Source organism: Phragmites australis, chromosome 12, assembly GCF_958298935.1.
Source record: "Phragmites australis chromosome 12, lpPhrAust1.1, whole genome shotgun sequence".
NCBI lineage: Eukaryota > Viridiplantae > Streptophyta > Magnoliopsida > Poales > Poaceae > Phragmites > Phragmites australis.
In genome coordinates, this window is record NC_084932.1 from 32,804,920 (window position 1) to 32,874,354 (window position 69,435).

Below are 69,435 nucleotides of genomic sequence, written 5' to 3' on the forward strand. Positions count from 1 at the left end.
CCTAACTTTTTTAGATAACGACCTATCCTAGCGTCCAGGCCCTAGCATGCAGAAAGTATAGTTTGAAATTTCTAGACATCATTTAGGCATCTAAGGAATTTAAGTGAAAATTATTCAATACAAAGTCTTATATCTCGTGGGGAGCTACAGCTTTTATATAAAAATCATATCTATTCAAGTTTGTATGAAAAAAATATAATTTTTTTAAAGATGTGCCGCACAATAGGGTGATTTTGTCGGTGAATGAATGGGGAATTTTTTTTTAAAAAAAATCGTCCCGTCATTAGGCGACATGTCACCTGAGCTGCTGCTACAAATCATTGATAGTTCCAAAATTTGGGTGGACCATATATATCGCCCTTCCATTGGACGTTTAAAAAAAAAATGCCGAGTGAATGGGTGATAAATCCCTGTCACCCCAGGCACTTAGTTGTGTGATGTTTCTGACAGCCACATATTTGCTATACTAATTAATATAAAATATATTTTAAAACAGGTTTCCTATATAGGCAGATGGTTTAGTTAGTGGAGTACGTACTTGCGGCATGAACCCAGTACTACATGCCGTGCCGTCATGCATGCATAGGCACATGTGCATGATTGAGCATATCTGATAACACGGCAAAGCATGCAAGGATTATTATTCTGATTCCTTCATTATTCAACGAGGTGATCATGCACATAAAAATGAAATAATATAGACATGGATTAGTACGTATTATAGTACATGTTTTTAATTCCATAACCTATATGTTATATTGTTCCGGTACGGTCTAAAGCAGAGATCAAGTGTTACTAGCTAAGCTAGTAATTGATATTTTTGGAACCAAATAGTAATTGATTTTAGGGAGCTAGCTAGACCATTATTTCCAAATAGATCTTATGCTCAAGTTAAGTTGAACTGATAACACTGTCAAAAAATATGCACGAATTGATCATATCAGACCTCAAGCACTCATGAACATGTATACATAAGACTAACAATGACAAAGAATAATCCTTAATTATCTAGTATATGCATGTGTGTATGGCCAATCGATTGATCAGTTAAACCTGCTGTCAGATGGACTGTAGGCATGCATGCATGCAGTACATGTTGGGAAGACCGATCAGGAATCCATATGCATGCAGGAGGGCATGCATGCACAGTGTTTTGAATTATTCTATGGCAGTAGTGTCGATTCGATCAGATGCAAGCATGTATTCATATATGTGTCGTCTATTAGTCTCTGTGCTGGAATGTGTCAGTAGCATATATTATGAGAAGGTGAGCTAGCCACCTTTTGGAATTACTACCACTCCTCAGTGTAGCTACCGTACTACGTATCGACAAAAAACAAAGCTAGCAGCATGGCTATTGGTGTCGTGATCATACAGTACACTTGAAACACACACAGACTCATTCACTCCATGGATCGAAAGGGAGATAGGTGCTAGCTAGCTTGCTAAAAAAAAACCAACCATGAATTACATAGGACTATATAGTTGATTAGTTTGCTCTATATATGCAACAATGCATTGGATTATATTTCAAGCAGAGTTGTATGGTAATATCATTAGCTAACTATTTCAGTTGTGTTGATTGCTGCTGATAAATTTACACTTTTATTACCTCGATCGATACCACCAAATATGAAAATGTAGACTTTTCTCTTTTTCTCTAACAACAAATTTGGGAATATCTAGTCCCTCGAACCAGATGGACATGTCTTCAACCTAATCCATCCATTATAAATAGCAAACTCAATAACCACAAAATTAAAGTTTTCCTAGACTTAAGAGAAAATCAGGCAACTTATAAATAGCAAATTCGTTTCTATTACAAAAAAAAAAAAATGTTGCAAAGAAAAGAAGTGCAGCTTTGTGTTTCTTTTTGAAGAAGCACAACTCATTTTGAAAATTAATTGTAGTAATATGTAAGGAAGGAAAGATTGAGAAGCATGAAATAATTATCATAACGCTCATGTTTGTATGTGAAATTATAATCTTGATATCATACAATATATTGGAGTGAGCTGCATGGTCCCACATGATGCATATTGGAAGTATGTAGGACAGCAACATATGATCGCTTCGTCGGTTCTGTCTTCACTACTGTCTACTTGTGATCTTGATTAGCTCAAGCAAGATAGCTAACCTAATCAAGATGCACACACAAATGATAAACTTATGAAACCATTTTTGATTGGGACTTTAAGAATTCCAGTTGGGTTCATTAGGCTGTATAGCTACTTGCTGCATCAATCATATGGCTTGAGAATAATAGCTGAATGGGGAACTCTTATAATTAAACTACGTCGCTAATCAGCTAGCTGCATATTAGCAAGCACACTTACCAATTTATTTCAATCTCCAGTTTACTTTGAAGATGTGATACATGCAACATAATAACCAAAACTGAATTGACACCGATAAAGCGATACCACAAAACAATCACTATATATGAACACACCAAAAGTCTAATGGTAATTAAAAGAACCAATACAGTGATCGAATAATATGTTCAAGTCAATACTAGTTCTTCATACTCAAGTGTGTATATATATCTTATGAAGCAAGGACAAAAAGTATAAATTTGATCATGGAACTGTATATATAGTGAGCACACAATAACATAAGAAGAGAAGAAGAAGCTTGGATATATGAGCAATAAATATCGATTCAACAGGATACAAGAATTCGAAATGAACCCCTCACATGTATAACTTGTTCAACAACAATTGCATATGTATTGCAACGTGCAAAAACTGAGATTGAAATAGAGATATGCAAACCAGCCCTTTGGCCAAAAATGCACGAATTGACCAAAGAGACACTAGAAAGAAAAAGGGGAAAAGGAGAAAGAAGATAAAAGGGGGAAGCAACAATCGAGATGTACGAGCAATTAATTCTTTTAAAGTCTGAATAGATTGTTCTTCTTTTGCATTCAAAATCACTAGCTTATATCATGTAACTTTTGGAGTAGTCCCAAGCCTAAGCTCTAGATCTACTTCTTGTTGATCCACAAGAGGGGAACTAGAGTTAGGGCATGCAATTATTGTTTTTGGTACCTTTGCATCATGATCAACTCCTTGTAACCCCTGTGATTCACTTGCTGCCACCTCGGAAGCCGACGCCGTCGGCTGCACAAAGATCGGAAGCACCGCCGGTGGATGATCCAGACGCCTCCTCTTCATCCTCCCAGACTCCACATCGTCGTCATGGCTGCACTGATCTATAGCTTCTCTCAGCGCCATGGACGACGGTACCGACATGAAGAGCTTTTTCTTGCTCTCCTTGATGATGGTTGCTAGGTAGGAAGGAGAAGTAGCGGTACCAATAACGTTCACATCTCCCTTGGCTGCTGTATTGACGACAATACTACTACTAGTAGTGTTAGGGTTAGAGGCTGCCCTGTGCAAGAAAGGCCCTTGGTGTGGTTGCTCACAGGAAGCTTCTTGGACGTCGTCGGGGGACGAGCCCTGCCGGAGAAGGGCCCGGTCGCGGCGGTGGACGTTCATGTGGCCGCCCAGCGCCTGAGCTGACCGGAAGTCGCGCTGGCAGAAACTGCACGAGTAGGAGCGCGGCGGCCACACGCAGCCGCCGAGGTGCGGCGCCGCGTCGCGCGCGAACGCCTGCTCCTCCCACGACGGCTCACTGCCGTACGCCGCCGCCGCCGCAAAAGAGGGGATGGAGCTCGCAGGGCTGCTGCTGCCGCTTCTCCTTGCCCCCCACAAGCCCCAGTACTTGCCTGCTATTTGATCCATCGCTGTGGAGTTCATAGGCGCGCGGGTGATTGAGGTGGCCTGCCTGCCTTTTTGTTGCAACAATCAATAAATAAGGTAGCTAGCTAGGCAACTAGTAGATCACAGACTAAGAAGGTAGCATATATGTATCTTGTGGATGGCATGTGTGCGGATGTGGGTATTGCTTTGTACAAGAATTAATCAAGAAAGATGCATCGATCCCTGATAGCATGCAGGGAATGATCTGATCGAAGAGGAGAGGGAGAACAGATCTAGGAAGCTAGCGAGAGAGAGAGAGAGAGAGAGAGAGAGAGAGAGAGAGAGAGAGAGAGAGAGAGAGAGAGAGAGAGAGAGAGAGAGAGAGAGAGAGACCAGCAAGAGAATATGTTTGATTAGATGACAAGTCTCTCATGTCTGCTGTTTAGGTATTGGTTGTGGGTGGGTGTACCTTTTTGTTTTCTTCTTTGATTTCAATTCAGAAAGCAATGGATCATACAATCAGTGCACAGTGTCCAAACTAGGCGAATGTGCACCTCCTATATGTATATCTTTGCCACCGTTAAGCTAGGCATCTTATTTATTTCCTACTCCCTCCTCCTATCAGGTATACTTACGTTTTAAACGATAATACGGTCATCAAGATGTAATTTTGACAACTATTTTCTATCAAAATAAATTCATAAAATCCTCTTGCCGTCGTTCTTAAAAAAAATCATAAAATCCAATAAAATGATGATATTATGAAAGAGAATTTTGAGACAAATCTACTCATATAATTTTTATGTTTTCATCTTATATATTTTGAAAGATATTGATAGTTAAACTTTAAATTTTGGAAAGAAGCTTATCCAAAACGTGATGTATTTGTGACTAGAGGAGTAGTAGTAAAGTAGCAGTGTCGCTCCTCCAAAAATTTATAAGTAGCAGTGTTGTTTTTGGACAAAAAGATACATGTATGGTCTGGGAGAGGCTCTGCCTTTTGTTCCTTCTGGACGAAGCATTTGGAATGTACTTCCTCCGTCCCAAAATATAAGACGTATTAAGATTTGGAAAAGTTAAATTTTATAAATTTTAACTAACAATTAGTTAATTTATACGCATACTTTAATGTACAAAAGTTATATCAATAGATCCGTATCTCATAGATCTTTTAATACGATATTGATTTTGTAAATTGATAATATATTGTAAAATAAATTAATGGTCAAAATATACTTTCAAAGACTTCTCTAAATCCTAATACGCCCTATATTTTGGGACGGAGGGAGTATATCACTTGGTTTTGAATTAATTGATGAGTTCTGAAATTTTAGATCAATACATGCTCAGTCCTAGCTAGTCCTACATATTCATTCCCCTTTTCACATATTCCGTCATCGATATATAGGTAATTTGTTTCTAAGAAAACGGAGACGAAATTCTTAAGGGACGCCCAACTTCATGTTAGAACACTATCTTTGTTTCCTAGCCAGCAACAGAAATTCTCTTGGGGCTCGCTGGTTATCAGTTGTCATATTAGTTACAAGGACTCCGATCCCTTCCTCTTCTCATTCTGCCATTCATGTGTTCGCCTAACTCCGGTGCCAGAATGATTTCAAAGATTTGATCCACTAGTTGAAAGTTGCAACCCTCCTGATTGAAAAAGTTATTCACCAGTTTTGAAATTGAATTATAAGTTAAAAAATCGAATTAAAAACTTGCAATTTTCTCAAGCTAAAAGCGAGACCCTCTCTGCCCTAAAATTCGAAAGGTGATTATAAATATGAAAGATGGGATACGGAGAGTTGAAAGATGTGGTTTGTACTTTGTACAATGTGACAAAACGTTGCTTCCACCACTAGTACTTATTGGAGTATGTTTGTAAAATCTAATAAAATTATGATATTAAAAAGTCCTTTTCAAGACAACCTATGTCTTTCATGTGTTCAATCTGATAATCAAATTTTTAGAAGTTAGACTGGAGATATGCTCAAACACCAAGTTTTCGTGACCAAAGGGGAATCATCAACTTTTGAAACTAAGAGGAATGGACCTACCAATAACCTATGTGCAAATAGGTGGGGTCAATCGATTGGCCCTCGCAAAATTCAACGGGATTCCAGTATATGCATTTGATCTATCTTTGACTAAGAGTTGAAGCTCTTCAACGGGATTCCAGTATATGCATTCAATATATCTTTGACTAAGAGTTGAAGCTCTCCAGCCTATGCACCAACAAGACGTCCATGATGCATATACATATATTTTTTTTTAAAATAAAATAGACACTCAAATTTGCGTCAAAAAGACTCGAATTTGAATGGTTTAGACGTATATCTACACCCTTAACCACCGGTGCTATACTCAATTCCTATATCAATCATAAATATGTGGTGCCTAATTTGAACAACATGACACTGATCGATGTAACGTGTGGACATGATTGTGTCAGTTAATTATGTCATGCTTTTGCTGTGTTTCCCTGACAGAAACTAGTTTCAGTACATATAATTTGTAGTCATGCATGCATGCCCCAACATAATTTCTAGAAGGAAAACTGAACACTTCATCAGACATCCAAGGCCATGCATTAACATCGATCTTTATGGTTTTCATGTCCACAAACATGAATAGTTTAGTTGAAATTCGGTGAAAAAACCTCAGAATTGGTTGGAGGAATTGGGGTTCTCCAATTACAGATAGCTCTCGTTGTCCGATCTCCAAGACTAAAATTATTTTGTAAATTGGGATTTGGAGGACATGCAAGATTAATACTGTAACGGAATAAAACAGAAGAGATGATGCATGAGTTAAACTTGCATGTACTACTCCCTTTGCCAACCCTTACTCCTTGCATGCATGAGAATTATTGGTCCTTCCTTCTTTTGATGAGAATCTTCTGCCTACTGATCAATCGATCACCATGTTATTTAATCGATCTCCTTGCATTGGTCATAATAAAGCTAGAAAGCTCTAGATGCTTGCGCTTGATGGACTATCTAGCCGCTGGAGTCATATAAAGCTGATGCTTGTGCGATGTGTTTGTCTCTTTGCATGCATGCATGTCACTATCTGCTAATTTGATTATGAATTCAAGTAATCTCGTCTCCCTGATCGATCTGCGTTCCCATCCAGGGATGATGTCAGTTGCCGTTCATGTGTGGATGTCTCTGGTCTCATTGCATTGAAAGATATACACTGGATCGATCGAGCTGTGTATATCATATTTGTCGTGTGCCTGCAATCACTTGTTTTGTGTGTGTCACGTATTTTGCTGCATACTGTAAATTTATTTTGCTCCATCTGCGGCAACGCCTGACACACTATCAAGAAAACGAAAGAAAAGGCTGCTGGATCAATTCGCAGGCCCATACATGCATCTGAGATTCTAAGCTAGCTGCTGCTGTCGATGTGCATTCCGATCGAATGGCTGGCACTGCATGCACTATCCTTTTCTGCACAACGTACTGTTAATGGATGATATTTGTTTCTGTTCATCTCATGATCGAGATTGAGACTGAGATTGATAGATACATAGATATCTTTCTTCTTATCTTGGTCTTGCACGCATGCACTAATGGTATATCAATCTGCACAAAGGCCGGGCTACTACTGTACATTTCTTAATCAGAGTGCTGGCATGGCTGGACATGCATGGATCAAGCCAGGCCAGCCAGCAAAGATTCTTGTTTGGTTGTCTCATCCTCTATATATCACACTATGTCCGATCCATGATATGTATGCAGCATTAGCAACGACCCTACCTGCATGTATATACAATTCATACGTACGTACTCTGAACTGAAAGCTGCTTTACACTGAGAGGGCAGATTGTTGTTCATGTACTCGATCGATCTGGACGAAAGCAACTCAGCCTCACAGCTCTACACCTATAGTCGCTCTGCAGCTGCACTGCACACTAGTACCCAGCTAAAGGGACCCAAACCAGAAGAATATTATTAACGACTCATATTTATGCACAGAAAATGTACGTATATATCAACTTTTTTTCCTTGCTGCCAGGCGTCACTACAAGAAATCATAGCAGTAGTATGAAATATTGTTTTGTTACTGTTTATCAAAGTTAATTGTGACCGAACTAATTTTTCCCACTATTATGCAGTTTATCAGTGACATAATATTATATCGCCACAAGATATCTCATTAATGATAAAATGTAGTGATGAAAGATCGTTTTATTGTCACTGTTGACGATTGATGATAAAGTTGATTATACAAAATACTTATTTAAAGTAGGAATATCTAGTCATCAACTGTATGTATGACATGAGATTTTATATAGGTTCGGATATCCCTTAGGATAATAGCATAATAGCCCTATGTCCCATTTCGTCTTGATTAACCTTAGAAGAAAGTAATTACAACGAGAATGTGCCTAGATCTAATCCCAAGGCACCACTACAGAACAGGCGTTCACTACCGGTTCCAAACCGGCTTTCACTGCCGCTTTTGGAACCGGCAGTACGCAAGCAGCAGTGATAGTCGAGTTGCTATCACTGCCGGCAGTTATCGACCGGTAGTAATGGTATTTTCCAGAAATCAACCTGTGACTAAGTAATCAACACCTAATGAAGCTTGATTAGCATCTTCTACCTCAGTGCACATGCCGTGATGTTCTTGAGGTGCTGCGGCGTCGCCCGGAGCAGCTTGCCGAACCTCTTGATGTCGCCGGAGCGAGCTCTCCTTGGGCGCCACCTTGTACTTGAGGTACTCCAGCCCGAGCTGTTGGGTCGGCTTGCCATAGACACTACTAGAGAAATAGGTTTATATGTCGGCCCATCACTGCCGGTCACAAATACATGTCATTTTCAAAAAGGTTCACTCAAACTTTGACTAACAATAACTTTCAAAATATTTAGTTTGAAAACCTTAAAATTATATGTGTACATTTATCTTAAAAAATAGTTTCTTAATATCACAAATTCAATGAAATTTATTAATGTATTCTAGTAGAAAATAATAATCAAAACTATGCATTAAAGACTATGTCTTACTAAAATGACATATATTTATGACTAGAGGGAGTATCAACTAATTAATACAGTACTATACATTAATTAAACATGGAGTATGAATTGCCGTCTGTTGGTATCTCCATCACATCACGTGTGCACAGTAGTAACTTGGAATTATGAAGAATTGCATTATATTGGTTTGAAACGACAAGTATGACCAGGTTAGACGCCCCACTTGTGACAAGAATATTTTTCTATTGCTCGAGTCCCATACAGTGGTGGCCACGGCGTGAAGAAGAAGGTGGCTGACCTTCTTCCTCCTCCTCCACCTCCTCTCACTAATGGGTCGCAAGTGGTAGGAGGGCTTGAGCCCACCCTTCCCTGGTAGATCTGCACTCGGTCCTATGCGTTAGCCACTGCAAGAATTATTATCGAGGAGGCATACCTAGTGTGGAGGGTAATGGAGGCCAAAATGTTCCCCTTTCTGAGATGTAAACTATGTATAGCTATATGAAGTTATAGATTTAGAACGCCAAGTAGGTCTTTAATATAATTAGTGTTACTCTCCTTGGCGAATTTATTTTGGGCATTTTGCTAAAAGTATTTCATCCACACAATCATCCTAATATAATTATATACAACTTCTTTGTTAGTTTGAACTTGTATATGTACTTCTACAATGGAGTACGATCAAGTCAACCCCCTCTATTCTTCCCCCATGCTCCTCCACTGGACGTAGCAGACCCTAAACCCTAAGTGTCTCTTTGGAATAACAAATAACACAAGACTAAATGCCATCACACTTTGAATCATATAGAAATTCAGAACGTACGGAAGTTTCAAAAAGGTATTTAGATGCTACATAGGAAAAACACATGAATTTGAGGGTGGCAATCCTTTATTCCAAATGCTCCTATAGGAATTTTTCCTATGAGAAATGAATCATATAAAATTCCTCCATTTTTCTCAATTTTAAAGGGCACCTAAAACTTAACGATATTATACCAATCAAAGAGCGAGGTGGCAACAAAACTGACAATTATGTCATTATTGTATTTGTAAAGGAGTGAGTAAAACGACTATGTATTCATGTGAGTGTGCTTGCACCTGAGAAATTTGACACCTCTAGAGATCAATCAATCAGCGTGATATATATATATATATATAGTATTTATATTTGTGTGTGTCGATTGTCTTCCTTCTCTTCCTCGCTTGCTCTCCCCCTTCTCCTCCCGCACCCCTCTACTTCGCTCTTGCCCCTCACTTCCCTAAAGCCTAAACTTTTTTCAATCACATTTAAAAAAACTGAGGGAGTCCAACTGAGTTGGAGAGAGAAACATAGAAAAATGACACTAGATTCCCCTCTCAAATTGGATTTTTTCTATTTTTTTAAATAAAAAATTGTAAAAATAGGTGTCCTTTTTTGAAAAAGCATACTCAACAATTTGTGAAAACATTTTCAACAATTTGTGAATCTAACTCAACAATTGTTAAGACCTAATTGAACCTTTAAAAAAGCATGCCTGGTCAACATGCATTTGGATGCCGGCCCATCCTCAGATGAGAAAATTGATGGATCGTGGCGACCGAGGACGAGCTAGAAACAAACACACATGGGAGGGTCGGAGGAATCTATATATGCCGCTAATTAAGACGTCTAATCAATGCAAGCGGCTGGGGCTGGCCGGAGTCAAGGTCAGTGACCGACCGAGATGGCTGCGGCAACCGGAGGAGGCAGACAGAATGAGGGGCGGTGGAGCCTGGCCGGCAAGACGGCGCTCGTCACCGGTGGAACCAAAGGAATTGGGTAAGCTAAAGTTAGCATCAACCTGCTGGCTGCTTATCTCCATCATCGTACACGGCATCATGTCGATCGGATACGTGCAGGCTTGCCATCGTGGAGGAGCTGGCGGGTCTTGGCGCCAGGGTGCACACCTGCTCCCGCACCGCCGCCGACCTGGACGCTTGCCGTCGCCGCTGGGCCGACAAGGACCTCCTTCCCCGCGTCACTTCCTCCGTCTGCGACGTCTCCTCGCAGCGCGACAGGGACAGCCTCGTCGCCGCCGTGTGCGACCTCTTCCACGGCCAGCTCCACATCCTCGTCAACAACGCCGGCCAGTCCCTCTACAAGCCCGCCGCGGACACCACGCCCGACGACTACTCCCGCCTCATGGCCACCAATCTTGACTCCTGCTTCCACCTCACTCGCCTCGCGCACCCGCTCCTCCTCCAGGCGGCTGCCCGTGACGGCGGCGCCGTGGTCGTGCACATGTCCTCCGTCGCCGCCTTCATCGCGTACCCGACGCTGTCCCTCTACTCGCTCACCAAGGGCGGCCTGATCCCGCTCACCAGGAGCCTCGCCGCCGAGTGGGCGCCGCGAGGCGTCCGCGTCAACTGCGTCGCACCGGGAGTCATCGACACTGGCATCTTCAGCACCACGCTGGGCGACCCCGGCAGAGCGAGGAGGCTCGCCGAGATGGAGAGGTCGCGGGTGCCCATGCAACGCTTTGGCACGCCACAGGAGGTGGCCGCGCTCGTCGCCTTCCTCTGCATGCCTGCTGCATCCTACATCACCGGCCAGGTCATCTGCGTCGACGGCGGGCGCACCGTCGCCACGGCAAAATTGTGAGCTTCTCCACTGCATGAGCTGCACCAGTTGCCACTCTGTTGATCGGCAGATCATCCGATGCCACTCTGTTGAGTTGCAGCGGCAGATCATGAATTGTATCTCCACTGCATGCAAATTTAATCAAGTTTGCTTCGACCTATTTGCTACACGTTTTACTTTGTTCAGATGCTGAATTGTACTATTTCTCTGAGGTGAGCTGGGATCACTTGACATGCAAGGAAATGCCACATGTAAATCCAGGACTGGAAAACGCACGGCCTCTACGAAAACAAATTTGTTTTTCAGCTTTGCTAGAAAAAACAAAACAAAAGAAAAACAATTGAAAACCTACTGGTTCATCAGATAGATATTACTCTGCCATGTTATGTATACATCCCGTCCAAACAAACACAAACACCCAAGAAAGACACATCAAATTTAATTCAGGACAAATCATATCAAGGTGGCCAGGATCGATCTCATGATCATAGCAACACATGGGAAATGAAAATCTCAACCTCTAGTATCCACTTCTCTTATGCCATGAACGCCAATGCTATCACCAGAACAACACATCAGTTTTCATGTCTCGGCTACGAGAACAGCTCCCACAATATACAAATTCCTCCCCTCTTTCTCCTCGATGGCCTTAGCCTTGCGGTAATCCTTGTCTGTCCCAAACAACCTGACACAGGATGAAGCGATTCTGATGTAAGGGAGGTTACTCTGCACAACTCAACACAACAGCAATGGGAGACAAATTCTCCGACTTGGTGTAGAGAACACGGTGATGGTAATCATGGAAATCGGAGCTATTCATGTCGAAAATTCAGTAGGGTTAGACGTTTCACTTCAAATCAACAATCAGAATCTCTGTACCATCCTATAGAACTGTCAGGGCAAAAAGAGCGGCTTACTTACCCGCCATACAGTGGCAGGAAATTCGATGGGCTCCACGGGAAGTGGTAGCCGCTGTGAGCTTCAACTGTCTCCAATACCCTCAGCACCATCCATAACCACAGGGTGAACAAATGAGGGCGGCCAGTAAGAGCAGGACCAATAATTGTGGCGAACCCCAGGAACAAAATTTCAGCAGGGTGAGCATACTCAGAAGTTAACCCAAAGGGTGTAGCATATCTGCTCAGAATTTGTTGTGTCATAGACGATAGACGAATGATGTATTATGTAAAGTAAGATGTAACGAAGCACGGAAGCACTATCACTTACTCGTGGTGGACGCTGTGAACATGCTTGTATAGCCATTTGGTATGCAGTGCCCTGTGCCCCCAATAGAATATAAAATCCTCGAGTACAAAAGTAGAAAAGAACTTGAGATACAACAACCGTCCTGCAGGAAACATAGGTGAAAGTTACACCTCTTTCTTCTTCCACTTGAATATTGGTTATATCGGTGCTTTCGTGTTTACAGGCTGAGATGAGAAGAATACTGATAATGCAACACAAAAAAAAAGGTATGTGAGCTACTTTACTTAGGAGAGAGGAGTAAAAGAAAGTGAATTTGAATTCCAGTGCGGCAGAGGAAGAGAGCTCCTAAGGCCCATGAATTTGAAGGCGGGATAGGAGAAGATCATGACAGGCAAGTTCACGCAGATATGGTAGAGAATGAGACGCAGGACACATCTGTTTTGATAAGCAGAGGTGTTGCTCTTCTTATGCAAAGATGCACACATTTTTTTTTGTTGAGGAAACCGGATAGCAAGATAAGTATAAACACCCATTCAGTTACTTAGCTTCAACAGATCAACATAAAGGATCAGTCGCTGTTTACTTCAAGGTGAATGTTTTGCGGATTCGAAACTCGCTCGAATATGTATATAACTTCGTGTCAATATACAAAGTATACGAAAGACAGGAGAACGATGTAACAGAAACACGTAAACTTTATTCATTCATGTCAAATTTATCTAATCGTTTCGCAATGTTTGTCCAGTTCACATGTAAGTGACATAAAATTTAAGTGATATTTAATGGACTTGTATCAAACTTATACTCGTTCGATAGATCAAGAGCGCATCTGCTAATATCTAGTGAGTAAGAAGTATCCAATTTTGTAAATTTGTTTAGTCTTTGTCCCTCTCAGGTATACGGACAGACAAATATTGTGAAATAGAGGCGGTAGTAATAGTTAAGTTTTCTATAAGTCTAACATCACTTTTAGAATAATATACATATGTGAATGAGAAAGAAAACATGTTATCTATTGTTGAGTAGATGGTCTGCTAGTATACCAAATGGTGCACTGTAGATGGCAAAACTAGCATGTAAGGATATGTTTTGGCGAAAATCTATTATCTTAATAATTAGCCGACAAAAACTTACATACTCGCTCTCAAGGTCTAAAAATTACCATATTAGTCAGAGGAAAAAAAACAAAGTGTCCACATACCTGTTTACAAATTACCCACCACTACCGGTACGAAAAAATTAACCCAAAATGCCCCTATACCTATATATGAATTACCCACCACTACCATTAAAAACACAAAATTCCCCACACATACTTCTTCATTACCCACCTACCATTATTAAAAAAAGAAGCCAAGTGCCGAAAAAAAGATAACATAATTAATTAATGCATAAAGTTTGTTGCATAGTGCATGCATTAAGAGATCAAAGTTGCATTTTAAATGATCTTTTGATGTAAAATATAATAAAAATAGAAACATAGCTAGGTGTAAAAAGAAATAAAAATGTGATAAGATTTGATATAAGAGGATGATTCATCTATTTTGATCATGGAAACAAACAAGTGTCCGCCCAAAAAGAAAAAAATAACGTAACTTTCCCTCTCTCTCTCTTCTAGACGACGTAGATGGTTCGATTGGCCAATGCTATTGCTCACTTTGCATAGTGCAAGGGGATGGGTGCGGTGTTGAGCGAGAGAACGTTGACACTAAGGATATCACAAAGTGTAGTGGTGTTGAATCGGGTGATGAGCTCAAACTGTGTAGGTAATGGCTCGAACGATGAAAAAAGGAGGAAACATAGATAGGTATAAAGAGATAGCAAAGGTGACAAGACCTGATACAAGAGGATGATGATCTATTAAGATTGTAAAAAAGATATCAATGTGTCATATTCTCTCTCCCTCCCTGACAGCATAAACGGGCTGGCGGTTTGACTAGTAGGCGTTGTTGCCCACTCTGACCAATGAAAAAAGAGGAAACATAGATAGGTAGGATGACGTTCATACTAAGAATATCACAAAAGCGTAGTGGTGTTGAATCGGGACATGAGCTCAAATCGCATATCCAATGGCAGATGACCAAGGAGGATGCAACAAAGAGAGAGAGAGAGAGAGAGAGAGAGAGAGAGAGAGAGAGAGAGAGAGAGAGAGAGAGAGAGCCAATAAACAGTTATGTCTAAGGTGGATGCAATGAAAAAGAGGACACCAACGACTCGTACAACCAGCAACATCGACGGATAAAAGGATCGACAAGGGAGGACACGTACGTGGCTGCACCGGGCTTAGACCCTGAGAAACTAAGTGGAAATGTGCCTTGGTTTATTTGTGATGAGTGTTTGACAAGTGTGTTGATTTGGTTTGATGATTTTTGAACTGCATGGGCGCGTATATGTACTGCAATGATGTTCATGACTAACCAAAGTTGCAGAGAAAATAGAGTTGGCGTGTTTGTCTCTGAGTTCAGGAAAATCGTACACGTCGGATGATCCGGCAATGGGGATTTAGTACACGCCGAATATTCCGGTGCTCTGATGGGACACACGCTGGAGCATTTCAACTTTGAGGTGAAATTTGAAGTACACACCAGATGATCCGACTATGGGAAGTGTGAACGTCGGAGTATTTCTTGCAGAGAGGTTGCAGAATCGGCTCTGGTATACTTGAACTCGCCGGATGGTCCGGCGCTAAAGGTTGAACGCCGGATGCTTCACCGGACCTTTTCTTGCAGAGAAGATGCAAATGGTGGTCTAGTGGCAGTGAACTGGCCAGATGGTCCGGCGATGAGTTGAAAAGCACGCTGGAGCATTTTTTGCAGAAAGGATTGAAAGTTGCCCGGTCTGATGGTTGACACACGCTGGAAGGTCCTGCGCTTAGGAGGAGTGTGCGCCGGATCATCCAGCGTTCACAATTTGTTTAATATGTGCTTATCAACTGAGGATTTCAATTTTGACTAACCTGTGATGGAGTTGGAGATGCATGTGTGCTTGTCTCGTGTTGTGTAGGTGATGGATGCAACTTGACGACCGACGACGGGATTATCGAGGCTAAGCAGGGAGCTTGGTGCCAGACGATTGAGGGAGTCAGGTGGAGTCAAGGGTGATTCTAGCTGTGCACATGGTGATCAAGCAAAGTATGGAAGGATGGATGAAGACAACGTGTTGACAAAGTCAAGCGAAGTGGATGCCGGTGCAAGTGACAAGGCGGTCCGAGGGATTGGGAGCTGGAGAGACTTGCCGATGGTCAAGATCGCAAGATAGAGTACACGTGTTGACATCGGGATACTTGCTTGAGATCAAGCTAGTTGCAGTGACTCACGCTTTGAGAAGCACCTCAAGCTAGTTGCAGTGACTCACGCTTTGAGAAGCGTGCAAGACGGTTTCACGGTTTGGCCTCAAAACCATGGAAGGATGGCATGCACATGGCATCATCGCAAAGCTGGCGTCGAGGTGAAGCTAAGTCATGAAGGCGCCACGGCCATTCGATGGACGGAACGGAAAATGGAACAAAATACCCCGGTGGTAGGTAGAAGGCTATTGAAAGCGAGGGGTATTTTGGGAACAAGAAAACTTAAGTGCTAAGCAACCTCCCTAGTCCTATAAATAGAGGGGTAGGGCTGTAGGGAAAGGGTTGCCAGCCATTTGAGCCTTGAGAGATATGTTTTAGAGGAGAGGAAAGAAGATCTTAGCCTTTGTAACAGGTGCGTGCTTTTTATGAGGAAACTATCTTGTAATCTTCCGAAAAGAGGGTTGTCCTCTGGATGAAATGAAGAGATTGTTTCCTTTGATGCTTGTGTTCATATCCTTCTAGTCTCCTTCTATTGGCTCCTTTCTTTGTTGCGAGTTTTTCCTCTTTAAATGCGATAAATGCGATCTTCGTTTTGATTTTTGGGCTGAATTTTCAGCACCTTGTGAAGTCATTCTCCTTGTTGCTAGAGGCATAAAACTCACATGCAAATTCATAGAAGTGGGTCTTGAATTCCCGTGCCTCTAATTTATCAACTTGGAGAGTTTCTTCTCTCAGTGTTCATCTCTTGTCCTTTGGGTTGTCTTCTTTTATTTGCAATCTTTTATGGCAATGACTTGTGGGATGAGTATCAATGGAACCTAGTGTTCATCAACTTCCATGAGAGCCATGTCCCGGTGTTTTCATTTGAAACTAAGGGTTTTCTCCATTTTTCTTCTGCTTGTGTTTTGAGGTGTGTTGGGTGATCAAACTAGGAGAAAACCATCGAATTTCGAATAAAATTTTGTGAGACACCTATTCACCTCCCCTCTAGTCGCCGTTCTCGGTCCAATAATTGGTATCATAGCCGATTAGTTCACTAGTTGACCTTAACCGGTTTTGTGATCTATTGGCGACATGGAGAGACATGGGAAGATTCCACTCTTTGATGGACGTGACTTTTCGTATTGGAAGGTGCGCATGGAGACTTATCTCTTAAGACAAGGAAGCACAATATGCGAGATTGTGGACTCCAACTATGAGATTTCTACTGCTCGTACCACTCAGATTCAAATCGAACAATATGAAGCCAATAACAAGGCTAGAAATATATTGTTCACAAGCCTGAGTCGTAATGAGTTTGTCAAAGTCTAGCACATCTGGACTGCTCGTGAGATTTGGTCTACCTTGAGTGTTTTTCATGAGGGCACCAACCAAATTAAGGCTCAGCGCCAAATTAAGAATATCAAATGTTCGTGCAAGGTCCCAGAGAGTCGTTGGATGCCATGTTTGCTCGTTTTGATGGGATTGTCAGCAATCTGATATCCACTGGAGTTTTGCCCTACTCTGATCATAAGAAGGCGATCAAGCTTCTTTATGCTCTTGACCGTAGCATATGAGAAGTGAAGATCTCGAGCATTGAAGAGTCGTCCAGTTATAACATATTAACTTGTGATGAACTCTTCAGTAAGCTCAAGTCTACCGAGATCACCAAGGCGGCGAGGATAGGCCTCAGAAACCCACTGTCTCAGAATATGGCATTGGTTTCAAGACCTAGCGATAGCAGTCAGTTTGGAGTTGGTGCCTCTTGTGCTAACCCCTTAACTGACGGATTTGCTTTGTCTTCCTTAGTCTTTATCACAGAGGAGAAGGTGGATGTGCTTGATGATGAGGATCCTGCACTGAATGTGAAGAAGTTCACCCGCTTCTACGACACCCGCCGAGACCGGAGAAGGGGTGGTTCTCGGACCTGCTTTGAGTGTGGTGACACCACCCACTTCAAGGCGGTCTACCCCAAGCTCAAGAAGAGGGAAGACCGCAACCACGACCATGACAAGCACAAGAAGCCCAAGAAGCCCTTCTTCAAAAACTGCGACAAGATGGCTGTCACGTCCCGAAATCTTAATTACGTAATTAAGCATGCATAATCATTATGGCATTATGTTTTTACATATTTATTTATTAAACCTAGTTAAACATGTTTCAAAAATATTTTGGAGATGGTTTAGAGTTCTTTAGGAAACCCTAAATACTTCGGGAAGAAGAAGAAAGGAAAAAGGGGAAAATTAGGAAAATTCAGCAAAAGATCCCTCTCGCGGTCTAACTGAGTCTCACCGTGGTCTGACCACCACTGGCAGACACGTGGGATTGCCACGTGGTCTCCCGCGGTCTGACCGGGTCCTCAGGCGATCTGACTGCTAGAGCACAGAGGCTCCCTTATGGCCATCCATCTCTCTCTTACACGGCTCTCTCTCATTTCCCTCTCTCCCTCCCTCTTCTCCACCAAACCCTAGAGAGAGAGATATATCCGTTCAACGCGGTTGAAGGCCGGAGATCGAAGGAAGGAACTCCCCCGAGCTTCCCGAAGGACTTCCCCGAAATCCTTCCCCCTCTTCTCCCTCGCCGGAGGCATCCCTCGCGCGTCTCTTCCTCCGGGAGCTCAATCATCCTCCGGGAGCCCGATCCAGGAATCGAGGCTTCCCCGGTGGATTCCAATCCAATAGAAAGTTTCTCTACGCCAAGGTAAACATCCCCTACCATTTTTCCATCGTTTCCTAGCTCTAGGCAATCGCTGTTTTGATTTGAACCGAGTGAACCCGAGTTGAACCCTAAAATCTAGATCTCGTTCACAGGGTTTTACGTGCTTGGACCATGCATGTCATCCGAACAATCATAGAAAACATTCCCTTAGGCTTGTAGAGTACTTTGGTGCCCTTCGCAGTCGAAGGCTTTACCGGAGTCCTCGCTGGCGACCCCGCAACGGTGCTGCTGGCAAGGTCTCGCGGTCTGACCGCTGATCGGGCCGGTCTGACTGCCACCATAACGCCAGTCTGACCGCCAGAGGCCAAAACTCTCTGCACGCCCACAGTCTGACCGCCACTACCACGCCGGTCGGACCGCCAGTGGCTCACAACTATATGAACTTAGGACATCTTATCCGAGGTTCAAACCTTTTCTAACCCGGATTGATTAGCATTATCTTGCAAATGTTTTCGAAACACGGTGCTCTATTATTGTTCGAGTATGCATTATATGCACACTTTTCCATCGTTCACTTATTTATGCGACACATTCTGATTCGTTTAGAGAGTGTAGCGCCGACGGTCCAAGTGGTTGAAGGCGACACCGGACCTCTGGAGTTCTGTGAGTGCTACGCATGTAGCATCACACAAGCACCAGAGCAGCAAGGCTGTAACATCCCAAAATCATAAGCTATAGTTTTTGATAATTAATTGTTGTTAATGCGAGACTACGGGTTTAATTTCCAAGAGATCGAGTTTCTTTAAAATTTTAGAGTATAAATTTGATTCTTTCACAATTCGTTTGGTGTGTTCAATCTGGGATGGTTGATTTCTTTGGTGTTAATGTATTTATGAGATTTTCTTTCTTTTATTTTCCTTAAGTTTTTCCGTGCATCAAAAATCATGTTTTATATGTATAGCATCTTGTTTTAAATTTTTAGAAAAAACGGCTTAGCCAAAAGTTATAAAAATTTAACCAGATATACCTTATGGTCTGTAGTATTTTGGTAAATTTTGATAGAATTTTTAGAGCACATCTAAATAGGTTTTTGAAAATCAAAGTTTTATTAGCTAAAAATATATGCGTACCTTGAGGGCCACATCCTCTCTTCCTAGCCCATTTCCTCTCTTTTGGCCCAGCTCAAATCAATCAAAGATTCAACTGCCAGGCACGAGAAGCTTCAACTGTGTTCTTTTCACCATACCGCTCCTGAGCTCGCCGTCAGCTAAGGACGAGCGCCACGCCTTGCTCTCTTCCCCTCCTGTGCTCATCTCAGCTAAGGACCGTGACCATGCCACCTCCCATGCGCTTGTCCTCCTCATCCTTATCTCCTCTGTGTCTTGGCTCATTCCCTCACGCTCGTGCATACAAGCAGCAACAGCAGAAGCTCCCTCTCTGCTCCTTTGCCATTCACAGTGGCACTTCATCTTCCTCCCGAGCAGCTCTTCCTCACTGCTCTCTCAGTTCTATCTTCTCCCTCCTGTTGTTTGTTGCACTCTTCTCTCTCTCTCACTGCTCTCTCTCCTTGCGTGGTCTTCACTGAGAGCACAACACAGAAGCAGCAGCTCAGCTCTTGCTCTCTTTCAATCGTAGCTAGCAGCACACCTTTTACTCTGTCTCGCTCTTCCTTCCACTTACGCACACAAGCAGCAACTTGAGCTTTCCCTCTGCTCCTCTTCCATTCCAAGCAGCACGCCATCTGCCTCCCGATGCGCTCCTCCCGCGCATGTGCTTGCCTTGCTCAGCCTCTCTATCGCCGAGCTGCTGTATGGAGCACCCCTGGGGCCCCTCCGTTGTCTGCCATCGCGCTCCAGCGAGCCTTGCCACGCCTGCCCTCCCTGCTGTCGTCCGAGTTGGCGGCCATGTGCCAGGCTAAGCCCGAGAGCTGCCGTCACAGGTGGATGCCGTCGAGTTCCTGCTGGCCGCCATGTCGTGTTCTTACTGCTGGTGGCCGGGCTTCGCTACGCGTCAACAAGTTCTAGCCACCCAGCGTGGTTCACCACCGAACTTCTTGCTGCCGACCAGCACCGACACGCCAACGCCGTCAGGCCCTTCTCCAGCTGCAATGAGCAACTCCGACGCCGCTCATCCCTGTGGCCTAATCACAGCACCTGCACGGCCGCTCATCCCCGTGGCCTAATCACAACACCTGCACGCAGCCTCATCTTTCTTAGCCCTGTGGTGAGCTTCGAATTGCATTCCGGTAGCTAGCTAATAGTCCGGTCTAACTTCTCTGCTACTGTTCATTCTTTGCTCAAAATGACTAATACTTGTATAATTCGTAGTAAAATAAATACGACTAAAAAAATATGAAACCAAGTTTGTTAGTTTCATTTTGTTGCACTCTACATGTTAAAAATAATAGAACTCATGTAATACTTTCTGAAAATTAATTAATTATTTGAATGTGTTTCAACTTATTCAAATCACAGTTAATTAATGCAATATTCTAAAAATATGAAACCACTTTTATTAGCTTTATCTTTTCAAGAACTAAAGTATAAAAATGCAAGTTTTCATGAAAATTTCAGACTAAGTTTTGTAATGATTTAAATGTGATCAATCTTGTTTAATTCACCATTTAATCATGGAATTTCTAAAGTCTGTGAATCCATTTCCAATGATATGTATAAATAGGATACTTTATAAGAAAAATGTTGTCCAGCATGTTAGATGAGTTTGTCCATTATTTTAGCACATGTTTTGGTCTCATATTGTTAACTTCTAAAAATCTTTGTTGGAATAATTTTACACAAGAAAAATAATTTCACTCATACTCCGATTAACACGATTCTTATTGCAAAATTTATCTAAAATCATGTTCTTTATTATCATGCAGAAATATTTTATGTTCATTGCTGTGGATTTTTTTGGATGGATTTATTTGCATCTTTCGGTGTTTATCGATCGAGTATTTGGCGTGTACGTAAGTGCGATCAATGATGAATGATAGAGATAAAAAATATGACAAAGGTGAGAGGCAAGCAACCCCTTGATCATTTTGGGCTCAATGTTCAAATTTACTTTATGCATTGATTATGAAGATTTATTATGCATGCGTAGATGTTATATAAAACTGCTATTTGGGATGGTAGTCATGACCTAATTGAATCAATATGTCAACTCTCCTTGAACTTGTTAACCTTACCATTGTTAACCTAGGCTTTGGGTTGACATGATAATGTCACTTGGGTAGAACTGGACTGGTGCGATAGAAATGCTTAGCTCTGCTGTCTGCGGTAAATTATTTGGTTATCACACTATCACTTGGGATATGAAAAGATTTGTTAAAAATAGTTAAGTCGTTATTTTGAGAAACTTGAGTTGTCGTTCAGATTCGGGCAGGTTTATGTTAATATGTGTCCGAAGGTGAGTGTCGTCTCACAGAAGAATGTATAGGTGGAGACCTGCTCGTGTTGTATAAGGACCGGTTCCTTATACCCGGAACTAAGGGAAACAGTACAACCACATGTGTCGGTATGGATGACGACCCTAGCTTATTAACCCGAGTAATTCTACCCTTGCTTCTTGGGAGTTTGGTGTGTATATGCGGGTAATCCACGAGGTGGGTGTATCCGAAGGGACTCCCATGGCTATACGCGTGGGATCAAAGTTTGCTGACACAACGATTAATACCCTATGGACTAGTGGGACTGCCTCTGGGGTATTTAGTCGGAGGGAATAATGTTAATCAGGAGGAGCAAGGGTTAGGATTAAACGGTGTAACGGCTTTGTCATGGCGCCCTATGTACACTCAACATGCAGAGTGTACGGTATCGACGGGTACCACCAAAGGGAAGTTCATATCGTGTGAGTAAAGTGTACAAACTCTGCAGAGTAATAAATCTATTCGAATAGCCGAGCTCGCGGTCAAGAGCCCCTTAGGAAAGGCTGCATGGTTTAGATTATTTGTTTTGGGATGTCGGGTTTCACTTGTAGGCACTAGTGTAAGTATTGTGTATGTATAGATGGAGAATCGATCTTCATGGTCTGTGGTAGACATGAAGCTGTTGTTATTTATTTATTTGCACTATCATTTACTTTTTGCTCTCTTTAAATTACGTTGCGAATCTATTATATTGTGTACTTTCCAAATTGTCAAGGCATTTATGCACAACTAGATATGTTGGCCATCCTTCAATTCAACCTGCATTATTGTATCATTGCAATATATATAGCTTGCCTCCTGAAGTCATTTATTCAGAAATAATGCCAGGAAATCATGGAAGCGATGATATCGGGTCTTTCTAGGATTCAACTCCCAGTCAGTTGCCTGTGGGCGGGTTGAGGCACACCTGCTGGATATTTGAATCTATTTCATTGTATTTTTCCACTGCATATCTTTTATATTGTAGACCGGTTGGTCCTAATGTTGTAAATTTAATCCAATTAAACATATTCACCTTGTAAAATGTATGGATGTGATATCACTGTTGTAACCGTGTGTACTTGCTACTGATTATGGGACAAGTATAGTGGAAACATAGAGTTTCAGGTAATCTAATTACCCGGGGCGTCATAAAGGCAAGTATCTAAGCATATTTAACCTACTACTTTGGATCATATGATGCCTAATTTGATAAATTATGCTTTATGTATATTTGCATAATTAGCGAGTCGATGTCGGGCTTATATGGGTAGAACCTATGTTGATTGCATTACCTCTACCTCGAGTTGTTGATTATTCATATCATTGTAGCTTTGATAACATTGTTGATGTCTAACTTAAGAGTTATTTGAGATGCTTAGTAATGCATAGGTTCTCGGTAGAAGTCGAACGGTGGTTCAACCATTGTTCGCAAGCTTAGGGCATACTTATTTGTTCACAAGAATGATAATGATATTGGATGTACGACATGTGAGAATGAGGCGAGATGCGGGCGGTGCTAGGGGTAGGTCAGGAGAGGAACCCGGATGCTATAGACCACTTGCGTCGATTAAGCATCGTCCGTCGGTGCCGTTGGCTTTAGCACTTTTCGTACAACCACATATTCAGATAATGAATGAATGAGCCAATTATCATACGTCGTGCTAACGCTTGCCATGCGTCCCTATTTTGCGTAAGATAAAAATAAAGGAGAAGCAAGATGGCGGAGAGCCGGAGGTGTCTGGAACACCCTTGCGGTAACCCCGGTGCCATAGGGGCATGTGCAAGTGGGTAGTTCCGGGTATGAGAAAGGTTGTCTCGGGAGCCAAGAGGATGGACCCAAGTCGTGTGGGTAAAGATGTACCCCCTGTAGGGTGTAGAATCAATTTGAATTGTCGCGCTCTCGGTCATGAGCATGCTTCTGTCCATCCACATCGGTCGTAGAGTCACGAATGTGGGATGATGATGTGGTATGTTAGTATGTGGTCGAGATGGTTCTATTCACAGATATGTTTATGATAGTTCCGTTACAAATATTTATGATGATGATGATTACAGGATAGGAGGGGTATATGTGTATGGTTAAGTGTAGATGCTCCCATACTTATGTCAAAATTGCTTTCTCTTATGAATTTACTTAACCATGTGATCGTTTCCGTGCTAACATCCAAATGCATAATATTTGGAGTCGGGTTATTTATATGTACCCATTATAGATTAAGTCTTGCGAGTACCTTCGTATTCACACTGCTCTTTCAGGTGCTACTGATGAGGAAGTAGTGTTTGGCTACTTCACACCCGCCGATGTAGGTGGCGGGGATGAGTAGTGCAAACTACTCGAGTGACGGTGTTTTGTGGTGGCGCCTACCCATCTTTTGTTGTTCATAGATGTTAATCATTCCGCTGCGTAGTTTCTAGTTTTGGTTAGGAGGTAAACTGCTCTTATCTTCCTAGTTCCTTTTTGTTGTAAATCATAATAACTCAACTGCTTGTAATATAATTTCATTACTTGCTCTTTATTAAGCTTTGTTGTGATGACATATGTTGGAAAGGTATGTGTTCCGATTTTGGGCACAAAACACATGCTGGGACTACCGGGATGGTATTCAGGTTAATCATTGTATTTGGGATTATGTAAATGATCGACTTAATAATTAATTAGAATATTATTTGGACAGTTTTAAGGGTGTTTGTGGCAGCACTCAGCGACGTCGACACTTCCTCAAGCGAGGAGGAGAGCTCGGAGGAGGAGGAAGCGCAAGTGAAGAACAAAAGGAAGAACAAGGACTTCACCGGCCTTTGCTTTATGGTGGACGACAACAACAGTGACCCCGAGCTTGATCCCTCTGAGGTACCACTCACCTACGACCAGCTTTCTGTTCAGGTTGATACCTTGAATGATGCGCTTGTTAGCTAGGATAGGTTGCTTAAGAAAGCGGTTCATGAGGTTAAGGAGCTCAAGTCTAGGCTAGAATGTGCTTCTTTTGAGTTTGAGTTGCTTAGGTCTAGGGCCAAGGTTGAGGATGAGGATTGTGAAAGTTGCTTGGTTATCATGAGTGAGCTTGTCGAGCTTCAGATTGTGCATGCTCAAGTCACCAGTTAGCTTGAGACTACTGAGAAGAAGCTCCTTGAGGAGTAGTCTAGACCTACTCTCTTAAGCGCTTGCAAGAATTGTCCTTTGCTCTCAAAAAATGTTGATGTGAAAGCCAAGCATATAAAGGAGATAGAGTCTAGATTGGAGAGTGTTGAGAATTCTACGGATGTTCAGCCAAACTGTCCCACCTGCATTACCCTTAAGGACAAGCTCAGTTGGGTTAAAGGGCAAGTTGAAAAGCTCTTGGCTGAGAAGGAGTACCTCCTTTCTATTGTGAAGAAGTGCTCAGAAGGCAAGAGCAAAATGGATTTGATCTTGGCCAAGGCCAAGATGTGTGTTGATAAGGCTGGGTTAGCTTTGGGTTTGGGCTTTGAGAGAGTTGCTTACACCAGTCCTGGCAAAACTATCTTCACCACACCCACTACCCTAGAGTCTGAGAAAGCCAAGATCATTGTTGCTCAACCTATGCCAGGAAAGAACAAGACCACACCACAACCCATCAAGAAACCAACACCACAGCCTACCAACAAGAAACCCAAGAGTACTCCACAGCCAAAGATGAGAACCCCTGTGAGAGAGCCCAGTGTGACCGGTAGTCGAGTTCTCGAGAGACACTATCACTGCACCTACTGCTTGAGAGAGGGGCACCTTGTTGGATTTTGCTTTTGTCGTAGGAGAGATGAGCGGTATGAGTGGGAGTGAAGCATTCGGGACATGTACCGCCCCAATGTTGGTGTACATGAGCTTTTTCCTTGCTCCCACCCACGAGTTTCAGACGCTCTTCAGTTCACTTTTAGAGGTGGTACCCGGTGTGGATCTTACCATGATTCATATGGTTTTGGTTCACGTGTAAGAGATTTTGAGTTGCAGTGCTTTGGCAGACCATATTTTCCCTATCATGGCACTTGCCCTCAGCGCACTAATATTGATTTGCATGCACCTGCTTCTACTGCTTCAGGGCGGATGACGCTGTACTGGATTCCCAAGAGGTTTTTGTCTAACCCCAGTACTGAGCCATCCACCTATTATTCTTCTCATATGTAGGTGGCAGGCGGAGGCCTGGAGAACAAGTGGCTCATCTATTATGGTTGTTCGCTCCATATGATCAGAGATTGATCATGGTTCTCCAGCCTCGCCCCGACGAAGAGACATAAGTACATCACTTTCGGGGATGATCGGAAAGGAAGGGTGAAAGCCAAAGGTATGGTAAAGTTGAATGAGAGTTTCACTCTCAAAGATGTAGCTTTGGTGGAGCATCTGGGATACAATTTTTTTCTGTATCTCAGTTGTTGGATGAGGACTTGGAAGTGCGTTTCAAACGCGATACTTCTCGAGTTCTTGATTCTTTGGGCGCTTTGATTTGTCGGATTTCCAGAGTTGGGAGAGTTTTTGGAGCTAATTTTTCTGAGTCTGTTGGTAGATGGTCGGCCTGGCTGAATGTGAGGGGTACCTCCAACCACTTCAGGCGCGGGGCTGGGCCTGGAGTGGTCGCCCACACCTCACGGATCACCGACTTGTACTCCCTGTTTGAGGAATACGTTGTGGCGCCCCCGAAGATATGGTGGACCATGTGATCGACCTGCTGGAAACCCAGTGCCGGTTGGTCAAGGTCGGCCCCGTCCTCACTATCGTCGTCGCGCCTGGGTCTACGCTCCCCAAGCTCCTTCTCGATGATGCCCCACACGACCTTGCATTCAGTCAGGTCGTGGGTGTCGGTACGGTGTATCGAGCAATAGCCTCGGCCCTTCCTTCTGTCCTTTTTCTCAAAGCGCTGATGTGGTTGGCCGGTCTGCTCGACCGCCATGACATCGGGCGGTCCCGCCTTGCGCTTGTTCCTCTTTTTCTCCTTCCGACCGACCCCCTTGGAAGAGGCGGGCTGGTCGGATGGTGGTCGTGGCTTTGCATCAGTCTGACGCTCTCGGGCCTTGATAGCCTGCATGCACTTATCGGTGAGCTCGAAGAGCTCGGTAGTACTTCAGACTTCCTTGGTGGCCAGCTTCTCGACCATCTTCTGGTCTCTGACCCCCCTCTGGAAGGCTATAACCGTGGACTCACCCATGATCTTTGGAATGGTATTCCGGCGAGCACCAGATGAAGTCTCGCATCGACTCACCCTGTCGCTGCCTGACCTGATATAGGTCATCCTTGACACCAGGCCAGGCGTAGGTCCCCTGAAAGTTGGCGATAAACTGGTCGCACAGGTCCTCCCAGGAGTGAACCGACCCACAGGAGAGGTTCATAAGCCAGGACTGGGCTGAGCTAGTCAAGGCGGTCGGGAAATAGTTGGCCATGACTTTTCTGTGGCCTCTGGCAGCCTGCACCATGGTGGTGTAGATCTGCAGGAACTCCTCAGGATTGGTTGAGCCGTCATATTTTTCGGCTAGGACCAACCAGAACTTGTCCAGCCAGCGCACCTCTCGGAGTCGGGAGGATAGGGCGTTGCACCCCATCCCATAACAGGGGGTTGCTCGCTGATGGGCGGCGGCACTCGAGGAGAGAGACAGCGGTCTCACAGCCCGGGCGACGGGTTGGAGGAATCCGACGACTCCCTGCATGGTGAAGGTGAGTGATAGGGCTACTTGCACTTTTCCAGCTCACGCCAAACGCGATCTACCTACTCTCGGTCAGCCCTCTGACCCAAAATCACGCTGCGGAGGTCGCGCTGGTGAAGAGAGTCACGCAGGTTGGTGGGTTGGCTGTCCCAACGTGACGGGGGTCTCCGAGCATTCCCTGCCATGAAGGGAGCACGGGACCTTTCCTGTCGCGGAACCCGCTGCGAATCTTGGTGATCGCGACCTTCACCAGCCCTTGCGATGGACGTGGTGTTTGCGTCCACGGTTTAGCGTCGGGCGGTCTCAACCAGGAGGGCGAGGTCGCGCAGCCAGGGGGCTACTGGTGAACCCTCCTGTATTGCTACCGGCGGGTGGCTAAGAAGCATCCGCACGGTCTTCAGATTCTGTGTGGGTGTCATGGTCTCGTAGTCAAGCTGCTGAGTGCGGAGCAGTAACATATCACAAGGAGGGGAGCCCCCAGCGCCCTCATGGTGTGACGGCTTAGGGTACGACACCGCCACGGGCCGCGCCATGGTGAAATTTGAAGTACACACCGGATGATCCGACGATAGGCACTGTGAACACTGGAGTATTTCTTACAGAGAGGTTGCAGAATCGGCTCTGGTATACTTGAACTCGCCGAATGGTCCGACGCTAAAGGATTGAACACTGGATGCTTCGCCATACCTTTTCTTGCAGGGAAGATGCAAATGGTGGTCTGGTGGCAGTGAACTTGCCGGATGGTCCGACGACGGGTTGAAAAGCACGCCGGAGCATTTCTTGCAGAAAGGATTGCAAGTTGCCGGTCTGATGGTTGACACACGCCGGAAGGTTCGGCGCTTCGGAGGAGTGTGCGTCGGATCATCCGGCGTTCACGATTTGTTTAAGATGTGCTTATCAACTGAGGATTTCAATTTTGACCAACCTGTGATGGAGTTGGAGATGCATGTGTGCTTGTCTCGTGTTGTGCAAGTGATAGATGCAACTTGGCGGTCGATGGCGGAATGATTGAGGCTAAGCAGGGAGCTTGATGCCGGATGATTGAGGGAGCCAGGTGGAGTCAAAGGTGATCCTAGCTGTGCACATGGTGATCAAGCAAAGCATGGAAGGATGGATGAAGACGGCGTATTGACAAAGTCAAGCGAAGGGGATGCCGGTGCAAGTGACAAAGCGGCCCGAGGGATCGGGAGAAGGAGTGAATTGCTGGCGGTCAAAATCGCAAGATAGAGTACACGTGTTAACATCGGGATGCTTGCTTGAGGTCAAGCAAGTTGCAGTGAGTCACACTTTGAGAAGCGTGCAAGACGGTTTCGTGGTTTGGCCTCAAAACCGTGGAAGGGTGGCACGTACGTGGCATCATCGCTGTCGGAGGATTAACTCCAGTCGCAGGGATCCCGAGAGACCCCTTTTTAGAGATTCGGCCGGGGGGATGATCCTGAGTATGTTCGTCGGAGAAATAAATGGGAATGAATGTAACGGCCGGTGGTGGTGGTGATGACCTAGTGCAAAAGGAGTAAATGCACCAGAATTTAGACAGGTTCGGGCCGCACGGGGGAGTAACACCTTACTCCTGTATGGATACTATAAATACATTGAGGAAGTCCCTCAAGGATGTTGCTGGTTACAAAAATGTTGATCTATCTTAGAGCCTGGGGCTCTTTGTTCTTCGGCCTGTCTCGTGCTGCTCACTTCTCAGCCATTGTTTCTCTTGTGCTGTGCTTGCGTCTCCTCTCTTTTTCCCATACATTCAAGGATATATTCCAGATGATCCCTTCTGTGCCGCCAGCTGCTTTAAATACCCGCCAGCAGCAACGTGCCCTGAACGGGGGGGCACGAGTTCCGAGACACCATAAATGGAAAGGGTGTCATCATTTCCTCTAAAGTGACCGGGGGTGGAAAATGCGTCCCACGCCCGGTCATCCGTCACCATAAATGCCCTGGCAACGGGCGCCGTGGAGAGGGCCTACCGGGCAGCCGCAGAGCGGCCCGGCTTGCCAGCCCTATCTTGTTCCCCTGCCACAGCAGCGCGGTAGACAGAACGCCTCGGTCCTTACGACGTTATCCTGAGACAGGCCGGATGGCACGGGAGGGGACCCGTGCAATTAATAACCCCACGCCTCTGCCAGAACGTGGCAGAAACTGACGCTGAGCGCGGCGGGAGCAGTTGGAGGTGATAGGCCACGCACGCTCTTTAAATGCGGTCTCGGGCCTTTGACTGGCCGACACCTCATCGGTCTGCCAGGGGGCTTTCTGGGTCGTCGGGGTACCGAGTGCTCGGGGGCACTGTTCACCTCCCCGAGCACTCTCTCCCGAGAATGCCCTTTCTTGTCCTCGGGGAACCGAGTGCTCGGGGGTGCTGTTCACCTCCCCGAGCACTCTCTCCCAGGCACACTTGTACGGTTCCTCAGGGAACCGAGTGCTCGGGGGCTGCTGCACGCAGCCCCGAGCACTCTCTCCCAGAACTTCCTTTGGTGGATCCTCGGGATACTTGGGTGCCCAGGGGCCACCGCCGGCGGCCCCAGGCACTTTTCTCCCGGTACTTAGCTCTCCTGGTCGTCGGGGGACTAGGGTGCTCGGGGGTCACCGTACACCTTCCCGAGCACTTTCTTCCTGGTACTTGGATTCCGTGGATCATCGGGGAACTGGGGTACTCGGGGGCCACCGACTGTGACCCCGAGCGCCTTCTCCCTGGACTCGATCTTTCTCACCTCGCGGGAGAGACTCCGCGGGGTGGCGCCATGTGGCGGATGGCTGGCCTGACCTCGGGATTCGGGGACCCCCGGTTCCTGATACACCGACAATCGCAAAGCTAGTGTCGAGACAAAGCTAAGTCATGAAGGCGTTATAGCCATTCGATGGACGGAACGAAAAATGGATCAAAATGCCCCGGTGGTAGGTAGGAGGCAATTGTAAACGAGGGGTATTTTAGGAACAAGGAAACATAAGTGCTAAGCAACCTCCCTAGACCTATAAATAGAGGGTTAGGGCTGTAGGGAAAGGGTTGCTAGCCATTTGAGCCTTGAGAGATAGGTTTTAGAGGAGAGGAAAGGATAGCTTAGTCTTTGTAATAGGTGAGAGCTTTTTGTGAGGAAACTATCTTGTAATCTGCCGAAAAGAGGGTTGTCCTCTGGATGAAATGAAGAGATTGTTTCCTTTGATGCATATGTTCATGTCCTTCTAGTCTCCTTCTATTGGCTCATTGCTTTATTGCGAGTTTTTCCTTTTTAAATGCGATTTTCGCTTTGATTTTTGGGCTGAATTTTTAGCACCTTGTGAAGTCATTCTCCTTGTTTCTAGAGGCATAAAACTCACATGCAAATGCATAGAAGTGGGTTTTGAATTCCCGTGTCTCTAATTCATCAACTTAGAGAGTTTCTTCTCTCGGTGTTCATCTCTTGTCCTTTGGGTTGTCTTCTTTTATTTGCAATCTTTTATGGCAATGACTTGTGGGATGTGTATCAATAGAATCTAGTGTTTGTCAACTTCCATGAGAGCCATGTCCCGGTGTTTTCATTTGAAACTAAGGTTTTTCTACATTTTGCTTCCACTTGTATTTTGAGGTGCGTTGGGTGATCAAATTTGGAGAAGATCATCAAATTTCGAAAGAAATTTTATGAGACGTCTATTTACCCTCTCTCTAATTATCGTTCTCGGTGGAGCCCCTAACTCCAGATGACAAACCAATATGTAGCCTATAGATTACTTACGGTGGAAACGCAACCACTGGCAGCGACAAGGAACGTCGGATAAAGTTATTGGTCTACAAAAGCAGGACACTGAAGTGAAATGGTATAAGACGATACGTGCTGTCACACGGCTTGGAATGTGTAGCTTTAAAGTCACGGCGTTAGGAAGACGATAGTGAACGACGCAATCCACAGATCGTGTAGTTAATGGAGTGTGACCGGCCCAACCAAACAAAAATTGTTGGATTGGAATAACAAAGAAAAATAAGAATAATACGTGCATGTAGAGTAAAATCTACATGAAATAGAGAAAATTGATGACAGTACAACCCAAACAGAAGAAAGCATTACTATAATAATTCGATTATGTTTTCATCTGTCTAAAAGAACTATGGTAAAGTAAATTATAAATTGATGATAAAATCATGATGATACAACGGTTCATATATACTTTGATTTTTTATGCTAGCCACGTAATTGCGCGAACCACACCGCTAATTACTACAATATTTGTAGCAACAAAATCATAACTATAGGAAAGTGCTATTAAATGTCAATCCAATGATATTATATTCATAAAACAAAATTTACATTACGTAAGGCTAATTGTTGATCAAAGATTACGAGGTTTGAATTTTGAAATACGTGCACGTCTTATATTTTGAGATAGAGGAAGTATAAATTAAAATTGATAATATGAAGTAGAGACTAGTATTTATCATAGTGAATTGACCTAAATAATCGAATCGATCTATAGACGATTCTGCCCAAATTTTGTGACTGCACATGACATGCTGGACCTGTTAACCTTTATCCTATATTATTATATGCGTCGTTGTGACGGAGTAGCTACGTACTCACCTAGTACTAGTAGCTAGTGAGTTGACAACGCCATCGTTATCTCATCCAAGATTTTCGTAGCCACCGCTAAGGTTCACAATATCCTTTGAGATTAGAAAATCGGATCCGGACGGTTACCCAAAAATCGTGATTATTATGATAATTATTTGAAATTCGGTAATAATTCGTTCAAAATTCACTCGATTAAATTTGAAATTTGAACAAAAATCACCAGATTCGTTGTTCGGTAACCGGTCAAATTGGACTGGTTACCGAACGATTTTTTGATAAACCGAACGATTTTTACGATAACCGTGAGCTCGATAACCTAGCGATTACGATCGAAAATCGAACGAATTGAAGCGGTAACCGACCGGTTTAGTTGCATTTCTATGAATTTATAGGAAAATCACAAAAAATCAGAAAAATCATAAAAAATAGAAACAATATGGCATGAGATTCGCTATGTTTTGTTTAATTAAATTTTTTTTTGGCATGACCTTTGCTATATTTTGGATATTTCCAAAGAAACAAATAGATACTAATAGCAATATGAGCATGACCATATAATTATTTTATCGAATATATGCATACATTACATATAAGCACCTCAAATTAATAAATATGTCGAATTATCCATACAAAAGCTGAAAACACAATCACATACCATCCATCAGTACTTACCAAAGTAATGGTCGATGCTTAAAATGTAGTTTGCATAGTATCCACGCCACATGCAACCTACGAGATGGAAAAAAATTAGTACAATACCATGGTATGAAAATAAAGTAGTTGCATAAAGTAAATTATCATCACCTTCAGAACCACCAGCTTGGAGGTGATTAAATTCGGCTATATTGTACTTCTCGGTGGACATGAGCATTATCCGTCATGTAGATAGCAACTCTGCCTTAAACTCTGCCCAAGTTTACCTTGTCCATGTAGAAGTGGTTGATCATTGTCCTTACAATATGGCATAAAACTCAGGGTCTTGTCACTCATAGACCCACTGAATAAGAGGTTCTCACTGAGCATTGGGGATAGGATAGTGGTACGGATACGATCCAGAACTACTCTCCATGCTATAGTTACTAGAATAGCTCCCACTATCTTGTGGTCCATCATGGCCACCCTGTATGACATGCCTTTATGAGGATGGGGGCACCGTGGTCATGGTCATGTGTGGCATGCGAAAACTGACTCTCGCCAGTGAATTGCACAGGAACAACGACAGAGGATGGGCGTGGAGGAACACCGCCTCCCTGACGGTCATCGTCAGCGCTATCTGTCTTTGAGCTATTGTCATTTGACTCTTCGTAAGTTGGACTCTTTGGGTCACTATCCGTACTCTTATCGCTTTGCACTTGTCTTTTGCCCTTACCATTAATCTTCTTGCTCTTCTTTGGATGTGCCATTTGCTTTTTCCTCTTTCCCGTGTGTGTGTCACCTACCACTTTAGCAGCCCACCGTTGCAAATCTTGTGGGTTCACCGTGTCTGTCACCATGTGAGTTGGCAGGGGTATGTCACTGTCTGTGTCCTCCTCATCAAGCTCTGGGGCAACATTTGATATACCGGTCTCCATCCAGTCTCGGAGCGGATTGTTCTCCTCGTTCAATATGAGCTCCATAAGCCGCTGAAATGGATCATCATCAACAGTCGACCTGATGCCTGCATCCAAATTATTATGTATTCTCATGTTGTAATTGACATATACCAACTTATGGAGCTTCTTGTAGCTTAAGCGATTGCGAACTTTCATGTGGATAAATGCAAATGTACTCCAGTTCCTCTCACACCCACTAGATGAAGCGCATTGAGACACTAGGTGCCTGGCAAGTATCGTTAGTGTAGGTGTAGACAAACCAAACATAGACCACCATTGCGCTGCAAGTAGGTAAAGTGATATAACATTTAGAAAAGTAGATAAAGTGATGCAACGGTTAGATATGTCAACGTAATTCGTACTAGGTTGAGTCCTGTCGTCACAAGCCATCCGTGAAGCGAGCGGACCAGCGAACGACAGAGACTTTGTCCGATATATTTCAACCTCATTAAGTGCTTCCGCGGCAGTACTAACATCGGTCATCCTCTCGAATGCCTCTCAGAGATCTTCGAACAAGTTTGGACCCGTGCCATACGCGTAGTGCGTGCGGGGGTTCAATACGGTCGCTGCAAGTTGATGATCAAAGCATTAGTACCATAAGCATTAGAACCATAAGTATTAGTACAATAAGAATGCAAGTGATAAGAGTGTATCACCGGCATTCATATAGGTCTCATTCGCTAGATCATACATTCTGTGATCGACAATTGCCATGTACTTTTCAAAGGAATCCCTATCATTGTGATACAACGAATCGTACTCTTGCTTGACAACGGTGTATCTCAGGAGCACCTCACTCAATGTTGGCACCTTATCTTGATCAGCAAATCGGAGGAAGGCATACAATGGCTGAACGAAATCGACAACCATTTTAAGATTGTCCCACCATAGTAAGCTGGATATGCAACTATGTGCATATCTCCCAACATCAGAACTAATGTAGCGAGACTACTTGAGCTCACTAGATGCCATCCATTACATGAACCTATCCTTTCGGTGTAGAAAACTTTTAAGAAATAGATAGTTTGTGCCAAATCTTGTAGCATTCTACCTCACCAACTCTCCACCAATCGCGGTCTTCATCATCTCATCTAGTTTTGAATGATTGTACAGCCATCGCGATATGGACCTTGCACTTTGAATGACAATGTCGTGTTCTCTAAATTCACTAACTGATTTCAACATTAAATTTATCGTATGCGCCACATAAAGCTGCCACGCGATAGCAGGATATTCCCTTCTGAGAACCTGACAAGCCTTCTTATAGTTGGACCCGTTAACAGTCACGATCTGCACAATATTTTGTGACCCCAAATCATTGACCACTGCTCTTATCTCCTTCATAAACGAATCAACCAAATAAATATGCAACAATTGCAAAACTATGTTACCAACTCAGCAAAATAATGTACCTTGTTCAAATACTTTGCATCTTGACTGTAGCCAGTCGCATCTACGGACTTGTGAAAATACATACGACCATTGCAATATATAAGGAAATTAATAATACTCATGTGCGTCGTTCCAGTTCAAGAATCACACATGATGGTCACACCATACTCTGGTCATTCTAGCTTCCACTTGTCAAATATCTTCATCAATGCACTCTCGTTCTCATCCAGGTACTTACTATCTATATCCCGACCAGTTAGAGATGGTACACCCTCGCCTGTTATAGAACAGATGGTCATAAGTCAAAAAGAAATAAATATGACAACAATAAATTCATTACAAACTTAATCACTCACCCCATTTTTGTGGTTCTTTCACTACAGCAACAAAGAATATATCATCCGCCCTTCTACCAGGAATACCTGAAGTGTGAAAAAATTTGGACCATGCCAAACCAATAGCTTCCTTTGCTTTCTTTCCCTTCGCACTCCATGACCCGGTGTCAATCCTCCGCTGCACAGGGGCTTTTGCTATAGTAACATTGTAATCTCTGACACTTGGTGGTGGCTCCCTGGTTGAAGATGCCCTCCCAAGCATTCTCTTTAACACATTGCCTCCTCTGCCACTTCCACTACCACCTCCATGCTCGTAGGACTCACTAGCCCTCCTCCTGAACTCTTCCTCCTCCCTAGACTGAGCCATGACACGCTGCACCTGTTTCACTTCCGTCTCCTTATTATCGCTTGTCAAACTACCTGAATTCTTGCTGAATCTTGCCTTCGCAACCTCTCCTCAGACTTTTCCTTCCTCTTATCTCTTGCCCTATCCAGCTTACATCTGAAATAATCACGCACATCTGAAGGCACCCTATCACAATGTATAACATTTGATCCGCGCCCTGCCAAACTATGCGCGACTGCAATGCAATGCGGGCGGCTGGCCGGAGTGAAGGTCAGTGATCGACCGAGATGGTTGCGGCAGCACGAGGCAGACAGAATGAGGGGCGGTGGAGCCTGGCCGGCAAGACGGCGCTCGTCACCGGTCGAACCAAAGGAATCGGGTACGTACACGACGCATGGGAACGGCATGTGCCCCTTCCTTCCCCGCGTCACTGTCTCCGTCTGCGACGTCTCCTTGCAGCGCGACAGGGACAGCCTCGTCGCCGCCGTGCGCGATCTCTTCCACGGCCAGCTCCACATCCTCGTCAACAACGCCGGCCAGTCCCTCTACAAGCCCGCCGCGGACACCACGCCCGACGACTACTCCCGCCTCATGGCCACCAATCTTGACTCCTGCTTCCACCTCACCCGCTCCTCCTCCAGGCTGCCCGTGACAGCGGCAGCGCCGTGGTCGTGCACATGTCCTCCGGCCGCCTTCATCGTGTACCGGCCCGGCGCTGTCCCTCTACTCGCTCACCAAGGGCGGCCTGATCCCGCTCACCAGGAGCCTCGCCGCTGAGTGGGCGCCACGAGGCGTCCGCATCAACTGCGTCGCGCCGGTAGTCATCGACATTGGCATCTCCAGCACCACGCTGGGCGACCCCGGCAGAGCGAGGAGGCTCGCCGAGATGGAGATGTCGCGAGTACCCCTGCGACGCCACAGGAGGTGGCCGCGCTCGTCGCTTTCCTCTGCTTGCCGGCCGCATCCTACATCACTGGCCAGGTCATCTGTGTCGACAGCGGGCGCACCGTCGCCACGGCAAAACTGTGAGCTTCTCCACTGCATGAGCTGCACCATTGGCACTCTGTTGATCGGCAGATCATCCGATGCCACTCTGTTGAGTTGCAGCGGCAGATCATGAATTGTATCCCCACTGCATGCAAATTTAATCAAGTTTGCTTCGACCTATTTGCTACACGTTTTACTTTGTTCGAATGCTGAATTGTACTGTTTCTCTGGTGAGCTGGGATCACTTGACATGAAAGGAAATGTCACAAGTAAATCCAGGTCTGGAAAACGCACGGCCTCAACGAAAACAAATTTGTTTTTCAGCTTTGCTAGGAAAAAAAAAGAAAAGAAAAACAATTGAAAACCTACTGGTTCAGATAGATATTACTCTGCCATGTTATGTATACATCCCGTCCAAACAAACACAAACACCCAACAGGACACATCAAATTTAATTCAGGACAAATCATATCAAGGTGGCCTGGATCGATCTCATGATCATAGCAACACATGGGAAATGAAAATCTCAACCTCTAGTATCCACTTCTCTTATGCCATGAACACCAATGCTATCACCAGAACAACACATCAGTTTTCATGTCTCGGCTACGAGAACAGCTCCCACAATTTACAAATTCTTCCCCTCTTTCTCCTCGATGGCCTTTGCCATGCGGTAATCCTTGTCCGTCCCAAACAACCTGACACAGGATGAAGCCCTTCTGATGTAAGGGAGGTTACTCTGCACAACTCAACACAACAGCAATGGGAGACAAATTCTCACCAGTCCATGTAAACAAAAGTAGAGGCGTAGTTCCCCGACTTGGTGTAGAGCACACGGTGATGGTAGTCATGGAAATCGGAGCTATTCATGTCGAAAATTCGGTAGGGTTAGACGTTTCACTTCAAATCAACAATCAGAATTTCTGTACCATCCTATAGAACTGTCAGGGCAAAAAGAGCAGCTTACTTACCCGCCATACAGTGGCAGGAAATTCGATGGGCTCCACGGGAAGTGGTAGCCGCTGTGAGCTTCAACTGTCTCCAATACCCTCAGCACCATCCATAACCACAGGGTGAACAAATGAGGGCCAGTAAGAGCAGGACCAACAATTGTGGCGAACCCCAGGAACAAAATTTCAGCAGGGTGAGCATACTCAGAAGTTAACCCAAAGGGTGTAGCATATCTGCTCAGAATTTGTTGTGTCATAGACGATAGACGAATGATGTATTATGTAAAGTAAGATGTAACAAACCACGGGAGCACTATCACTTACTCGTGGTGGACGCTGTGAACATGCTTGTATAGCCATTTGGTATGCAGTGCCCTGTGCCCCCAATAGAATATAAAATCCTCAAGTACAAAGTAGAAAAGAACTTGAGATACAACAACCGTCCTGCAGGAAACATAGGTGAAAGTTAAACCTTTTTCTTCTTCCACTTGAATATAGGTTATATCGGTGCTTTCGTGTTTACAGGCTGAGATGAGAAGAATACTGATAATGCAACAAAAAAAAGGTATGTGAGCTACTTAGGAGAGAGGAGTAAAAGAAAGTGAATTTGAATACCAGTGTGGCAGAGGAAGAGAGCTCCTAAGGCCCATGAATTTGAAGGCGGGATAGGAGAAGATCATGACAGGCAAGTTCACGCAGACATGGTAGAGAATGAGACGCAGGACACATCTGTTTTGATAAGCAGAGGTGTTGCTCTTCTTCTGCAAAGATGCACACATTTTTTTGTTGTTGAGGAAACTGGATGTAGTAGCAAGATAAGTATAAGCACCCATTCAGTTACTTAGCTTCAACAGATCAACACAAAGGATCAGTCGCTGTTTACTTCAAGGTGAACATTAGAAACTTGTAACAATCAATAATATGCATGTTCTATTTCACAGGGAGATGCAGGCATTGCATTCCAGTGTAGATTCTGAAGGAACGAGACTATCTAGGAGGAACTAGGTATCATTGCATTAAGAAGAAAATAGGCACATATATTCTAGATAAAGAGGACTCAATCCTGGGTGGTAGCTATTTTTTGAGAGAATGGCAAAATTCCAAACTCTTAGAGAAATCTAAATTAGATTTGGATATCAATTAAGAGATACATTGATGAAACAGTGAGCAAATTAAATAAAAAGAGCAATGAGAAGCAATTTTTTGAACTTTTGAGAACCAGACAATGCACCGCCTAGAGTAACTTTTTTGACAGCTCTGAACATGCACATGGAGGGTGATGCTTTCCTCGATCATATCCTGAAACAGTTTGCTTGGATAAATTTGGTTCTATGTCATATTGTTCGCTACGCATATCATATCTACAAGTCAGGATATTCTCCCATACTAAAATGCCGGGAGGAAAGCTTCTCAATTTCAAACTGGTTCACCTTTTCATTTCTCCCTAATAATACGTAGGTAAACTGGTTACCCTAAAAGTCCACATATAAAACTCCAAGCACAAGATTGTTCCTAGCAAAAGAATTAACATTTTTTTTTCTAAAATCGCAGCAGACATCATATTGTGCTTAACGTTCAGCTAGAGTTTCCTACTAGTGATATTACTTGTATACAATGATTTGACCCTGTATTTCAGCTGTTTAAAATCTTCATGTTGTCGGTGCTGCATTTCAAGGGATGTGTTCATCGTGACAAAGATGTAGAGTATGAACCCCCACCGCCACATAGAAATTGTTTACCATTGCATAATTTGGCATTCGGCGATTTCGTTAGATTGGACATTTCCCCTCCTTTTCGTTTTGCCTCCCCTTCGCCAGCCTACAATGACGGGTTTCCATGGTGGCACACAGTCAGCATGTCACATCAGCGTCTTGGACCTAGATGACACACTTGACAAGTTTAGGGGTGTGGATCTGCAATTTCGGAGTACGGGGACCTAGATGACACACCCTTACAAGTTTGAGGACCGCCCATGCACTTTACTCTAGCCAATATATGCAAGATCACAGAGCGCTCCTGCCTCCACAGTGAAAAAGCAATAATGGTGGGCTTTTGACCAAAAAAAAGGTGGCTTAACTTTGTGATGTGTGAGAAGTGAAAACACGCATTAAGCTGGGCAGGGCACTCTGACGGAGTTCTTCCCATCCTTGGCTTTCTAGGCAACTTGATTTGGACATGAGGCATATATAGCTCTAGGGATAACAGAAACCCACAAGACTTGGTTCCGTGGAAAAGGAAGCGAATGAAAAGGTGAGGCTGCCTACTCATGTCTGGTGTATACATCTGGAAATAATCAGAAGCATCGTTTTCAGCTTCCGCTGTCTTTCTCGCCATTATGGGGAGCTTTGTGATTGGATCCATATCTATCTTTACAGAAGAGGAAAAGTTTGCCTCTCCATGTCTCCAGTCTGTCCCGTCCGTTTACTGTTGCTGTAAACCAATAATGTTTATCTAGTTTCCTTTCATCCGCAAAATCAATTTCATGTATAGAGAAGAGAAGCACATACTGACATTGATTGGACTGAGGGATGAATGAATCAAATCAACCGATGTGTGTGTGTGTAGGTAAGATGCGAGAGAATGGTAGCAGTGACCTGGATCTTGTACTTGGCGAAGAGTCCGAAGCGCTCGAAGAGGAGGGAGGGCAGGCCGGAGAGGAAGAAGACGGTCTCGTGGAGCAGGAAGGTGACGACGGTGGCGAGCTGGAACTCGCTGAAGCTGCCGGTCAGGCACTGCATTTTTGTCCGGCAAGAAAAAGGAAAGATCTGGAGTCAGGACAGAGAGCAGCGATGGACGGAGAGAGAGAGAGGGGAGGCGGATGGGAACCGTACCTGCCAAGCGGACTCGAGGGGCGCCGCCATTGTGGTCGCCGCCGGCGAAGGCGAGGAGGAGGAGGAGGGGATTTTTGCTTTGTGTTGTCTGGGTTCGGCTCTGCGGGGCTGGCTGGCTGCTCTTGTCGTGGCTCCGCTGTGACTGTGCCACTTGCCTCGCCGCCACATGGACGGATGGATGGACGGACTCAGTCCAGATGGATGCTGCGCCGGCTCCATCGGTGGGTGCCTTCTTTTTTTCTTCTCTTTTCTCTAATAAAAGCTTTTCTTTTCTTTTCTTTTCTTGCTATGATAATTGAATTGAATTGTTTCCTACGAAATTCCTTGCTGCATCCATGTATGTTATTTCCTAATAATTAATCCAAGCGGAGGATTAGTCCCAACAAACTTAGCAGCAGTCACCAACAACACACTACACTACACTAGTGGAGGGACTGTATACAGTATTACTGTAGAAAATACCATCACACACGTTGCATGTCTGTCTGCCTCCTCTGATGCTTGTATTACATTACATTACACCACACAGGATCAGATCAGATCAGATCAGATCAGATCTGCTAAACACAAACAAACACACGGTGGATGTAAACAAGGGAGGGAGAGATTCAGCGGTATCCATCCATCCATCCATTACAAAACGATGCAAACACTAGGTCCCCTCAAGTGTCGAGGTAGTTCGCGGCCATCATCAGCTCCAGGGTTATCTCAGGTTCAATTGGAAACTCCGCCGTCTCCTTCCCACTGCACAACCGAACCAAACCATGATTCAGTCACCAAAACAAGCAACACCAACAGTTATATTGGAGGGAACATAAAGTAAAGCATGGACTGCTAAGTGGGGCGCCAAAATCTGAACAAATAATTTACTTCAACAGTTATATTGTACGCCCACCGATTTTCCAGAGAAATAAGTTCAGGGTTGTGAGCCATCTGACATCGTCAACCAAGAACCCTGTGAACCAACATAGTGCCTTCAAGTCATCTCAACATGCACTTCAAGTTTTGGTGAGCATGCATGTAATTTAGTGCCCACAGTCCTACTGTCCTTTTCTTAAGCTCAACTGAGATTACCCTGCCAATTCTGGACTGAAGAGGAAATTCGTAAGCTCAACTGAGATTACCCTGCCAATTCTAGACTGAAGAGGACCAGGGAAAAAAATTTCAGCGAAATTTGGCCGAAATTTCGCGAATTTCGTTAATTTCGGCCCAGACCGAAATTGACCCATTTCGGTTAAAAAATTTCGGCCTAGTTCAAATGGACCCGGTTCCAATTGATTCAGCAGGCCAAGCCCATTCCAACTCTAACCCTAACTCCCCCAAATGTCCAGCCGTTTTTGAATTATTTTATTTTTGTGTGACCTTATCCTCTTGCCTCCCTCACCCGAGAACCCAAACGCACTCCCGTAACCATCCCACCCGAGCGGCGGCGGTGGCATCTGGACCACCTGAGCGGTGCGGCACGGAGGCGGTGTAGAGGTGCGCGGCGCGGGGCACTTGATTTTGAAGTTTCCTGCAACATTGTCCCCGTCTCCTACCACAGGTCTGTAAGAAATCACTGGTTCTTGGAAGCATTTTTTACCTTTATTGTTCCTAAAACAAACAAACAAAATTTCTAGCGCTCGAGTAGATCTGACAACGTCTCGTCTGTTTGCTTGTACAGGGTTGCATGCAACAAGAAGGGTGGCATCCGGTTCACCATCAACGGCCACTCCTACTTCAACCTGGTCCTCGGCACCAACGTGGGCGGTGCCGGCTACGTGCACGCAGTGGCTGTGAAGTCTGAGCTCGGCAGCGTGGCAAGCCCTGTCGCGTAACTGGGGCCATAACTGGCAGAGCAATGCGCTCCTGGACGGGCAGAGCCTCTCCTTCCGCGTCACCGCTGGCAACGGCCGCTCCGTCGTCTCCACCAACGTCGTGCCGCGCAGCTGATCCTTTGGCCAGACCTTCAGTGGCGCTCAGTTCACCTGAGCATCTCCGGTGCCGAAGCGCTGACGCGGTAGCAATTTCCTGCAGTATGTCGTCAATTCCTCCTAGACCTAGGTACTTGATTTTGAAGTTCTTGAGATTTTTTTCCCTGTTGTTGATTAGCTACCGGTGGTGCTGCTTTTGGATGCATGCATTGCTTATCACTTACTTAAGAAAGTTTCAACACTAAGCTGGGCTATAACAAGTGAATGATATGATGCAGCGCTTGTTGTGATCTGAAGTTTTGAACTAGCTAGAACAGAGAATATACATCTATCTAACAATGAAGAACGGCTACTACTAGATAAAAAGAAAGACAATGGTTGCAATCAAACCGGGGTCAATGGTTGCAGTTTGCCAAAATTTCGCTCGAAATTTTGGTCAAATCTCGGCCAAATTATTTTAATTTTGGCTTGGTCACTTTGTCTGAAATTTTTGCCCGAATTTCGCGAATTTTGGTGTTTTCACCCGAGGGCCAAAAAAGAAAAAATACCCGGCGAAATTTTGAACCCTGAAGAGGACTATAAGGCATGAAGCATCAAGATTACATTCTCAGAGTTATGCTGCCGCCATAGGATCACCTATCCGTTAAGAAGACAGCCTGACTTTAATGGATTCTCTCACAAATGGGTGTTAACTCTTCACTAAGCAAAGGAATAGACAAGTCAATGGCAAAACCAGTGAGCTAGTAAGGGCGGCTTAGGACTCGAGATGGTACACACAGTTAAGTTCTTACCTTGCCACCATTAAACTATACAATTAAGCTCAATACTTATCCCAGATCAATACTACCACCAGCAAATATGGTGAAATTTGTATTTGTGTCACCAGCAACCCGCCAATGCAACGAGGTTAAAAAAAAAGGTAAAAAAGCAAGGCAAAAGAAATTACACAAGAGAGGAAATTCTTGGTTCAATGGCTGTGCATACCCTATACTACTAACTACTAAGCAAGCTAAGTAATGTAGAGTGCACATAAACACTAAGCACCTCGAGCACCATTAGCAGACTGGAAATAATATTCTAAGATTAAGTTTATGTGTTGTAATTAGAAGATAAAATACCAAATTCCTATGCTTCATGTGTTCTGGACCACTGAACAAAAGACACAAGGGCGATGCATGTTAGAAGGCATGGTAAGGTTTTATCTTGTCATTGTTTTGATGGACGGTGCTTCAAACTCAAACAGCCAAAGGAGAACTTGTCATTTCTGAAAGATAGCCATAAAGGGATCGAAGTTGCTGGTTTTCACTAGAATAGATACAAGTTGCTTTGTTATACCCTAGTCTAAATAACTATGGGGAGCAGCAATAAGAAAGGAACCTACTCCACTGGAGAGCCTTTAACTCTGGATATTTAGGGATTAAGAGTTCGTTAGGAAAACTAATGCAGAGCATACCAATGCATTAAGAAAAAAAGGGGAGAACTGAAACACAGAATAACATAGCATGGATAATAATATAGTGGCAGATTAGAGGTTTGTTAAGAAAATGGTCAATTTGGAACAGTGAATAGTTGATTAATACATAAAACGAGCAGTTGGCCAGGATCAGGGAGAGGCAGAGGTTGATAAATACAATTGATGGGGATTGGGGGCTGGCTGGTTCAGTGATTAATTGTTAGGTCTCATATGAATACTACTAGGCTAGGAACCAACGCACGGAAACCATGAGATTTGCATGGCGATGGTATGAGTAGGAAGCAAGCAAGCAAGCAAATTGGATTGAATTGACCAAGTAAATTGGAGTAACTAGTACGCGAATACGTAATTGAACGTGTGGTGAGGGGGGGGGGGGGGGGCAGCAGTAGGTAGGTAGGAAGGAAGGGAACCTTGAGTAGTGCAGGGACCAGTAGAAGTACTGGCAGATCTTCTCGAGGATGTGGGTGGGGATCTCCGGGAAGCGCACCTCGCCCTCGCGCGTCTCGGAGAAGCCGCCTGAATGAATTGAGTGGATGGATGATTTGAGATGTTTGGTTTTTTACTTGGGGAATGATGGATGAATCGACGGAAGGTACGAACCAGGTGATGTGAGCATGTTGCGCAGGGTGTTGGAGACCATGGCGGCCTTCTTGTCGATGACGAACTCGAAGCCCTCGGCGCTGATGAGCTTGACGACGCCTCCTGTGGTCTCCTCCTGGTCGTCCTCGTGCACCGCGGCCTCTCCCTTGCCCACCATCTCGCTCTCCCTCTTGTTCTCCCTGGACCCTGGGTGGATCGGATGGGGAGGGGGGAGTCTGTCTCTGGTTGGTTCCTTGGAGGACGGAGATGGAAGAAGAAGACAAAGCAATGGAAGGATGGATGGATCAAGGCACACTATTAGGGCCTTTCTTTCTTTCTTTCTTTCTCGAGGAAGTAAGGAAGAAGAATTAGGGTCCTAATAGTAGTTGGGCCGGGCCGGGCCGAAATAAGAAAGGAAATGCCCTTTTGTTTTTTCTTCACAATCAATCAGCAATTCAGAGCAAAGGAGGAGGAGTATTATTTATTTTATTTACTAGTGGATGAATAATGACTACTCCATCCGATTATAAATACTCATCGCTTTTGATTTTTTAACGTGTAACTTTAACTATTATTTTCTATTAAAATATATTTATAATATTTAATAAAAATATAATATTATGAAAGTATTTTTTAAGACAAATCTACACATGTGATTTTTATGTTTCTAAACTAAATATTTTGAAAGTTATTGACGATCAAAGTTTTAAAAATTTAACTAGATTTTAGTCAAAATGATAAGTAAATATTTATGATTAGAGAGAGTATTTCACTAGGATGTGATGCTGTTTCAATTTGGAAAGACAAAAAAAAATGAAGAGGGAAATGAAGGAAGGGTTTCCTTCTCTCCCTGCTGAGTGCTGACTAATCAATGCGTGGAGTGGAGACCAAATCTTTTCTTTTAAAATTTTCTTTTTCTTTTACCTCCTCCTCCCTGGCGAGGTGCGGCGCCAACCCCTCTCTCTCTCTCTCTCTCTCTCTCTGCGCGTCGCAAGGGCCAGGGAGGAGGAGCTGCTGTGCTGCGTGCCAAACTAAAAAAGGCAAGAGGCGAGGCCATCACCATGCCCGACCACGGCGCCTCCAAGCCCGACATCTCCTTCGCCGGACGCTTCACAGCCAGCGCCATCGCCGCATGCTTCGCCGAGGTACCTCCTCCTCCCTCTCCAGCCTCGATTCGTAATTCGTTCATTGCTTCTCCTCGCCCCATACCAACCAAATCTCACCTCACCTCACCTCACCTCATCTCCCATCGGATCGGACCGGACCGGATTCTCCTGTTGCGGACTTCATCTCGCTTCTCGCAGATATGCACCATCCCGCTGGACACGGCCAAGGTCAGGCTCCAGCTGCAGAAGAACGTCACCACTGGAGCTGGAGGGGACGCAGCAGCAGTCTTCCCCAAGTACCGCGGCCTGCTCGGCACCGCCGCCACCATCGCCAGGGAGGAAGGTGTCGCCGCGCTCTGGAAGGGCATCGTCCCCGGACTCCACCGCCAGTGCATCTACGGCGGACTCCGCATTGGTCTATACGAGCCCGTACCTACATCTCTCTCTCTCTCTCTCTCTGTTGCTGCTGCGTTTCGTCGAATACTTGGTATGCACCCACCCACCCACCGGACTGTACCTGCCTTGCCTTGCAGGTGAAATCGTTCTACGTTGGCCAAGACCATGTTGGGGATGTCCCTTTGTCCAAGAAGATCGCAGCTGGCTTCACCACTGGTACCTGTGCTCATCCAGCCGCAGTTTCAGATTCAGTACACTGTGATGCGTGATATGTGCACAGTCTCACAAGGGGCATGCATTCCTTTTCCTTTCATCAGGTGCCATTGCAATCTGCGTGGCCAACCCCACTGACCTTGTCAAGGTCAGGCTTCAGTCTGAGGGGAAGCTTGCGCCTGGCGTGCCACGCCGCTATGCTGGAGCAATGGATGCTTATGCCAAGATTGCTAGGCAGGTCTGGCTCTGCATGCTCTTGTGCCAACTAACACTTAGGTTGCTCTATTTACCTGAATCAACTGGCTCACACTCATCTGTTTGGTTGGTTCGTCCTTAGGAAGGGGTTGCCGCTCTGTGGACTGGACTTGGACCAAATGTTGCGCGTAACGGAATCATCAATGCTGCGGAGTTGGCTAGTTATGATCAAGTGAAGCAGGTGTGCATCTTGTTTTGTTTGTGATCACTCCATTGCCTTGTTCCTTCACTTGTGGATGCAAACTGCATTGCTACTCATCTTGCAGACAATTCTGAAACTTCCTGGGTTCAAAGATGATGTGGTCACCCACCTCTTTGCTGGTCTTGGTGCTGGCTTCTTTGCTGTTTGTGTTGGTTCTCCAGTTGATGTGGTGAGATGTCCCCCCGTTCTCCATTCCTTGTGTTCATTTCCCTGCTGTAGCAATGTAGTCAAACATTGTTTCTGATCTGACCAACTGTAAACTATTTCTTCCGAATGATCCTTCCTTTGGTAGTATATCCACTTTCAGTAGTAAACTGAGGACTTGTTGCGACATTTACATTTGTGATCTCTTTCATACTCTCTGGCAGCACCCCTTTCAGGAATCATGCCAACCAAGTATCTGACACTGTGATACACTACTCCATGTTCCAACTAAGAAAATTCAATTAGACTGTTACTGTGCACACATCGCAGTTTCAGGATGTGGTCATAGTCTTTCCTCGTAGCTATTATATTTCCATTTTATGTCTTTGGAAGGTTCATACTTCTGCAATTTATACCAGTGCTTTACATGCGAGCATTCATGCTGGTCGTTCTTTTACAGCAAGGAAGCTCTCTACTTTCTTATGGTCACTATCACAGAAATGTTTCTGTATTACTGTGTATTGATTAGTATTGGAATTATTGGCTTCCAGATCTCTGCCTGTTGATAGCTTCTCCTATTTCTCCTTTAGTGTAACTGAGTCTGAGACTGATAAAAACCGCCTTCTTGCAGGTTAAGTCAAGAATGATGGGTGACTCAGCCTACAAAAGTACTCTTGATTGTTTTGTGAAGACACTAAAGAATGATGTATGTTCCACTCTGCTACTCTCTTCATGATTCTTGACTCACATTTAGATCAGCAGGAAATATAAGTAACATACTAACATGATCTTTGAAACATACCTTGTGCTGGCAATTATTCATTGAGCATTATGTATACTTCGTTTGTCACTAATGCATCCTCTCTTTGAGTTTAACTGGCCTTATAATTGTGACATGAGGACAGCTATGTGCTTCTTCCCAAGTTTAACATAATTCTGATAGCAATTAGTTTTGTTTCCCAGACCTTTCTTATGCAGAATTTATGTACAGGGGATGTTTCGTTTGCTTACACAGAAGTTTGTTTTGATACTCTTTAGATGCCATCATGTAACATCTGTTTTTTTTCCTTGACAGCCCATAGTTGGCTTCGTCCCTAGCAAGTTGCAACTAACCCTTAATCTCAGTAAATTTGTACTGGGAGATAAATTTTAAAGTGCAGTATATGTTGGCAAATCTCTCCCCTTTGTACCAGTTATGTACCTTTCAGAATTGGTAAAACGTATTTTAAGATGTGATTATTCAATTTAAATCGTAACAACTGTGAACTGAAAAATCAGCTAATGTTCTAGCAACTGCTTCATACCCTGGTTAATGTAAAATGAACTCCAAGCACGTAGGCGGTATCTAATGGGAGTTTACTCTGCAGGGACCTCTGGCATTCTACAAAGGCTTCCTCCCAAACTTTGCTAGACTGGGATCATGGAATGTGATTATGTTCTTAACGTTGGAGCAGGTAACCCAAACTGAATTTACTTTTGTTCTCTTACATGAGCATGCTCCATGAATATAAACACTTTGTTTGTTAACTTGGGCAGGTCCAGAAGCTGTTTGTGAGAAAACCGACAAGCTGAAGATAAAGCTTTCACAGTCGGTGGCGTACAACAAGTCGAAATTTTTCTTCTACAGAAAAGAATGACACTCTCCCCCGTGTGAATTGGGGAAAGAACAAGGAGAAATCTGACATCCAATTCCAATTGTGAGATGACGATAATAAACAAACAGCTGGCATTTGCATGACCCTTGAATAAATTCAGAAGTAGTGAACATATATATGTCATAGTGTTTCACACAATGTCTGGTGAATGGAGGAACGTGAGCTGCAGTAGCTCTAACTTTGTTGGATGTTTTCAATCGAGTAAAGTTTTTCTGGCATACAACAAAGCAAGGCAGCAGTAGAAGTGAAGCAGTAATTCAGATTCGGATGTTGCTCTTGATGATGGTGCTGGGCGGTGCTGGATTCACCTTCATCTTGCCGAAGAGGGAGTGCCTTCCCTCGGCCACCACCTCCCCAGTGGTGGCGTTGGCGATGAGAACGTGCGTGCCGGAATTGTATCTCCTGCGTCCTGGCGGTGATGCGGAGGGTGTCTCCGGGCGCGGCGGCGGCGGCGAGGTTAACGAAGGAGACGGACATGTCGACGGAGACCTTGATGTGGTGCCCATCGGCGACGATGGCGGCGGAGCCCATCTCGTCCACCAGGGCGCCCGGGGCCAGGTGGTGGTGAGTCGTGTGGGGACGGTGAAGGAGCAGAGGATGCGGCCTGGGTGGATGGCCTCCACGCGGACCCCCTGCAGCTGCAGCGCGAATGCCTCGAAGAAGCTGTGGCGGTGACCGCCGTGCCCTCCCCTTGGTGCCGACGCGCAGCTCGGTCCAGCGCGTCCACCCGCGCGCAATCCTCATCGCTCAACCTCAACGCCTCCGCCGCCGTGTTCAAATCAGAGACCCCCATGGCCTTCCTCCTCCCCCTTGGGCTCTCCTCTCTCCTCTTGGCTGGGGCTGGGGCTGGGGCTGGGGATGCGGCTGGGAGTGATGCACCACACCTCCCCTGCCGTGCCCTGACGGCTGGGCCTGGGCCTGTCTTCTCAGTCCAATACTCCAACATCTCTCAGGCCGATCTCCCTGCTCGGCCTTCGTCTCCCTGGCGACCTCCCTGCTCGGCCTTCGTCTCCCTCGGCGCCCGGCGGCCCTTTCTCCAAGTGTTCGATAGCAGATTGCAACGAGGTTCCATAGCAGATTTCCAGGCCGCTGGTTGCAGCGAGGTTCAGACCTTTGTGGGATTGTAAGAATCTCTCTCCCCATCTCTTCTTGTTGTTCGATCTAATCTAATCTGATAATTTGTTTAATAGGATATTTGGCGATGCTGTAGAGATTTAGACATATTTTTCAAAAGATGTCCGGAAAAGTTTAGTAACTCAAGATTTTAGTATGTAGTAATTAGCACATCCCTTGTTTCATTCTTGGGTCCACCACTGTTTGCAGGGGAAGTGAGAAACTCACGAAGAAGATGAATCGACAGTTACAGCGGAGCAAGCGGGGCTGCTCGGCAAAAATCTCCTCCATGACTTTGATCGAATCCTCCACGACAACCCCCTCATGTATGTCCGTTTATGGGGATTACCCAGGCCCTTTCTCCCTGTTCCCTGTTTCTTCTTGATTCAGTGTAGCACAGTGCAACTTCAGGCCCTGTTTTCCCCCAACCAGACCCTTACTTGACTTGAGTCCATGCAGCTCAGTCTCCAGTTTGGTCCCTTAAGTGTCCTGTCCTGATGATTGCCTTCAAAACATATTCCTAGTGATGAGGTGGGATTCTTGCATCCGATGCAGTTGTGCTCACTAGACGGCACCCAAAATGGCAATTCGGCATTCCAAGCTCCAGAATTCCATCAGAGATACTTCTGGTGCAGAGACCACAAGCTCGCCATCTCCTCAGAGATCCTACCCAAGCTCTACCGTGCGCAGCACGATGCGTACACCAGTGCAAGAACAGCCCACGACTTTCCACTGTCAACGACCAATCTCATGAGGCACAGCAAGGCACTACTCATACTTTGCCCTGACTTGCTTACTGCATGGAACTCCAGGTAATGCTATCACTGTATGGCTAAAGAGATTGAATTTTTCACATCTAAAAGATCCCACCTTTCATTGATGTCACAACAAACTCCATTCACCAGAGGGGAGCGATAATTCCTCATGGTTTTCTTATGGCTCTTTTCTTTCTTGCAGGAAGATGGTGCTATCACTGAATTATGATTTCACAATGCTCAAGGACGAGCTATAATTGTGTGTCTTGATCCTTTCGTACTCGCCAAAGAATGAAAGCACATGGAGCCATAGGTACACCTCATCCTACCCTTGTTAAAGTGTTCGATCAGAGCGCCTATGTAACTCCTTCAGACAATGAGTCAAAACATTTTTAGGCAACTTTCTTTTCTTTTTTTTTAGAAAAAAAGAAGAAGATATGAATGGCCACAAGAGACAGGTAGGATAGATAACCCTTTCGCCTAAAATTTTGTGACACTGGAAACCCATCATTCTTCTAGTGAATTTGCACGGTTCAATGGCCTTCCCTGTTGGTATGAAATGGCTATACCTGTTAGCTTTTGTTTTCTTTGATAGAGCTATCCCATTATCTTGTTGTCAAAGCTTCATCAAAAAAATCTTGTTGTCAAAGAAGTATGGAATCTAGTAAATGGTGCCATCATTATAATCTAAAGATCTGGGAAAGACCTGAAAATATTTCTGTTTGGAGCTGGATTTCGTTTGGCACCAAATATTATGCTGATTTTGTTAATACTAAAACAACATAGTGTTGAATTTCGGAGGGATTTTGAGTAGAAAAGCTAGGGCTCAAAGAGAAGGAAATCGGAAAATTTTGTGACCTTCACCGACCTGGTGCCCCTCTTCTTTATATAAATGGTTTTACATTTTAGTCCCTCAATATTTATTTATTTACTAACACATATAACTCAACACATAGAGATTAAAGTATACAGTCCCTGCTGCTTGCGCTACGTCCTACGAGACAGTCACCCAGAGAATGGAGAGGATTCCCTTAGTTGGGAGTCAGAAACTCACCTACAGTGGAAGGTATGATGCATTTTATTAAAGGAACCGGTGCATTTTATCAAGAGTTAGTTACTTTGTTTGTTATAGCTACTTATATTCACTTGGGTCATCGTATCCTCACTTCATTATGCATTGATACAAAGCAGAAAACACGGGCATGTGTGCATTTCATTTTGCTTTACAACGTTGGTTTTCTCTAGGTTAATTGTGTACGAGATTCGACAGGAGGAGCTGAGGTGGGATGAGATGCTGATCAAACCCTACCAAGGGAGAGAGGTGTGATATTTGCCCGCGGCTGGTGATTAAGATTGGTGAAGACGGTTTGCTTATGCTAGTTGTGTTTCTGCAGTCATTGTGGACCCACCGTCGGTTCCTCTCACGATGGTGGATAGAGCAGTTGGTCACCGTTGAGGAAACCTGCCCCCCATCGACATCCCTTGTGGATGTGTTTGTCACCCAGGAGATACACCTGCTGTCAAAGTGCTAGAAAAATCAAGAACTCGAGAAGTATTGTGTTTGAAGCGCATTTCCAAGTTCTCATCCAACAACTGAGATATAGAGAGAATGTTATATCCCAGATTTTTCATCAAAGTTACATCCTTGAGATTGAAACTCTCATTCCTCTTACCATACCTTTAGCTTTCACCTTTTCTTTCCGATCATCCCCGAATGTGGTATACTCGTGTCGCTTCACGAGGGTGAGGCTGGAGAACCATGATGGATCTCTGGTCATATGGCGTGAACTACCGGAGTCAATGAGCCACTTGTTCTTTAGGTCTCCGCTTGTCATTTCAGAGGGATCAAACTCGAGGTCGTTGTCGTTGTTGTCGCCTGCCATGAAGAAGAGGCCGATAAAGTCATTGGCTTTTTTCTTGTTCTTCATTTACAGTTCCTCCTCCTCCAAGCTCTCCTCCTCGCTAGAAGAGGTTTCGATGTCACTGAGAGCTGCCACGAATGCCCTAGAAGTCGCCTTCTTGGCCATCTTGTCACGATTCTTCTTGAAGAAGGACTTTTTTGTTCTTCTTCTTGTGCTTGTCATGCTCGTGGTCACGGTCTTCCCTCTTCTTAAGCTTGGGGTAGTTCATCTTGAAGTGAGTGGTATCACCACACTCAAAGCATGAACGAGAACCACCCCTCCTCCGATCTCGATGATTGTTGTAGAAGTGAGTGAACTTCTTCACAATAAGAGCAAGATCCTCATCATCCAGTGTGCCCACCTGCTCCTCTATGATAAAAACTGAGGAAGATAAAGCAAATCCACTTGGTGAAGTGCTAGCATAAAAAATGTTAGCTCTAGCCTGAGTGCCACCATTAGATCCAGAAGCCAATACCATGTTCTAAGACAGGGAGTTTACTAGACCTATCCGAGCCACCTTGTCTATCTCGATGGACATAAGTTTGCTGAAGAGTTCATCACAAGTCAATATGTCATAACTTGATGACTCTTCAATACTCGAGATCTTCACTTCCCATATACTATGATCAAGAGCATAAAGAAGTTTGATCGCCCTCTCATGATCAGAGCAGGGTAAAACACCAATGGATCTAAGGTTGCTAACAATTCTATCAAATCTAGCAAACATAACATCCAAAGATTCATCAAGTCCTTGCACAAACATTTGATATTCTTGATTGTATGTGCTTTGGCGTCTAGCCTTAATCTGATTAGTGCTTTCATGAAAGACACTCAAAGTAGACTAGATCTCCCGGGCAGTACAGAGGTACTGGACCCTGTGAAACTCACTCCGACTCAGGCTTGTAAACAAAATATTTCTAGCCTTGTTACTGGCCTCATACTGCTTGATTTGAACCTGAGTCGTGCGAGCAGCAGAGATCTCATAGTTGGAATCAACTATTTCCCAAATTGCTCTTCCTTGGCTTAGAAGATAAGCCTCTATGCGCACCTTCCAATACAAAAAATCACAACCATCAAACAACGAAATCTTCTCACTTCTCTCCATTGTCGCCTATGGATCACAAAGCCGATTAAGATCGAGAGGTGATCAAATTGTCTCTGATACCAATTGTAGGAGTGAGATTGACGACTAGAGGGGGGATGAATAAGCGCCTCAACAAATTTCTTTGGAAACTGATGGTCTTCTCCTATTTGATCACCCAACACACCTCAAAACCTCAATGGAAGCAAAAACACTAGAGGGACTATTTAAGAAGGAAAGTTCCTAAGTAACATGATTCTACATATGGTATATGACCCATAGGTTCCATTCAAGACTATTTTATGTGTCTTTGTGCACAAAAGCTTGCAACTTTGAATCAACACGAGCTACCTAGAGAAGAAAACACTCCAAGTTGATAGAAGAGGCAAGGAAATTCAATACCCACTTTTATACATAAGTGTGCGAATTTTATGCCTCTAACAATAAAGAGAATGACCTCACAAGGAGCAGAAATTTCAGCCAAAAACCAAAACGAAAATCGCATTCAAAAGGAAAAACTTGCAACAAAACACGGAACCAATAGAAGGAAACTAGAAAGAGATGAACTCGAACATGGGAAGAAACTTGCACTTCATTTCAATAAGAGGTCAGCTCTATTTTAGTCAGATTACAAAATATTTTCCTCTCATAAAAGTTCTAACCTATTGCAAAGGCTAAGCCTATTCTCTCATCTCCTCTAAAACCCTAGCTCTCAAACATAAGTGGCTAGCTCAACTTCTCCCCACAGCCATACCACTCTATTTATAGGCATTGAGAGCTTCCTTAGATACCAAATTTCCTTATTCCTAAAATACCTCTCATTTATAATGGCCTCCTACTTACCACAGGGGCATTTTGGTCCATATTTTGTTCCGTCCATCGAACGGCCATGACACCTTCACGACTTAACTTCGCATTGATGTTAGCTTCGCGATGATGCCACGTGCACTTCATCATTCCACGGTTTTGAGGCTAAACCGCGAAATCGCCTTGCACGCTTCTCAAAGCGTGACTCACTGCCGTTTGTTTTGACCTCAAGCAAGAATCCCGATATCGACGCGTGTACCCCGTCTTGCGATCTTGACCGCCGGTAAGTCTCTCTCGCTCCCGATCCCTCGGGTCACCTTGTCACTTGCACCGGCATCCTCTTCGCTTGACTTTATCAACACGATGTCTTCATCCTTCCTTTCATTCTTTGCTTGACATCCATGTACACAGCTAGAATCACCCTTGACTCTGCCCGAACTCCTTGATTATCCGACACCAAACTATCCACTTAGCCCTGATCATCCTGTCATCAACCGTCAAGTTGCATCCATGACCTGCACAACATTAGACATACAAATATGTATCTCCAAATCCATGTAACTTCATCACAAGTTAGTCCAAATCAAATCCAAATTGAAAAATACAGTCCAAAGAAAAACGTGAACACCGGATGGTCCGATTCTCACATCAGTACAAACATCGGACCATCCGATGTGTACAACTCATTCGGACTCTGGACTCCCTCTGAAAAAGCTCCGACGTTCACTGGGCTCAACACTGGACCAGCTGGTCAGTAGACCACCACTAGACCATGATTTTGCGCTACTCTGTTAAATAGTCCAGTGAACTCTCCGGTGTTCACTCTGCTCATCGCCGGACTATCCAGTGTTCATTTTCTCTCTAGCACCAAAAATAGGCTTCTCTGGAAAACTATCCGGTGTGTACCCATTGCCAACACCGGACCATCCGGTGCACTTCATAACATTTTGCCTCTGTTGAAATGGCCCGGTGTCACCTTGTCCCCACACATCGGACCATCTGGTGCAGACAAAATTTCAAGCACCGGATAATCCGGTGAGGCAAAAAATCTTGGATTAAAAAAAAACAAACCTACTCCAATTTCCTTCCAACTTTGGTTAGACATGATCACAATTGTAGTACATAGACATGCTTAAGCAACCTAAAAATCATCAAACTAAATTAACACATTGTCAATCACTCATCATATGTAAACCAAGACTCATTTTAACTTGGTTTATCACATAACTTGTGTGAGGAGAAACAAAAAGGACAAAATTCATCAGGGTTAATGTGACCTAATTTAAATAGTTTGAGGGGTTAAATGAATCAAAATTTTGTGTGGGGGTTAAGTGGACAAACCTAATAGTTATGAGTGTCATTCTGATGTCGATGGTTGGAGACACTAGCAGTGTGTGCTCGCCGTGGTTTCCTTCGACCATGGTGTTGCTTATGGTTTATTGTATCGTTGCTTCTATTCTTCTCCCTCAAGCTTTGTGCTATGGTGATCCTCCACAGTGTCTAGCATGTATCCAAGCTTGAAGTGTCAAAGTGTCAGATGGTTTGTGCCTTGCGTTGGTCAATTTTGGCGGCAATGGCACACCGGTCCTCTTCTTCCAAGTGGTGTTGCAAATGCAGGCTGCCTTTGGTGGTTGAGGCGCAATTGTGGTGGGGTGGCCTATCGATCGGGCTTGCTCATCGTTTTTCGGTCTTCTTGGGCCGCTTTAGCTCCCCCCTTGTTGTATTGATCTCTTCCCCCCCCCCCCAAAAAAAAATGGCCCGCGAGGAGCTTGACAGCTTGGTGTTGATTCCGTACGATTTGGCGTTTGGTTAGATTGCCAGCATTGGCTCTTTAGTCCTCTTTTCACAACGCTCGTCCTCATCTGGGCCCCTCCTACGTCTTACGGGCTCCTCCTCTTAATAGATCCGTATTTCCCTAGATCTGGCCCGCGAGGAGCTCTGTGTTGATAACAACTCCTTGGACCACGCTTGCTCAAGGGGCACACAGTTGTGTCATTAGCGGCATGTCTCTAGTGGTTGCAATGTGCTAGGGAACTTTTTTCACCCTCACCCTTGGTGGGTGTGGGAGCACCGAATGAAAGCCTTATTCGGCTTCCTGTCGATTCTGGTGCCATCAACGCCATCGGGCACCATTCCCTTCTAGGAGGTGGTGTTGTAGTGTTCCCTATCCAATTTGGAAGGTTCTTCAGGTTAAAACTAAATTCTAGTCTTCGGAATGGGTGACAACGATGCTTTTGACGTCATGCCCTCCTTGGAGGTGTCACCTGGGAGTTGCTTCCCCGTGTTTTTGAGTGGTTGCCAGTTTCGTTCCGGCTTTCATCTACTCCACGACATTTTGATCCATCTCAGGCTAAGTTTAACTAGGTAGTTGATCACTCGTTGAGTCGTTTTTGCAGTGCTCTGGGTCTCATTTGGCTAGGTAATTTGCCCGCTATGTATATTTTTTGCTCGGTTTTTTCTTAATTAACCGAGCAAGCCAGACCATCTGGCTTTTCTCTCATTAATATAATAGACAGTTCTCCTACCGGTGGGGTTAAAAAAACAAATAGTTATGAGTAGTAAATGGACTTCTCTAGAAAAAAGGACTGCACGCAATGACCTAAGCTCTTCTATATGTACAATAAAGAGGCTGGTTCTGATGTGATGCACAATGGTAGTATTTTTTTTAGAAAGATTTGTGAATTGATGCTAGTGGCTATAGTATGGTGTCAGCTCCAAATTGGAATTGATACTGATTTAGGCCGCGTTTGGAAGAGAGAATCCGAAATGTTTCTCAGGTGTTTCTCAAGAATCGTTAACAAACGGTGCTCCAACCGGATCGATTCTCAGTGGAACGCGCGAAACGTTCCACCCATTTTGTACTGTGCGGCTGAATTGGTCCACCAGCAGTTTTGCCCACGAAACGGCAACCAGTTCCGATCGCACCCTCGGCCTAATGCGGATGAACCTAGCTAGCTAGTCAAATGATTTTTAGAGTGATTCTGATTCACCGTAAAAACGTTTTTAGAGAATCTGAAACCGAAATATTTATAAAAGAATCTAGATACTACCAAACGGGCATTCACCCTATCTTACTACAGCGATGGTTGTCTAGATTTGAAATATATTCATACATCTATTCATTGGTGCACATATAAGAACTGTGAACGCCTGATGATAATGCGAATTGTAGTAGTCAAATTCTCAGTGTTGCCATCCAAAATTGCATGATCTCCGATACAATGCAATCCAAGCTACACATAGGTAATGAACTAAACAGCACTAATCCTAGAGTCTCCATTGAGCTCGGAGTATCCAATTCGGTATCTCCTAGCATTGTAAAATAGAATTAAACCATGGCATGCGGAGTAGTAAGTATTGAGCCTCGACCAAAATGCATATGCATCACTCATTTTTCTTCATGCTACGTACCTTGAATTCAATCGAAAAGAACAAAACATACAAACCCTGAAGAATAAAAGGTTGGAACTAAGGCCCTGTTATAAAAGTGTGTGTGTAACAGAGTATAGTATAACCCAACACAATAACCAGTTCAGTAGCTATATATGGCCGTTGTCAGCTAGCCAGACTAAACTATATATGCTTATGACGATCGATGAGGCCGGATGCTAAAAGTACTACGGGCTATGCACATTGATATATAGATTGTGGCCGGCTAAGAAGAAAAACATGTCTGCCTCTGCCTCCGATTAATCTACTGCCTGGTAATGGGAATGGGATCAGTGGAGTAGAGTCCAAGCGTGGTCCTCCTCCATGGCAACGTACTGGGTTTGGAGGAAGGACGACCCTTGTTGTTCCCGGACACCATTCCATTCTGATTCGACCAGCCGAATTGGTGATCAAGGTGAGGAGGAGGAGGAGGTTGCCCTGCTGATCTCGACCTTGTGCTCAGATTCCTCTCCAGTAAGACCTCGTCCCTCCTCATCCTCCCGAAGCCATGGCCGCTCCCGCCCATCATCGTCGCGCCTCCGCTGAAAGAGCTCCTCGCGCTTATGCTGCTATTGCACCGGAGCATCTGCCCATTGTACCCCCTTGCGCGGAGCTCAGGCCATGGGTACTCGCCTCCTCCTCCTCCTCCTCCTGCTGCTGCTGCTGAGGATGGCCCGTGATCAGCTTCGGACTTCCTGCTGCTGCTCTTCTTATGTATGAGGCCCCATATGTTCCACCCCTTGATCCCTTTCTTAGGCTTGTTTGCCTGCACGCCCTTGTTATTGGTGTGATCCCGGAATGCCGAACCAAAGCTCCCGGAGAAATCATCGCGGAGAAGGTTTGGCCCCTGGTCCCTGCAGTGCTGATGATGGACAAGAAGGCTCTGGGCGTGATACAACTCTGCGGCGATGGCCGGTGAGACCCTGGCATTGGCATTCACCATCCTGGGCAGCTCATTGGCATCGGAGAATGAATTGCGCCCAGAGGTGGTGGAGCGGTCCAAGCTTCGCCGCCTCCTGCTGGAGCTGGAGGAATCCAAGTAGTAGTCCCTCGTCTGCGCACAGCCGCCGGGCACAGCATTATCGTAGTAGTAGTCTTCCTCCACGGGGATTTGCCCATCGGAGCGCGGGACCGGCATGTCCTCTTCCACAGACAGCATCGTCGCCGGCAGGTGAGCAAACACCGGCACCGGTCCCGACCGGGCGTCCCACGAAGCGCGGGGCGAGAAACGGGGCTCCACGTCGCAGGAGCGCCGACCATCCCGGAAGCTGTGCTGCCGGTGCCCGCCGGGCATCTCCGGCGGCGGCATGGGCTCCTTCTTGAGCTTGTTCTTGCGGCGCCATTGCTGCAACTTCTTGCCCAGGAGGCCCCCAAAGGACTTCCTGGAGGGTTCCTGGGAGTCCATCCTCCGGACATCCACCGCCTCTTCCTCCTCCGGCACCGCGATGGGTTCTTGGCGGAAGAGGTCGCAGGAGCGGCGCTGCGGCTCCAAGCGGGCGGCGGCTGAGCGCGCGTAGGAGAAGGACTTGCAGCGGCGGAGGTCCGCTGAGGAGGGAGGTTGGAGGCCGGCGAGGCGGTCGCGGAGGCAGGCGGGGCAGAAGCCGGTGACGGCGACGCCCGGGTGGAGGCCGCAGACGGACGGATCCATAGTAACGGCTGGCTCAACACACCATCATTTTCGACGGAGCTCCTGCTGCTGCTGCTGTTGCTGTTGCTGCAAGTGACAAGGGATTTCGATTTGGGAGGTGAGGGAGGACAAGCTAACTAGCTGAACACTCCTGTAATGTATCCTCTAGGCTACTGGCCAGCTGAGCAAAAGACTAGGAAATTGAACAGAACCGAGCTAAGGAAGGAAGGAAGGAAGGAATCCTCGATCTGCCTCTTGTTATGTACTCCAATTATTTCTAGCTGCTGCTCTGTTCGCTTTCTCCAGGGCTCTTCCTCCCCTATTTCTTCTGAGAACTCTGAAGCTAAATGAGCTGAGCTGATGAGCTGATGAGCTGTGACTGTGAGTGAGAAAGAAGACATGCACCGAGACAGGCAGGCAAGAAGCAGACACACACGCACACAGGCTCAGCTGCTGCCGCTGTCCTCTTTTCCTTTTGCTTCTTTACGCTTTCTCTTTTGCTTTACTCGATCTTCTTTCAGTGCATGTCCCATCGCTCTATCTTGTTGCAATTGCAATAGCAGTAGCAATATAGGCATATATAGCATAGCTCCCAATGCAACATGCATTTGTTTTGTCTTGTCTAGCCGCACTCCATTGCTTACTCCCTACCCTATACTTATACTGGACTGGAGTAACATCACACAAACGCAAGCACATTTTTCACTGTAGATATGTGCAGCTTAATTTCTTCCAGGAAAATAAGATGAGCGAGGAGGCTAGCTTATTTTGCGTATAAAACAGACTCATGCATGAACAAGTAAACTGCATGCACGATTTGTTGACACGCACATACAGTATTTTTAGAAAAAATTTATATATACAGCTGAGCGAAATTAATTGATGTGTAGATCGAGCAGGCACAGCAAGAAGAAAAACTATTTTATTGATTATTAGCTGGATGGACCAGGGCAGCCCAACCATGCATGATACTCCATAATGATCCCAAGATGGAATGCATGATGAACGATCGATCCATGATAATTCATTTCCAGGCAGGGCATGCACGCTAATGTTGACTACATCCACATGTAGCTAGCTAATGCTGCTGCTCGATCTACTGTTCATGAGCATCATCGACCATCATTCCACCGGTACTGCAGCGCACATCACAGGTCGAAGGCCGGCCATTGCCATGGATGGGAGGAGCTCAAGCCATAGGAGCACAGCAGTAAAAAACTGGATCCATCGGAGTCGGAGACCCATCCAGGCAAGCTAAGCTAGCAACGTTGCTAACACACAGATCGATGCTGATCAAGCAAGCAAGCTGTCAGGCAACGTAGTACAGATTAAAGCAGGGCCCAGTCACTAGTAGTAGCAAATTAAGAGATGGATAGGTATAGATCCCAGTCGAATACGAATCGAATCGAATCTCTAAAAGAAAAAAGGAAAGAAAAGAGAAAGAGAAAGAAAGACGATAGAGTAGTCACACATCGAAAAACAAGACAAAACTGCAGGAATATACATATACTATTAACATGCGTGCGTGCGTGCGTATAGAAAGAATAGCACAAGCTTCGATTCTCTCCCGATGGATCTCTTTGTTCTGTACTAAGCTAGTGTATACTACTCATGTGGTACCAGACTAGCTAGCTACCTGTGGTCTGTAGAATACATACAAATCGATACAATCTGCTTTGCCGATCGCCATAGCTTTGCACCATTTCCAAGGAATTCCTACCTTGGTCCAGCCCACAACCGTAGTTGATTCTGTTTCTTTTGAGAACACAACTTTTGCTTCTCATTCAAATTGGCGTTCACGGGACTCGAGAAAAAAAAAGGACGTGTTTGGTTCATAACCTTGACGTGTCAAGTAAATTTTTAGCCATGTATAGCAACATCCATTCGGTTTGGAATAAACTTAGGTCTCATTTAGATAGACTATAGTTTTAGAGTTTTTATTAGTTGAAAAAGTAGTTGTGACTGTTGAATTTTAATTATTAATTTTTATAATAAATTTTTAACTTCTCGGTACACTAAATGTCAGAAAAGTTACTCTCAGCCTGTTTCTCAGCTTCTAGTCCATTTTAGCCACAATCGCTTTCCCAACCAATCAAAAATCACTACAAACCAGGGTCAAAAGTCAGCCCCTTATATATCTTCTGGCTTTTTTCAGAAAAAAGCTAGAAAAAACCTATCCAAATGGGGCCTTAGGCTGTGCTTGATTCGGCTTATTCTAGCTTCTGCTTCTTGGATGCTATAATAAGCCGAACCAAACAGCCCAGCTGTTAAGCTGGCTTTTGTAAAGCTAAAAAGATGGTTTACGAGGAAATGAACTAAAGGCTGAGAAACTGGTTGAGAGAAACTTTTCTGACTTTTGGTGTGCTGAGAAGCTAAAAATTTATTGCAAAAGCTAATAGCAAAAGTTAATAACCAGAAGTCAAAAGACAGAAAAATAGCTTTTCAACCAAAAGCCAAAAAACCTCAACCCAACCAAACAAGTTCTTAATCCATGCCCTGAAAATATTTAGTATCCATGAGTAATATCATCCTAAAAATTGCAAAAGTTGAAAAATCGCACCATCCCAAAAATCGCAATAGTTGAAAAACCACACCTAATTTTCCAGCTTTTGCGATTTTTGCGATGATACTCAGCAAATTACCCCTAGAATATATGATCGAGATCGTACGATTCTACCACAACTCATGCATTAGGATATAGATATGGATATATCCAAATCCGTTTTCTCATAAATAGATATGGATAATATCTGTATTCAAATACGGATAAATACTTATATGGAATATAAATATGAGTAACATAAAGTTCTATTATTTTATCTTATTCTCTTACTTAATTCTTTCAATCATATCTATTATTTTATTATTTAGTACTGTACCACATATATTGTAGCGATAAATCTGGCCCTTTCATCTCCCATCCAACGGTCCAAAATCATCTAAAGTTTTGGTATTGTATTAAAAGTGGCTCTTTTCCTTAAGGTAAATGATCAATCTACTAAAAATGAAGTTCCTTATGATAAATTGCCCTCATGTTTGTGTCAAACAAATTTATCATTTCATATTTTGTCATTAAATTTGTAGGATATTTACAAACAACTGAATCTAGTATATATTTGGATGCGGATTCATATTCAAATAATCTAATCTGTATTTGCATTCAATGATATTTGGATTCATATTCATATTAAAATATGAAAAATAATATAAAAAGTGGACTATTTAATTCGTGTCCAACCTGTTTTCAGCCCTACTAACTTTGGCTTAGCCACAAACAAAATGCTATTTTTTGGCCTTTCAAATGGCCAACATTTGGATTGGGTAGTTGGGAGCATAAGCCCATAATCTATATTATATAATTAAAAAAGATGGCCGATCCTACATGATTGCCAAGAAAAAAGTAAAATGGTCAAGGAAATCTAAAAAAAGTCAAGCCCTTATTTTGGTGGATCCCAATTAAGATTGGATAACAAAATTGGATATTAACACCCAACTAAGACCAATTTACCAACTATCACTACTATAGAACATATCATCAGTGGCGGTTCAAAATTGTCATCATTGGTGGCTATTGAACCGTCACTAATTACTCGACCCTGATAGTCAGTGACCATCAGTGCCGGTTCCGGAACTGGCACAGAAACTCACCATCACTGCCAGTTTGTGGATCCAACCAGCAGGGAAGCCTTTTCTCAAAACAAAAAAAAAGAAAGAAAAAGAGAAGAAATCGATCCCATCGTGCCGCCAGTGGACCTCACCGTGCCGCTCCTGGATCCCGCCACCGCAGACACACTAATTTCCCCCATTTCACACAAGCAGAAACACATACACATGAGATCAAACAATCATATGATTCTTCTCCCTTTATGCCACAAATCAAGTTATTCAAACTAGATTTACAACGAATTTACAAGAAATTCGAACTACCACTCCACAATTCATCTACACAAATGGGCTCTTTTAATCTAAACAAAATCAGTGATCAACTACAATCTCCGGCGACCATGACAAAGCCCTACTCGACGTCGACCACGATGAAACCCACCTCAGTGCACCTGCTGCATTCCAGCTACAAGGGCAAGAGGAACCGAATCCAGGGAAGGGGAAGAGGTAGGATTCAGATGGAAACAAGGGAACCAAATCAAATGGAAGAAGAAATCCATGGACCTGGGTGACACGGACTGTGTAAGACCCCAAACCCGGGATCTCCTGTACCTCCTATATCAGTCCCTAGATCAAGTAGGTGATACGCACAGTGTAACAGTAGTAATATCATAGTCAAATTTCGTACATAAGTTTTATGGTTCAGAATACAAAAGATTTACAAACCATACTGTATATTACAAACTTGGCCGAGAGGCCAACAAAACACAGTAGAAAGCAAAAGCCCAAGCCACATGCAGCTTAGGGTGCGAACGCGACTTATAAGACTATTATTCATCATCGGCTTCACCTCCGGCGAAGTCGGCAGCGACTTCCTTATCTGAATGACAGCAAGAGTGAGTATGAAAGGTACTCAGCAAGCCCTATCTACTTCCAGGTGTTGATAGATGCATAAAGGGGTTTATTCAAGGATAAGGCTTACGGTTTAGACTTAAGCGTAAAGCAGTTTATGTAGGTATCCAATTATATCAACTATGATTGACTTCAAAACATTTTAAGTAGTTCAAAACCAGGTAACAAGCTATATCTGGGAGGTTTTCGGTCCTGGGAGGGGCTACACCTCACTCCACAATCCCTTTTGTCATATCTAGTGTACCTCTAGTACCACACAGATCCTGGTAGATTGAGCCAGTAACCTCATCACACGGACATCTAGTCCACACACTCACTCATCAAGACACATGCACCCTGAGTTTAGTCATATGGAGAAGCAGTTTGGCAGTAGGCTCCAAGGGGCAGGACCCAGCCAGCGCCAAAAAGCCCAATACCGCCAGCAACAGACTATACAGTATCAAACTCCGGGATCTACATCTCGAACAGTAGTACCATCTCCCCGCAGTTCCAACGCAGGGCAGTCCCAGCAGAGCAGCGCCCAAACTCTAGCAAATACCTAGAGGTCATGTTTTATCTGCCATAAGACGGGCCATTTCATGAGAAACTGCCCCAATGCCAACCGAAGCAATGCTCCAGCTAGTTCAGCCCTATTAACAGGAACAGGGCGAGGAGGGAATCAGTCCACAGGTCAGCAAAAGTACTATGGATGAGGCCGTGTCAACCACATTGACGCTCGGGAAGCCCAGGAAGCACCGGAAGTCCTACTCGGTGAGTTTCTCATTAACTCAACCCTTGCAACAGTCTTATTTGATTTTGGAGCTTCGCTTTCATTTGTTTCTTCGAAGTTTGTTGCACATCATAAGTCGCCATCTGTGGTTCTTAAGAAACCTAAGCTTGTCCGATCCCCTGCAGGAAATATCTTGTGTCGACTATGATGCCCCTGGTTAAACTCCGTTTAAGTGGGGTAGAATTCCTAGCAAACCTAGTGGTGCTAAATTCCAATGGAATATATGTCATCCTTGGAATGGATTGGTTAACCAAGCGCAAAGGCAATATAGCTTGTGCCAGTAGAAAGGTCACCCTGGTCAATCATAAAGGGATCAAAGTAGAGTTTGAGCCTAAAAGACCCAAATTTGATCATATGGTATGCAACTTATCTGCCCAGTTGATAGAGGATGTGTCAGTGATATGTGAATACGCAGATGTATTTCCAGAGGAATTACCTGGTATGCCACCAAATCGTGACATCGAGTTTGTTATTGATCTCTTACCCGAAACAGTCCCGATTGCCAAGCGACCTTATAGAATGACAGTCAATAAACTGGAGTTATTGAAGGAACAGATCAAGGAATTACAAGCAAGTGGTTTCATCATACCTAGTTCTTTACCCTGGGGATCACCAGTTCTGTTTGTAGAGAAAAAGGATGGGAGTCAAAGGATGTGTGTTGATTACCATTCCTTGAATGAGATGACCATCAAGAACAAGTACCCACTACCCAGGATTGATGATCTGTTCCATCAGCTAAGAGGATCCAAGTACTTCTCCAAGATATATTTAAAATTAGGATACTACCAGTTAAAAATTAGGAAAAGTGACATCCAGAAGACCGCCTTTGTGACAAGGTATGGGTTATATGAGTTTACAGTCATGTCATTTGGAATGACAAATGCCCTAACCTACTTCATGAATCTGATGAATAAGGTGTTTATGAAGGAACTGGACATGTTTGTGATAGTGTTCATTGATGATATTCTCATCTACTCGAAGAGTGCTGAAGAGCACGAACAACATCTGAGGATGGTTATGGAAAGGCTAAGAGCACATCAGCTCTAAGCCAAGTTCAGCAAGTGTGAGTTTGGCTTCAAGAAGTGGCATTTCTCGGGCATGTTCTGACAACGGAAGGAATATCAGTGGACCCTTCAAAGGTCGAGGCAGTAGTGGACTGGATTCAACCAATAAATGTCTCAGAAATCAGAACCTTCCTTGGATTGGTGGGTTATTACCACAAATTTATTGAGGATAGCTAAGCCAATGACCAAGCTTCTCCTGAAAGACGCCAAGTTTGAATGGGATGAAGCTTGTGAAGAAAGTTTCCAAGAACTCAAGAAGAGACTGAGTACAGCCCCAATGCTAAAATTACCAGGTTTCCAGAAGGACTTTGTGGTCTATTGTGATGCCTCACGCTAGGGTTTAGGCTGTGTGCTAATGCAAGATGGCAAGGTTGTGGCTTATGCATCCAGGCAACTGAAGCCGTATGAAGAAAACTACCCAACTCATGACCTGGAGGTAGTAGCGGTTGTACATGCACTTAAGATATGGAGACACTATCTTCTTTGAATTAAGTGCAAGATTTATACGAATCATAAGAGCCTGAAGTATATTTTCACTCAGTCATAGTTGAATCTGAGGCAACGGAGATGGTTAGAATTGATAAAGGATTACAACCTGAGTATCCAATATCACCCAGGCAAGGCTAATGTTGTGGCTGACGCCCTGACCAGGAAAGTTTACAGCCATGACTTACGAGTGCAGGGGTTAAGGCCAGAACTTCTTACCAAAATGCAACATTTGAATCTGCACATAACACAAGGGAAAGTTCACACTCTTGTGTTGCATCCAACACTGGAGGATAAAATTTGAGAAGCCTAGTCAGAAGATGAGGAGATCCTGGAGGTCAAGAAGAATCTCGGGTTGAGTAAAGCACCAGGATTCAGAATAGATCAGCAAGTAACGGTGTGGTATAAGGATCGGTTATGTGTGTCGAATCGGGAAAATCTTAGGGAGTTAATCATGGATGAATCCCATAACTCCCCTTATTTCATTCATCACGGGTGTACCAAGATGTTCACCGATCTAAAGAACAGGTACTGATGGACAGGGATGAAGGTTGACATAGCAGTATTTGTCGCCCTATGTGACACATGTCAAAGGGTCAAGGCAAAGAACCAAAGACCAATAGGATTTCTATAATTGTTGCAGGTCCCGACTTGGAAGTGGAATGAAATTGGTATGTATTTCATAGTCAGGTTACGCCGAACTCAGAAAGGTAATGACTCCATATGGGTTATAATGGATCGTCTGACTAAAGTAGCCCACTTCATACCTGTGAAAACAAGGTATGGTGGAGACAAGTTGGCAGACTTGTATATTGACCATATTCTGAGACTACACGGAGTTCCTAACAGGATCGCCTTTGACCGAGGACCCTAGTTCACATCAAGGTTTTAGAAAAGTCTACACATGGCCCTAGGAATTAAACTGGACTTTAGTTCTATTTACCACCCACAGACAGATGGTTAGACCAAAAGAATAAACCAGATTCTGGAGGATCTTCTGAGAGCTTGTGTGATCACCTACAGAAAAGACTCGGAGAAAAGTCTATAATTTGCAGAGTTCTCCTACAATAAGAGTTATCAAGCTAGTCTGAAGATGTTGCCCTTTGAGGCACTGTATGGAAGGAAATGCATAACACCTCTATTATGGTCAGAAGTAGGAGAGCGTACTCTCTTCGGGCCTGCATTGATTAGAGACATAAAAGATCAAGTTGCCAAGATAAGAGAGAACTTGAGAGTAGCTCAAAGCAGACAGAAAGGTTATGCAGATAACCGAAGGAGAGACTTGACCTTCGAAGTAGGAGACTACGTTTACCTCAAAGTATCCTCAATTAGAGGCACTCGGAGGTTTCGAGTTCATGGGAAGCTGGCACCAAGATATGTGGGGCCTTATGAGATACTAAAAAAGATTGGGACTGTGGCATACAAGTTAGCACTTCCAGAAGAGATGTTTGATGTGCACGATGTGTTTCATGTATCACAGTTAAAGAAATGTTTGAGAGTGCTAGAAGAGCAGGTTCCCTTAGAAATCATGGATCTACAACGAGATCTTCACTATGAGGAGAGACCCATCCGGATCTTGGACGTGGCAACCCATCAAACCAGAAGAACAGTAGTTAGGTTCTGTCGAGTACAATGGAGTAATCATACGGAAGCAGAAGCTACCTAGGAACGCGAAGAGGATCTGATGAAGGAGTTTACAAATCTCTTCGAAGAGCTTTCGAATCTCGAGGTCGAGATTCTGTTTAAGTGGGGTAGGTTTGTAACATCCTGAGTTTAAACATGTTAATTAATTGCAAAATTCACTCTGAATTAAAACCTTTTGTGATTAATTAGGCTAACTAGATAAGGAAATAACTATATGAATGTATATATACCAGTATGTATTCAATCATATATATTGAGTATACTAAATTAAATAGGTGTTCCAAAGTGCACTAGAATCAATTTCAAAATAGTCCCTGCATTAAATTGGTTCATATGCTTTGGTTTGAGATCTTATGGTTCTTTGTGTGGAGATTTCAATTGAATGTCTCTCAATTTCAAATCTACTCTTAGATTCTATTCAGCTCAAACCCAATTCAAATTCAAATTCTTTGATTCAAATCATCTAAAAAAGCTTGAGATCCAAGCCCAAATAATAATTCAAATATATTTATTTGAAATGATCATAATACAAAATCTAATTCAAATTCAAATCTCTCATTTGAATTTAATCTCAAAACCCATTTTCTTTCCTTTTTCTTTTCTTCCCCGGGACGTATTCTCCTCTCCCTTCTCCCTCGCGCGGCCCAGCCAACCTGCCCAGCCGGCCGTTTCCTCCCTCGTGCGCAAGCCCAGCTCGCCCCGCACCGGCCCACCCCCACGCGCGCTCCCACGTCGCTCGTCTCTCGACCGTCCACGTGTCGCGCATCCGGCCGCTTCCTCGCCGTGCTCTCTCCTTCCTCCTCCAGCGCGACGTTGTGCCTCGCTGGCTCTCGCCACCATGACAGTTGGCGAGCCACTTGCTCTCTCCCCCATACTACCGTGCTCTCCCGCTCTTTCTCTCCCTCTCCACTCTCTCTCTCCCGCAGCCCGAGGGCCTAGCGTCGCGTGACTTTCGCGCCCCGCCTGTGCATGGACGAAGAAGGCAAGTCCTATTTCCTTGATCATACCAAACCTATGGTTTCAAATAATATACATGATCAACTAAAACCGGACTTATTATCGCATGTGCTATGTATTGCTCCTTTACAAACTACTTGCAATAGTTAATCCTACACATGCCATTTCTTGAATATTATCATCCAGAATACATATCACCCTACGATTATCTGTCGTTATCTATATTAACGTTGGACGACGTATCGATATCTAGCATGCTTAGGATTAAATACGTCCCTTCGGAGATGTCACTTTTTAAATACCTCTCCTCAGAGATAAGATTTACTATTATCAATGATAACTCATATACCATAAATCCTTGATGGTTGTGAATTTCGTAATGATTGTAAAATTCTTGATGTCGTGTGGGATGTGGAGGGTGACATGTAAAAATAGGTGAAAACTGTTTTGACGGGGATAGTGGAGTAGTACTCTGGATGAGGATGCTCCTGGGGGCTTGAGTCACCTCTGTGGTGTTCATTGCCAGAAGATACCTACCCCGGCCGTTTAAGGACCGAGTCAATTGCCTCGACATGCTTAGCCACCCCCGTGCAACCATGCGTCTTGAATGGGCAGGTTTTGCCTTTCTTTCACCAGACTGGGTTGGGCATCATACTAGGAGGCTGGGGAGGAGCGAGAGACCAAGTGTCCATCCGCCCCTCTGTTTGAATATTTCGAGAGATGGCATAGACAATCTGGTATTCAGTTCAAGGACTCTGAAACTTGGGGTGTCTCGTAGAAAAGCCCGACATGAAAGGTCATTAAAATATCTCGGTATGATTCAGTCCTCCGCCTGCAACGGATGGAGGGTGAGCATATCACATGGGTATAGTGTACAACCTCTGCAGAGTGTAAATCTATTTGAATA

General features: G+C 44.4%; 6 protein-coding genes, 1 long non-coding RNA gene and 3 pseudogenes across 14 annotated transcripts; 4 read left to right on the forward strand and 6 right to left on the reverse strand.

The window, feature by feature from the left end:
• Positions 1 to 2,641: 2,641 nt before the first annotated feature.
• LOC133886937 (zinc finger protein 10-like) lies at positions 2,642 to 4,117 on the reverse strand. Its single transcript, XM_062326846.1, has one exon. The coding sequence runs from the start codon at positions 3,759 to 3,761 to the stop codon at positions 2,946 to 2,948; it is 816 nt and encodes a 271-aa protein (XP_062182830.1). The 5' UTR covers positions 3,762 to 4,117; the 3' UTR covers positions 2,642 to 2,945.
• Positions 4,118 to 10,274: 6,157 nt separating this feature from the next.
• Positions 10,275 to 11,452, forward strand: LOC133887129 (noroxomaritidine/norcraugsodine reductase-like). Its single transcript, XM_062327060.1, has 2 exons — positions 10,275 to 10,487; positions 10,568 to 11,452. The coding sequence occupies exons 1-2, from the start codon at positions 10,393 to 10,395 to the stop codon at positions 11,307 to 11,309; spliced, it is 837 nt and encodes a 278-aa protein (XP_062183044.1). The 5' UTR covers positions 10,275 to 10,392; the 3' UTR covers positions 11,310 to 11,452.
• A 217-nt stretch (positions 11,453 to 11,669) lies between these two features.
• On the reverse strand, positions 11,670 to 13,818 carry LOC133886560 (very-long-chain aldehyde decarbonylase GL1-11-like; annotated as a pseudogene).
• A 5,934-nt stretch (positions 13,819 to 19,752) lies between these two features.
• On the forward strand, positions 19,753 to 22,968 carry LOC133886137 (uncharacterized). Its single transcript, XR_009903350.1, has 3 exons — positions 19,753 to 20,640; positions 21,299 to 21,432; positions 22,664 to 22,968. It is a non-coding gene; the product is annotated as an uncharacterized LOC133886137 (long non-coding RNA).
• Positions 22,969 to 35,962: 12,994 nt separating this feature from the next.
• LOC133886562 (tropinone reductase homolog At2g29150-like) lies at positions 35,963 to 36,704 on the forward strand (annotated as a pseudogene).
• A 315-nt stretch (positions 36,705 to 37,019) lies between these two features.
• Positions 37,020 to 40,735, reverse strand: LOC133886571 (very-long-chain aldehyde decarbonylase GL1-11-like). Of its 3 annotated transcripts, none has more exons than XM_062326237.1 (7): positions 40,444 to 40,735; positions 40,207 to 40,344; positions 38,228 to 38,373; positions 37,937 to 38,056; positions 37,634 to 37,846; positions 37,444 to 37,524; positions 37,020 to 37,360 (listed from the first exon to the last, which is right to left on the reverse strand). In XM_062326237.1, the coding sequence occupies exons 1-7, from the start codon at positions 40,660 to 40,662 to the stop codon at positions 37,291 to 37,293; spliced, it is 987 nt and encodes a 328-aa protein (XP_062182221.1). In that variant the 5' UTR covers positions 40,663 to 40,735; the 3' UTR covers positions 37,020 to 37,290. The 3 variants fall into 3 exon arrangements, with proteins under 3 accessions (XP_062182221.1, XP_062182222.1, XP_062182223.1); XM_062326238.1 differs by lacking the exons at positions 40,207 to 40,344; positions 40,444 to 40,735 and adding exons at positions 39,352 to 39,430; positions 39,877 to 39,881 and having other exon boundaries at positions 38,228 to 38,410; XM_062326239.1 differs by lacking the exons at positions 40,207 to 40,344; positions 40,444 to 40,735 and adding an exon at positions 39,352 to 40,193.
• A 134-nt stretch (positions 40,736 to 40,869) lies between these two features.
• Positions 40,870 to 44,714, reverse strand: LOC133886572 (uncharacterized). Its single transcript, XM_062326240.1, has 3 exons — positions 44,431 to 44,714; positions 44,241 to 44,346; positions 40,870 to 41,187 (listed from the first exon to the last, which is right to left on the reverse strand). The coding sequence occupies exons 1-3, from the start codon at positions 44,585 to 44,587 to the stop codon at positions 41,106 to 41,108; spliced, it is 345 nt and encodes a 114-aa protein (XP_062182224.1). The 5' UTR covers positions 44,588 to 44,714; the 3' UTR covers positions 40,870 to 41,105.
• Positions 44,715 to 45,356: 642 nt separating this feature from the next.
• Positions 45,357 to 51,870, forward strand: LOC133886580 (mitochondrial uncoupling protein 1-like). Of its 6 annotated transcripts, none has more exons than XM_062326260.1 (15): positions 45,357 to 45,554; positions 45,714 to 45,944; positions 46,049 to 46,127; positions 46,229 to 46,362; positions 46,462 to 46,560; positions 46,646 to 46,750; positions 47,357 to 47,431; positions 48,093 to 48,179; positions 48,262 to 49,503; positions 49,704 to 49,819; positions 49,953 to 50,305; positions 50,451 to 50,561; positions 51,205 to 51,314; positions 51,519 to 51,569; positions 51,643 to 51,870. In XM_062326260.1, exons 1-9 carry the CDS (start codon positions 45,471 to 45,473, stop codon positions 48,295 to 48,297), a joined length of 930 nt encoding a protein of 309 aa, XP_062182244.1. In that variant the 5' UTR covers positions 45,357 to 45,470; the 3' UTR covers positions 48,298 to 49,503; positions 49,704 to 49,819; positions 49,953 to 50,305; positions 50,451 to 50,561; positions 51,205 to 51,314; positions 51,519 to 51,569; positions 51,643 to 51,870. The 6 variants fall into 6 exon arrangements, with proteins under 6 accessions (XP_062182244.1, XP_062182241.1, XP_062182243.1 ...); XM_062326257.1 differs by having other exon boundaries at positions 50,018 to 50,305; positions 51,494 to 51,569; XM_062326259.1 differs by having other exon boundaries at positions 50,049 to 50,305; positions 51,494 to 51,569.
• On the reverse strand, positions 48,438 to 49,326 carry LOC133886581 (uncharacterized; annotated as a pseudogene).
• Positions 51,871 to 57,358: 5,488 nt separating the features above from the next.
• LOC133886579 (protein OCTOPUS-like) lies at positions 57,359 to 59,522 on the reverse strand. The gene has a single exon (XM_062326255.1). The coding sequence runs from the start codon at positions 59,112 to 59,114 to the stop codon at positions 57,732 to 57,734; it is 1,383 nt and encodes a 460-aa protein (XP_062182239.1). The 5' UTR covers positions 59,115 to 59,522; the 3' UTR covers positions 57,359 to 57,731.
• Between the last annotated feature and the right edge of the window lie 9,913 nt (positions 59,523 to 69,435).

What these genes read in the sequence shown, in the direction of transcription:
- LOC133886571 (XM_062326237.1), bottom strand. Translation starts at nt 40,662, where the DNA reads ATGGAGCCGGCGCAGCATCCATCTGGACTGAGTCCGTCCATCCATCCG. An exon ending in CCCTCGAGTCCGCTTGGCAG is followed by an intron (nt 40,345 to 40,443) that starts GTACGGTTCCCA and finishes ACAAAAATGCAG; the next exon opens with TGCCTGACCGGCAGCTTCAG. An exon ending in TCTCTTCCTCTGCCACACTG is followed by an intron (nt 38,057 to 38,227) that starts GTATTCAAATTC and finishes TGTTTCCTGCAG; the next exon opens with GACGGTTGTTGTATCTCAAG.
- LOC133887129 (XM_062327060.1), top strand. Translation starts at nt 10,393, where the DNA reads ATGGCTGCGGCAACCGGAGGAGGCAGACAGAATGAGGGGCGGTGGAGC. An exon ending in GGTGGAACCAAAGGAATTGG is followed by an intron (nt 10,488 to 10,567) that starts GTAAGCTAAAGT and finishes GGATACGTGCAG; the next exon opens with GCTTGCCATCGTGGAGGAGC.
- LOC133886579 (XM_062326255.1), bottom strand. Translation starts at nt 59,114, where the DNA reads ATGGATCCGTCCGTCTGCGGCCTCCACCCGGGCGTCGCCGTCACCGGC.
- LOC133886572 (XM_062326240.1), bottom strand. Translation starts at nt 44,587, where the DNA reads ATGGTGGGCAAGGGAGAGGCCGCGGTGCACGAGGACGACCAGGAGGAG. An exon ending in CAACATGCTCACATCACCTG is followed by an intron (nt 44,347 to 44,430) that starts GTTCGTACCTTC and finishes CAATTCATTCAG; the next exon opens with GCGGCTTCTCCGAGACGCGC. An exon ending in TGGTCCCTGCACTACTCAAG is followed by an intron (nt 41,188 to 44,240) that starts GTTCCCTTCCTT and finishes TCGGTTGTGCAG; the next exon opens with TGGGAAGGAGACGGCGGAGT.
- LOC133886937 (XM_062326846.1), bottom strand. Translation starts at nt 3,761, where the DNA reads ATGAACTCCACAGCGATGGATCAAATAGCAGGCAAGTACTGGGGCTTG.
- LOC133886580 (XM_062326256.1), top strand. Translation starts at nt 45,471, where the DNA reads ATGCCCGACCACGGCGCCTCCAAGCCCGACATCTCCTTCGCCGGACGC. An exon ending in GCATTGGTCTATACGAGCCC is followed by an intron (nt 45,945 to 46,048) that starts GTACCTACATCT and finishes CTTGCCTTGCAG; the next exon opens with GTGAAATCGTTCTACGTTGG. An exon ending in GTTATGATCAAGTGAAGCAG is followed by an intron (nt 46,561 to 46,645) that starts GTGTGCATCTTG and finishes CTCATCTTGCAG; the next exon opens with ACAATTCTGAAACTTCCTGG.